A 54,030-nucleotide genomic window follows, 5' to 3' on the forward strand; every position below is an offset into this window, starting at 1 on the left:
TCCTTCGAAAAACCCAGCTCTTTATCCCTCAGGGGCCTTTGTCCTTTCTCCAAGTTTGTTGCAGAGTTAGAGATCGTTGGGTAGAGGCAGGACCGACAGTCGAATCGAGAACCAGGGCTGGGGCGGTTGGATCTTGTCCCTTCTTAGCGGCGTGAAGTCTCAACTTCCCCGTGGCTCTTGGGTGCGGTCCTTTGCTCAATCTGCTTCTCCGTGTTGACTTGTCTCCAACGCCGCGGACTAAGAACTGTTGCTTCCTCATTTCAGCCCCCTTTTATACATTTCTCCACCATGTGTGTGTATGGAGAGCTTGGTCTACGTGGCTTTCTGAACATCTGCTGATTCTCGTGGAAAGCCCCGACTGCCCCAACCTGTTTGCTGAGTCTTGTGGAAAGTCCCATCTTTCCCCAACTTGCGACATATCCTGACAGCTGGGTCTCGCCCATCATGCTGACTCTAACATTATAACTTACTCTTTTTTTTTTTCTATAACTTCCTCTATATCAACTGTTACAATTCATTAACCACATTCAACTCTTTTTACAATCATTTAACTCTATCTCAAATTATCTCAGCTTTTATCTTCATTAAGAATTAATCACATCTCTTACTGTTTAAATCATCAACCCTAATCATTCCTTTGTTTGTTACCATTACAGATCATTATTCAGACATACATTTCATTCCATGATTACTTATACCCATATTATCATACATATACAATTTCAATTATCATTGTAATCAACCCACAAGATTGCTTTATTTCTCCCTGGCCTTTATGCACCTTTTCTGCGTGTACCTAGAAAGATCTCACAACTCCATGCCAGTTTTCTTGACAGCTGTGAATCACAGAAATGCAAATATTTAACCAAACATCATCAGTTATTGTTATCTTGGATTCTTTGGTTTAGCTTTAATGTGTGTTGTGTTAAATTTTCTCCCCATTTGTAGACATGAATATAGTCTGGATGGGTTTTTTTTGGACGTTTTTCCATTAGATGAGTCTAAAATTATTTTAATTCACTGTGTGAATCTCTGATCTTTACTTGCAGGAAGGAAATCTCTATCATAATCAGCCATCACTAAATCTGAACACTTCTTTTAGTTTCTCCTGGCTTTAATATTTTCTGCCATGTGTCCAATGGTACTTTTATCAGGTCTGCATCTATTTGTCTTTTAATAAGACACTGATCTCACTGTAGGACAAATCCATCTCTTTCCATTTAGCTCCACATGTTGGGATAAACCAACCAATTATCACTCTCATCTGTGCTGCTCTATAATAATCCTCTAAATGTTTTAAAGTCCATCCATCCTTTACTTTTGACAGTTTTAGTGTCTGAAATTTTACTCTCTTCTTTTTTGTTCAGCTCAGATAAAATTAGTGTTTATTTTGTCCCAATCATTGAATAGTTTGGCAGGTTCCTGTAAAGCAAAGCCTGAAATAAATAATCCTTGGTAAAAGGTTGATCTTTATTATATCTGATTATGTGGATTTATGGGTAATAATGACCAATGCTGTAGATCTGCTCTAATCTCTGCTGTCAGTGGGTGGAATTGAATTCAAAAAGGTTTTTAAAACTCTGCAGGAATTTAAACTCCCAAATATCTGATAGATTTTTATATCAATTAAACCTGGACATTTTCTGAATCCTTAGTGATTGTTGATAGTTAATGAAAGAAGCTGTTTTCTGTAGATTGAATTCATAGCCAGAGTAAGAGCTGAATGTCCTGAGTAAAGACAGATTACCCAGATAACACCATATCAGTGAAACAACATTGAAACATTGAATCCATGTTGAAGCTGATCAATCAGTTTGGTGTCAAAGCCAAGTTGGGAACTGATTTCTGTATTTCTACCATCAATAACTTCTCTGCTTCCTTTGCTGTGAGAAACGCTGAGCGTCAGGGTTCGCTTCTTCCACCTGCCTTGTTTAACTTGGACCTGGACGACCTGTCAAAAGAAATGAACCTCTGTAAACTGGATGTTTGATCGGTGACACTCTGGTCAATCACTTTATGGAAGCTGATGACCTCTGACCTCTGACCCAGCAGTGCTGGTTTTACTGAATATCTGCTCTGATTATGGGTTGAGATTTCAATGTCCTTTATTTTATTTAAGCAGGTAAACCCAATGAGATCTGGATCTGTTTTTAAAGAGGAACCTGGGCAGAAAGTCTGCGATACACAGCAACCTGGTTACAAACTAAAACTAATTAATACATAAGCACAAGTGTAAAACAATATAAAACAATTTAAAAGCAGTGACACTGGTTAATAGGATCTTGTTGCCTGTTTTTAAGAAGAAATAAATCCATTGAAATCAGTTCTGATAACTTGAGTTCAGACTGGAGCTGATTCAGGCTGAAGGAGCCAAAACACTGAATGTTTGCTTCCCCTTTTCAGTTCAAACACGTGGAAAATGCAAAAGAAAAATGTTATTAGAGTGTAAAGAATAGGAAATAACAGATCTATGTAAGAGAGAGCTAAAGTATGCTGGAGCCGAGCCGAGTAGAGATTTATAGATCAGGATCATCAGGTGATTATTTCTCCATAAAGGAGCCAATCAGCTTCTGCATAAACTCACAATGATGAGTAAAACGTCTGCTACTGGTTAGAAACCTTAAAGCTCAATGATACACAATATTCAGTGATTTAAGGTCGAAGCATTTATATATAAAACTTCTCCATAATCCAGGAGAGGCAGGAAAGTTGCTGCTACCAATTTACTTCTAGCTTTGAGAGAAACAAGATCCATTTTGGTAATAAAACCCAATCTTTATTTTCAATGTTCATAACAAATTTGTGATTTTAAAAGAAAGCTCTTTATCTGGAATAAAACCAAGATATTTATAATTACAGACAAACTCAGTTTGTGCTCCAGCAGCAGTGGTCAGCAATAGAGGGATTTCTGGTAGTTTTCTAGAGTGTGAAAAAAACTTTTGCTTTTGTCTTATAAACATTAAAAACCAACTTTAAAGTTTGTAAGCAGGTTTGAACAACATTGACAGCAGACTGTAAATATTGTGTTGCCTGTGAAAGTGATGAATAATAGCAGTAAGTTACTAACATTGTCACAGAAGTTATTTATATAAATAGAGAATAAAAGTGGACCCAGAACTGAGCCCTGTGGTACACCATTTATAATAGTAAGGATAGAAGAAGTGAAGCCAGTTGAACTCTCTGGGTTCTGTTTGACAGATAATCAGATACCAACATGGTGGCTTGATGCTAGAGCCAATCCTGTGTAGAATCTCAATTAAAAGCCTGATTTACTGTCAAATGCCTTTGATAGATCAATAAATAAAGCAGCACAATGTTTTTATTATCAAGAGCCTGGATAAGATCATTACAAACCTTTAAAGTGGCAGTAACAGTGCTATGTTTCTTTATAAAACCAGACTGTACATTTTGTAAAACACAATTTGAATCTGAAAAAACCTTCAATTGATCTGAAACTAATTTTTAAAAGATTTTTTCTAGGATTCATAGTTTATAAATTGGTCTGTAATTGTTTACCTGTGACGATTCCCCACCTTTAAATAGAGGCAAAACAAATGTTGATTTCCAGACACTAGGGATTTTGTTAGAGATTAGATTAAAATATGAGACAATGGCTCTGCTATAAACTCTGCAGCCAACTTTAGATAAAAAGGATCCAGGTTTTCTGGCCCTGCTGATTTTCTGCTGTCTGTTTTTAATTCTCTAATAATCTCAGCTGTACAAATAGGGGAAAAGTTAAAAGTGGTGGAATTACAATCATTATTCAAAAACAGCTCATCAGTATTTACATTTGGCCGAATGAATTTAAATCATTAAATAGAGAGCCTACAGAGATAAAAAGCTCATTAAGATAATTTAAAACTGCTAATTTATCAGAAACCATTTTACTTTTTTTCCAAACAAACTTTGGAAAGTCCCTCAGTGGCTCAGCAGCTGATTCACTGTTTTACTAAATTTCTTTGGATCATTTACATTTTTGTCATCTCAGCAAGGAAATAATCTGACTTTGCTTTCTTAATTAATGAGGTGCATTTATTCCTCAGTTTCCTAAAACAAAGCCAGCTCTCCTCAGTACTGATTGTTCTTGCTCTAGCCCAGAGGTGTCAAACTCCAGGCCTCCAGTCGCTGTCCTGCAGTTTTTAGATGAGCCACAGGTACAAAACACTGGAATGAAACGGCTTAATGACCTCCTCCTGGTGTAGATCAGGTCTCCAGAGCCTTAATGACCTAATTATTTTATTCAGGTGGTGCAGCAGAGGCTCATCTAAAAGTTGCAGGACTGGAGTTTGATGCCTGTGCTCCAGCCCAAGCTGCATCTCTGTGTTTAAGCAGAACCATCTCTGTGTTTTTATGCGGAGCGTTTGTCATAATTAGATCAAGGAGTGATGATTTTAGAGGACATTTGTTATTAGGTCAGGTGGGGTAATTAATTAACTGGGTGATATTTAAAGAATCACAGATAGTTTTTAAGCTATCTGAAGATGATGTCAACCAGTCTAGATTTAAATCTCCTAACAAAACGAATTCATTATTATTTAGATCAGCTAGATATTTGTTCAGATTAGTGAGAGCATCACAGACAGCAGCAGGTCGATAACATCCTATAACTGTGATGTGCTGAGCTTTAGTGAATTCAAGGTTCAAGGTTAGAAACTATTAAGGAAGAATAATTTAAAAATTAACTTTGGACAAAACGTTTGGCTCTCTCTTCCTTAATCTTCCGGGTCCTCTCAGCGGGCGGCGTGCAGGCACAAGGAAACAACAACAAAGCGCGTTGACGTCACAGAATCACAGAGTTTAATTCCATACAAAGCAATCAACAACAAAGCTGCAGAGGAACAGAGATATGCATTTTTTACCTTATACAGACAAAGACAGACAAGACAAAGACAGACAAAAAACAAAACAAAGACGCGTCTTTGGAGAGAGCCGATGCAAAAAAAGTAAAAAATAGTGGCAGCTCTCTGAATTTTTACTCCTGTACACTAAGTCTTATACCAAAGGTGTGTCTTTCCTGTTTAATATATTCAATTAAGGCGTTCCTTTAGTTGGCCAACTGGAAGCTACCTTGGACACTCAGAAAAACTTGGAACTCCCCTTAATTTACGCCAAAGATCAAAAGGCCATCTGTTCTCTGGTAAAACAAAAGAGCCAACAGCTGCGTCCTGACCCCCTGTGGTTCCACGGTCACTCTGGGTACAGAAAAACCTGAGATAAGATTTCACAGATAGTACAACTTTCAAATACATTCATCATTTACTAGATTAGTAGTTTTAAAATGAGATAATACATTCATCAATAAAAACATGGTATTAATACTTAGAAAAATGTCTTAGAAATTAGATGTTAGTGGTTTCAACCTTCTGCGTTGTATTAAGTTTCACACCATCCCAGATGTTGGTTTCTGTAAGACCTTTGATCTTCTGTGAACAAAACAGGCTTCTCTCCCCCAAGCTCAATTTATTGCCCTGCAGGAAATGCTAATTTTATGGCCTCCTGTGCTCTGGCCTTACAGCGGGGGGCCCCATTGGGGAATCTGCATTTGGCTCCTGTTTGTCTGAATGCCTGCTCATCTGGTTTAATTTGAAATCCTTAACACAAACCTGTTCAAAATAAAGACATTTGTTCAAAACAAGAGTGTTCAATATACCTTTTACACATGCCGTAAGATTCACTGTATTAAGCACTAAAAATAATCATTTTTCCTCAACAAAACTCAGATTGTTTTGGAATAGATACAGAAGATAGAAGTGTGACATAGAAGTTGTTCTTTACATAGATGGGAGGCAGAGACGATGGTAGCTAGCAGGCGGAGACGATGGTAGCTAACAGGCAGAGACGATGGTAGCTAGCAGACAGAGACGATGGTAGCTAGCAGGCAGAGACGATGGTAGCTAGCAGACAGAGACGATGGTAGCTGGCAGACAGAGACGATGGTAGCTAGCAGGCAGAGACGATGGTAGCTAGCAAGCGGAGACGATGGTAGCTAGCAGGCAGAGACGATGGTAGCTAGCAAGCGGAGACGATGGTAGCTAGCAGGCAGAGACGATGGTAGCTAGCAAGCGGAGACGATGGTAGCTAGCAGGCAGAGACGATGGTAGCTAGCAGACAGAGACGATGGTAGCTAGCAGACAGAGACGATGGTAGCTGGCAGACAGAGACGATGGTAGCTAGCAGGCAGAGACGATGGTAGCTGGCAGACAGAGACGATGGTAGCTAGCAGGCAGAGACGATGGTAGCTAGCAAGCGGAGACGATGGTAGCTAGCAGGCAGAGACGATGGTAGCTAGCAAGCGGAGACGATGGTAGCTAGCAGGCAGAGACGATGGTAGCTAGCAAGCGGAGACGATGGTAGCTAGCAGGCAGAGACGATGGTAGCTAGCAGACAGAGACGATGGTAGCTAGCAGACAGAGACGATGGTAGCTAGCAGGCAGAGACGATGGTAGCTAGCAGACAGAGACGATGGTAGCTGGCAGACAGAGACGATGGTAGCTAGCAGGCAGAGACGATGGTAGCTGGCAGACAGAGACGATGGTAGCTAGCAGGCAGAGACGATGGTAGCTAGCAAGCGGAGACGATGGTAGCTAGCAGGCAGAGACGATGGTAGCTAGCAGACAGAGACGATGGTAGCTAGCAGACAGAGACGATGGCAGCTAGCAGGCAGAGACGATGGTAGCTAGCAGACAGAGACGATGGTAGCTAGCAAGCGGAGACGATGGTAGCTAGCAGGCAGAGACGATGGTAGCTAGCAGACAGAGACGATGGTAGCTAGCAGGCAGAGACGATGGTAGCTAGCAGGCAGAGACGATGGTAGCTAGCAGGCAGAGACGATGGTAGCTAGCAGACAGAGACGATGGTAGCTAGCAAGCGGAGACGATGGTAGCTAGCAGACAGAGACGATGGTAGCTAGCAGACAGAGACGATGGTAGCTAGCAAGCGGAGACGATGGTCTCCGCTTGCTAGCTAATGTAGCCGGGGCATCTTGTCCTGGAAGTGATGTGCTGCGCATTCTTCCTCTTGCCCATATATGGAAGACGCAGCGTCAGAGAACAGCTGGTTTGTTAGCGAGACAGGTAATCAGCATTTAACAGCAGGTAGATCTCTGAGGAGATCAGATCCCAGGCTGATGATTCCTGCAGAGGTAACAGAGACATACAGAGCGCTTCTTCTTCTTTAGATTTTAACAGCAGCTTGCATCCATTTACGTTGCACTACTGCCCTCTATTGCCTCCTACCACCTACACCTCAAAGTCTCTTAAAAATCCCAGTGTTTTTTAAAAAACAAAAAATCTTCTTTTTCCCCTCAATACTATTCAGCAGACCGATCACCTTCTCAAATTTCAATTCCCTACTAACACCTAGTTCTGTTTTTAATAATCTTCTTTGACTTGCGTATTTCCTACATTTAATCAAAACATGTTCCACTGTTTCTACTTCATCACACCATCTACATAAACCAGTAAGGTGTTTCCCCATCTTAAAAAGAGTTCCGTTTAGGAAACTATGCCCAGTTCTTATTCTATTTATAATTATCTCTTCCCTCCTGTTTAATCCTCTGATCCTTTCTACATCGACTGTATTTTGTATTTTAAATAAATGTCTTCCATTTATTTCATTTACCCACCTAGCTTCCCATATCTTCTTGCTTTCTTTCCAAATTATACTTTTGCCTTCAGATTTAGATAACTTTATTTGCATATCAATATCTTTTTTAATTGTCTCCTTAGCCAGCCTGTCCGCTCTTTCATTCCCCATAATACCTACATGAGCAGGAGTCCAGAATAATACAACATTTTTATTTTGTTCACATATCCTATGATGAACCGCCATAATCTCATATAAAATATTTTGATGATTTTTTGTACGTCCCTTTCCGATACTCATCAACGCAAATAGAGAGTCACTACAAACTATTATTTTATTCCTATCAGTTTCCTCCACCCATTCTAAAGCTACTAAAATAGCACCTAGTTCTACTGCGAATACACTCAAATAATCAGATGTTCTTTTTGAAATACTAATCTTTAATTCAGGAATCACTACGGCTATACTGGTTGCTTCACTTTTTAGGTCTTTCGACCCATCCGTATAAATTTGCAAATATTCATTATATTTATTCTGCATTTGATTATAAAATTCTTGGCAAGTATCTAATGTTTTCCTTTTCCTAATATTTGTTAGTGTTCTGTCTACATTAATATATTTCCAAATCCATGTCGGTCTCAAAGGCCACAATACAGTTGGACTAAATTCCTTATAATATACATTAAAAATTTTCGCTCTATCATCCCCAACCCACCCAAAGCTATCAATTTGTTTCTTTCCTCTTTCCCAACACTCTCCTAATAATTTCTTAACCGGGTGATCTGCATTATGTCCTTTTAAACTTATCCAATAATTGACCATTAGCTGCTGTCTTCTAATGCATAATGGCATTTCTCCTGACTCTACTTGTAATGCACATATTGGTGTTGATTTAACTGCCCCTAAACATATTCTCAGTGCTCTGGCTTGAATAACATCTAACTTTTTTAACCTAGTTTTAGCTGCTGATCCATACACCACACTCCCATAATCTATTCTTGATCTAATTAGAGACACATATATATTTTTAAGGGAATCGAAATTTGCACCCCATGTCAACCCAGCTAAACACCTCATAATGTTTAGAACCTTTTTATTCTTCTCCATAATATGTTCTATATGATTTCCCCAAGTTAGTTTCTTATCAAAAACTACTCCCAAAAAACGAAACCAATCAACCCTTTCTAACTCTTTCCCATATAAACACAACTTTTTATCAACCCCTATTTTTTTATTTGTGAAAAACATTACTTTTGTCTTTTCAATTGAAAATTTAAAGCCCCACTTTACTCCCCACTTACCCACTTTATCTATACCTTCCTGTATTTTAACAATAAGATGGTCCACATTTCTTCCCTTTTTCCATAATGCTCCATCATCAGCAAAAAGTGACTTACCAAAACCGATGGATAATTCTTTAAAAATATCGTTGATCATAACGGAAAATAATGTTGGACTTACCACACTTCCTTGAGGGGTTCCATTTTCTATTTTACATATTTCCGAAAACTGACATCCTATTTTAACTTGAATATTTCTATCCCGTAAAAAATCCCATAACCAATTAAACATATTACCTCCTATACCTATCTGATGTAATTTAATCATTAACCCTTCCCTCCATAACATATCATATGCTTTCTCCACATCAAAAAACACAGCAACAACAGTTTCCTTATTAATCTGAGCTTTTCTAATATCATCCTCTAAACATAAAATAGGATCCATTGTTCCTCTCCCTCTACGAAAACCACTCTGATAAGGAGCAATTAAATGTTTTGACTCCAAATATTGTGTCAATCTCTCATTCACCATCCTTTCCATCAGTTTACACAGATTAGATGTTAAAGCTATTGGTCTGTAATTTACAGGGTTACTATGATCTTTCCCAGGTTTCTTCAACGGAATAATAATAGCTTCTTTCCACTTACAAGGCAGTCTCCCCTCCTTCCAAATCTTATTGAATAAAATTAATAATTTATTTAAAACTTCCTCACTTACATGTCTTAGCATAATATAACACACCTCATCTTTACCTGAAGCACTATTCCTAGTTCTATCCAAAGCTCTTTTTAGCTCTCCAATAGAGAAAGGATAATTCATCAGATCATTATTATTCTCCTTTCTTCTTAAGATGCCATCATATTCCTTTTTAGTTCTCTCCCTTCCCTCCATTTCATTACCTAATAAATTTTTACCACTATGTATCTCCACAAATGTTCTCACTAACATATCAGCCTTTTCCTTGTCAGTTACAGCTACTATATCATTTTTATTTAGTATAGGATAACTCCATTCCCATTTTTTTGATCATCCCCCAAACATCCCCTAGTTTTGTACTACTGCCAATTGTGTCACAGAAACCTCTCCAGTATTCTCTTTTTGTGCTCCTTATTGTTCTCCTGACTTTGGTTTGTGACTTTTTATATTCAATTAAATGTTGAAAATTATGAGACCTTTTAACCAATTTAAATGCTTTATTTCTTTCTCTAACTGCTTTCCTACACTCTTCATTCCACCATGGAACTAACTTTCTCCTATTTTTCCCTGATGTTTTTGGAATAGCCTCCTCTGCAGCAACTAAAATACCCTGACTAATCACTCGGTTCATACTTTCAATACTCTGATCATTTTGAACATTTAAAATTTTCCTATCACATAGGTTATAAAATTCCTCCCAATTTGCTTTCTCAAATATCCACTTCCCTCCTATCATTTCAGGCCTATGCACCTGGCCCATCCTTACTTTGCTGATTATAATGTAGTGATCACTACCAAATGACTTATTTTTAACTTGCCAATCACATAGTGGAGCTAAACAGCTAGAAACAAATGTCAGATCTAGTACAGATTCCTTACCTGAATTTATATCAATTCTTGTCTTCTTTCCATTATTCAAGCAAACCAGATTATTACTATCTAGAAATTCTTCTAAAATGTTCCCATTATAATCTATTTTTCCACTACCCCATAATGAATGATGTGCATTAAAATCTCCACACCAAATAACATTTCCTTTCATATCCATCTCTTCAAGTTTACTTACCTCAAGCTTTTTACAAGGATTGTAAAAATTTAGAACCAACAGTACCTTCTCTTCCACCCATATTTCAGTTGCAACATACTCCAAATCACCTTTTCTTCCAATAACTTTATACGGAATACCTTCTTTAATCAAAGAAAGACACCCTCCCCCATTTCCTTCTTCTCTATCATATCTAACTGCAATATATCCATCCAATTTGAAATCCAAAAAAGGCCTCAGCCAAGTTTCCTGTATACAAATTACATCAGGTTTTTCTTTTAATTCGTAAATAAACTGTTTAAAATCTTGCCCATTTGACAGAAGACTCCTCGCATCCCATTGTAATATTGAGACTATCCTTCTTGACTTGCCTGACTACACAGTTCTCCCCTTATGTCCTCCCACCGAATATTCTTTAAGTCTAAACTATGGCACGCTGCCTTTACAATAATCTGAATCCTTTCCGTTTTTGATTTCACATCCGACGTTGCATTTATAACTCCTGCAATAAAAGTCACCATTTTCTTTTTTTCCTCTTCAATTTTCTTTTCAACCATTTCCATAATTTTTGAAATGACTTGTGTCATGATGGGTTAAAGTTTTCTAGCCCACATGCAGAACACAAGACAGGAGAGTAAGAATCAGTTTAAGTGATTTATTAAGGTTACACAATTATCAGAGTGTGGCAAAGTGGTCTGGTCCAGGGAATCAACGGTAACGGGCAGCAGTGGTTCACTGCGAGGGAAAAGAGCAGACTGGTGAGTTCAGGGGTCGTGGGAACATGGAAATCTCAGATCAAACGCAGGCTGTTCTTACTTGTGGTGACTGGGTCTGAATCTTGGAGGGTAACTGAGTATGTCCAGGGTCTCGGTCTCTTAGTGGGTCCAGGAACAACGGAGGAGTGCGGTGGAGAACGGACAGGTAGGCTCGGGTGCAACGGAGACACAGCGGAGTAGTTCCACCGCCAGCCGTGGGATCCAGGAGATACTTGCAAAACAACGGAGAGGTGAGTCTGGGAACTCGGGCAACCAGTGGATACTTTCCACGGTGTCACGAGGGAGGTTCTGAAACCAGGAAAACGGCCAGGCTCTGATCAACGGGTCCAGAGTGTCAAAGGGATCACCTGAAGGCAACAGAGAAACACAAAGAGAATCAAAGGAAGGCTCAAGGCAACGAGGAACACAGAGACAGGGCTCAATGGGGCTCAGAGGTACCGTGACTGGCAAACACTCAGGCGACGGTGGACTGGCGGTCAACTCCTTAAGTATGCTCCGCTGATGAGGGTAATTGATGACAGCTGTGGATGATGACACCACCGCACTCCAACCGGAACCTGTCGCCATCTGGTGGTAAGAGGTGGAAAAGGCGCACAGGAAAACCCCACCAAGAGAACCAGAGAACCCCGGAACATAACAACTTGCTTTTCTCCTGTTAGAGATTTCCCAGTTTGTTTCTCTTTCTCAACTACTTTACATGCTTCTGCATATGTTACTTTTTGCGTAACTTTTGTTTTCTGTATCATTGATTGTCATTTCATTACCTCGCATCCCCAAAAAGCGACACTATGCTCTCCTCCACAACTACAGCACTTTGGTTTAACTCCAACTCCACATTTACCATATTCATGGTCTCCAGAACAACGGGCACATCTCCTTTTTCCTTTGCACATTTTTTCAATATGGCCAAATTCCAGATAGTTGAAGCACCTCACTGGTTTGGGCACATATTCCCTGACACTAAATCTTATCAAGCCAAAGAAAACCTCCCTTGGCATTTCTTTTGTTTCAAACTCCAGCAACACAGTTTCTGTTTCAATCTTCTCTGTACCCCTTTTCATTCTTCGTGCTCCTTTTACTTCCTTGTTTCTTTCTTTCAGATTTTCAACTAATTCCTTCATATCAACACTTAACGGCACTCCTGTTATGATTCCTTTGCTTTCATTATTTCTTTTTTCACCCACTTTAACAACTGCTCTAATTTTGACTTTACACACCCATCCAAGCTTTTTCGGCTTTTCAACCTGACCTTCAGAATTACAGCCAATCAAAAGATTTCCATCTCTCAGTACTTTAGCATGTTTAATTTCCCCAACATGTGTCTTAAGTGCTTTTGTTAGTTTAAGTGGATCAATCTTCTTGACTCCTTCTCCTTCATCAAATCTTATTATAATGTTCAGATTTTGTCTTTTTGGTGCTTCTTTTCCTTCCTCAGTTCCTTCAGTATCAGTGTCTTCAGTGCTTTCCTCATTTCCTTTTTTCCTCTTTCTTTCAGCAGCTCGCTGCTTCTTTCCACCCTTTCCCACCAATTCCCACTCTTTATCTTCATTCCGACCACTCCTTCCTTCCTCGTCACTACACTCCATACTATTACAGTCACTTCTTTCCAAATCCAACGTCATCATGTTCCGAATTAAGTCGCATTTAACACCAAAGTTCAGCGAATCAGTCCTCCTCCTCTCCGTCTGTCCCGACAACCTCATACAGAGCGCTGTTGACTGGTTTCACTTTAGAGAAGGTAAAGACAGTTACTGGTTATTATCTGGTTATTTAATGTGTTTGTCTAACTTGATTTCTTTTGTGTAGGTTGGCCTGCTACTGTTTCAGTTTTAGTTTAGGATTTCTTTCTTTTTTATAATAGTTATTATTGATCAAAAGTATTTTCTGTTTGCTGGTTTTGTTGAAGGAAGGGAGTTTTTATTGTCCAGCCCTCTGGCTGGTTTTAACCAATAAAAAGAAGCTCTGCTGTCTCTGGGTCCCAGGCTGTTTTATTGTCTCTCATCTGTCACATTTTATTATTCTGTTTATCAACATTTGATATAAAGAAATATTCTAATCTTAACTGGTGAGAATAAAAACTGTGTATTTTTGTCCTGAGGGTTCGAGTCCCTCCTTACATCCACCAACCTGATTCATTAAGCTTTATTTTAATGTCAATTGTTTGTCTGAGACTTTTTAATTCTGCTGGAGGAAACCAGAACATGATTTTAGTGAATGTTCCAGTTTCCTCTTCAGATCAATATCTGATACCTTGAGTCCAAAATGTTCCTAATAATCGTTTATTACTGTCAACACATTCAATAAGGGGACTTCTCTATGATCCATGCAGCAGCTAATGGATCCCAGCCTCTTCTAGGTACTGGAGAACTTTCACTGCTTCACCATGAAAAATGGACCCAAACGCTCTGGTTCTGGTTCTGGTTCTGGTTCTGTCCACCATGATCCATATCATCACTATAGTAGATCAGACAGAACTGGGAGCATCATGATACTGGTCTGCTCCCAGTTTCCTCTGTGGCAGCATTTAATAACCTGCTGCTGGGAACTATGGTTCTATAGAATATACTACTATTATTAATGATGATGATGATTCTAGATGCTGCAGCAGATATTGGCTAAACAAACCCAGAGATGCCAGAGGTCCACAGCAGGCTGGACTTCCTGCTCTGCTCACTTCATTTCTAACTCACTTCCTGCTTGGTGGAAGATCTCAAGGAGCCAAACGGTCTAGTCCAAGTCCGAGCTGTGAGCAGTTCCTCCTCCTCTCCATCATCTCCAGTAGTTTCCTTCATCAGCTCAGTCAGCCTCTTCATCAGCTGCTTCAGCTCCTTTGAGGCTCTGATGCTGCAGCTCCATCAGATGCTGCAGAGAAAACTGAACTTTCCTTCACAGATGATAGAAGATCTTCAACATCTGACTGCAGCTGAAGGTCTGAGGACATGAAGCCTGGACCAGAACCAGAACCAGAACCTGGACTTTAACCAGGACCTGCACAGATTCTCTGTGGGGTCAAACTCAGTAAATTGAAGATCAGATGTTGATCAGATGATGACATCACTGTTATCATATTTTAGTCTGTTTATGATCCAGATTGATTTCATTAGAACTGAATTTATTTCTTCTCTAATCACAGACTTGGTGGCTGGTGGATCCAAAAGGCTGAATGTGAAGTTTTGGCCTCGGCTCTGAAGTCCAACCCAGATCTGACTGAACTGGAAATAAATGAGATCATCATACATGAAGGTGGAGACTCTGATCTGAAGCCTCTGCTTGAGATCCTGGAGAGTTCAGTCAGTAAAGTGAAGAATCTGAGGTTTGTTTTCTTTATTTATCCAATAAAATCATTCATTGATTCTTCAATCATTAGCTTAATTAATAAGTTAATTTAATATATTTTCTTTTAAAACAATCTGTTTAAATGTCAGAATAAAACCTCTAAAACATTTTACCTTATAAATTGTTGTGGAAAAAATCTATTTCCAAGCACTGTTCAGGTGAAATCACTCAATCAGGTTTATTCATGAATTGTGCACAACTCAGAGAGTCACAGGACAATCAGTAATGAAGCAAGTCTGAAACGGAAAGCTCCCCAGGCAGAGACACACATGAGTTTTGTACAAAGGGATCCAAAACATGGGAATCAGGCTGGTTCCCATGCGGCTGGGGAAAAACAACGTCCAACCTTGTGCATGAAACCCAAACAGCTTTAACTTGGTGGGAATATACAGAACTTACAATAAACATATAGCAATACAACTAGCAGTGTTGTATAGTAACGAAGTAAAAATACTTCACTACTTTACTTAAGTATATTTTGGAGTACTTCATACTTTCCTCGAGTATGAAAATTTTTGATGACTTTCACTTTTACTTCACTATATTTCCGAACTTAATTGCGTACTTTTACTCCGATACATTTTCAATGTGTGGTTTAGTTACTCGTTACAAAAACGCGCGAGAGAGAAACGCAAGTGTTTTGATCCCACCTACTGATTAGCAAGTAGCAAGTAGGCTACCGAACAAAGTCGGTAGCCTACTTGCCTGGGCTTGTTCATCACCACCAATAGGATACACCTGCTTCGCTTCTCCCATTAAACACAAAGCAAGTCTGGCAATCAGCAGCAGCCACATGGAGGAGGAGACGGAGACCACAACGACTGCAACTACGTCGGACACGGCTCCAGGGGAACCACCAGCTGGTGATGAGAGCCCATGGCCTTATTTAAACACAATATACTCTTTCGTGGGTGTTAAAGATTCGTCGTACCGCATGCAGTGTATGTTATTCCTGCCCAAAGATGTGGAAATTCTATCTCACAAAAACTCCCCGTCCAACTTGAAGAAACACATCGAGGTAACGTCTTATGAAATGGTTATAATCCTCCTGTTTCAGTAACTATAGCTTGGTCACTAGGCACTACTGTATTGTGAAACGTTGACCATAAATGAACTTTGTTTGGCATTGTTTCAGTTCCATACGTGGTGTATTTAGCTTAGGCTTAATGTTGACTGTAGCAGGCTACCTAGACTCCTCTGTTCAAGGGCGGACAGAAGCCATAGCGATAGCAATTTAGACTAAATTTAACGAATATAGGAAAGGCATGCAAGTTCAAAACCAGGTTTACAGATGCCAATAAGCTGCATTTCCCTCCCAATTCTTTTTTTCTTTTGCATAATGACCAGTTGTGTGCACCACCTACTGACTGTAGCATTGACTGATTCACTGATTTGTGAAGTAGAGTAATCGTAACAGCTCTTTTTATTCATGTTGGCCGCATTTTCTGTACTATTTATTTTTCTCATTTTCAGCACTGACCTTACTTGAAGGGAAAACTTAAGGCTTACAAAAACTTTGTATTTTCTGTCCTGGAGGGTTTACTAAGAAGCTGGTTCAGTTGTAAAGCAGGTTAAGTTAACCTTGTGCTATAGGTAAAGCACCTAATTTTCTTAACTAAATGATGCCTGCAGGTATATCTATTAGCAGGTTTAATTTTGCCTGCACTTGGTTGGGTACATTATTTTAAGTGTATTTGACAAGTTTACCAAAATATAAAAAATGTCATTCAAACTGCATTTGCTTTGTTTTACTTTTTACTTGTACTTTTCATTACATTACTTGAGTACATCCATTTTTACAGCAATTTCCATACTTAAGTACAAGAAGTTTCAGATACTTTAAGACTTTAACTCAAGTAACATTTCAGTCAGTGACTTGGACTTTTACCAAAGTCGTATTTTGGAGAGGTACCTATACTTTTACTTGACTCTGAGATTCCAGTACTTTATACAACACTGACAACTAGCAGGTGTAACCTAACTGTAATTTTTCCACATCATTTCCCCCCTTTTGATTATAAGTAAATATGTAATATTTAATATTAATCATCATTTCCCTCTGAGGTTAAAAGACACAACATAACATTATCTTGGAAGATGTAAGAAAAGGAGAAAAAATGAAAAGTAAAACAAACAAAAAAAATAAAATAAAATAAAAACCCCCAAAAAAACAAACACATTTCTGATAGAAATGAATTTAGAGTTATGTAAATTGAAAAAGTGGTTAAATATTAATAAATTATCACTAAATGTAGATAAAACCAAGTTTATGTTATTTGTGGATTATAAAAGGCGATTTACAAATAATAATTGATAAAGTGACTGTAGAGAGTGACTGAAACTCAGTTTTTATAATATTGATTCATAATAAGATCTGTTGGAAACCTGATAATAAATATGTTCAATCTAAAATAAGTAGAAGTATTGCAGTTCTCTCTAATGCTAGAACATTTCTAAACTCCTTCATTCTTTAGTGTTCTCTTATTTTGCCATATCTAAGTTACTGTGTGACGTTTGGGGCAACATTACAAAACTTCACTTCAACCATTTTGCACATTACAGAAAAGAGCCACTGGAATATTTCACAAGGTTGATTTTTATTGTCAGACCAACAATTTATTCATAGATTCTGATTTCCTGAAACTCCCAGATTTGGTAGAGTTTCAAACTGCACAGTTTATGAATAAAGTTAGAAACAAATTATTACCAGGAAATATTAAAACTGATTTACTGACAGAGTTTGGGAGGATATGAATATAGAGAAAACCTCAAGTTCACAACTTTATATGTTCCAAGAATGAAAATAATGAGCATTTCTGTCATTGAGTGAAGATCTGGAATAAAGTCACTAAAGAGCTGAAGCAAAGTCCAAACATGAGGAACTTTAAGAAAAGATTCAAAATGGTTCATATTCAAAAGTATAAAGATGAACAAGATGATGAATTACAGAATGTGGATGATGGGGGGGTGAATATTATTTATGTATATATGCAGGTAAATGTGTATCTATATATATGGGTCTATGTATTACTTTCATCTGGTTCAGGAAATATTATTATTATTATTATTATTAATATTATTATTATTATTGTTTTATTTGTGTTGGAAACAAATACTATTTATTCTATGAATTAATGAATAAAAAGGTTTTAATTATAAAAGTTAAACTTCATCAGACTCACAGTCACTGAATAAACATGAATTTGAGTTTGTAAACTGATAGTAAAGTATTATATTTACACTTAGAAACATGAAAATCTTTATTATTATTATTATTATTATGTTTTGTTGGTGAAACATCTGAAATAAATTATCATCATCAACCTGCATCCTGTTGGCTTCAGCTCACATCTTTTATTCTTTATTCAGATTGAAGGAATGCAGTTTATCAGAGACCAGCTGGACTTCTCTGTTCTCAGCTCTGAAGTCCAACCCGACCCATCTGACAAAACTGGACCTGAGCAGAACCAACCTGGAAGATTCTGGAGTGAAGGAGCTCTGTGGTTTTCTACAGACTGAAGGCTGCAGACTGGAGACATTGAGGTATTTTAATTCTATAATTATTGATATTTCTGTGAATAATTAGATATAATTGATCATAAATCAAATTAATTTCTTCTGTTCTAATAAATATTTTCTGAGTTTGTTCCTGGACTTGGATCCAGAGTTTAATTTAGTCCCTCTGTGTAACTGAGTTGGACCTGCTGATCTGAGGTCAGAACAGGACAGCATTCGGACCCCCAGTGTGTAGAAATCCCCCTCATGTGAAGCAGGTCAAAGGTCAAGGTGCAAAAAGAGAGAGAATGAAATCTCCCTTTATTGAAGATCCACATATTTCACACTTAGTTTTAAATCTTCTGCTATTAGTTGATAATCATCCAGTCCAGGTTTAAAGAGTCGAGGTGTTGTAGTGTTTTAACTCTAGTAGATTAAAGATGCTGATAGTAGATTAAATTAGGTGGAATCGCCCTTTATCCATTTCCTGGATCAGAAGCTGCAATCAGAAACCAACTTCAGCTTCGTCTGAAAAATCCAGACAACTGAGTTTAAGATCCTGAGAAACTTTTAGAAAAACTTTGAGTTTCTGTTTGGATCAAATGTTCTGGTTCTGCTGGTTTGGACTCTTTAAACCAGTTTGACTGGATCAGATGTTAGAATCAGTTCATCATGTTTCTTTTACATTCAGGGAAATTAATTTTCTACATTTTTATTATTTATTTGTTCATATTTCAGTTTTAACCTGCATCCTGTTGGCTTCAGCTCACATCTTTTATTCTTTATTCAGATTGAATGGCTGCAGTTTGTCAGAGACCAGCTGGACTTCTCTGTTCTCAGCTCTGAAGTCCAACCCGACCCATCTGACAAAACTGGACCTGATCAGAACCAACCTGGAAGGTTCTGGAGTGAAGGAGCTCTGTGGTTTTCTACAGACTGAAGGCTGCAGACTGGAGACATTGAGGTATTTTAATTCTATAATTATTGATATTTCTGTGAATAATTATATATAATTGATCATAAATCAAATTAATTTCTTCTGTTCTAATAAATATTTTCTGAGTTTGTTCCTGGACTTGGATCCAGAGTTTAATTTAGTCCCTCTGTGTAACTGAGTTGGACCTGCTGATCTGAGGTCAGAACAGGACAGCATTCGGACCCCCAGTGTGTAGAAATCCCCCTCATGTGAAGCAGGTCAAAGGTCATTCAACCCAGTCTAGAAAAGTGAATTCCTGGAATCTGACAGGAACAAATCAATAATCAATGATTGATGCTTCAACACTTTGATCAGAACCTGGAATGATTTTACTGACTAAAATCCTCTAACACAACATGACCCAGTACCAGGTTCTGGTTCTGGTTCTGGTTCTGAAGTCAGCAGGTCTTTATTGAAGCAGCAGCTTGTTGGCATTAATATTGATGAGAATCTTTAACTGGTTCTGTTGGACTGGTTAACCTGCATCCTGTTGGCTTCAGCTCACATATTTTATTCTTTATTCAGATTGTGGAGCTGCAGGTTGTCAAAGATCAGCTGTGATTATTTGACCTCAACTCTGAAGTCCAACCCGACCCGTCTGACAGAACTGGACCTGACGAATAACAACCTGAAGGATTCAGATGTTCAGCAGCTGAAGGATCTTGTAAAGACAGTAAAGTAAGTAAATGTTTGTAGTGAGTCCAGCTGCTGTCAGCATATTGAACTAAACCCAGTTAGCATCAAAGCAAAGATCCAGTGTTCCCAGTAAAGCTGCAGCTTCTCAGTGGGAGGAGAATGGTTCAGGCTTCCTGATTGGACACAGAGACAGCAATCAGCCAATCAGAGGAGCAGCAGCTTGCTGTGTTCCTGTGTTTGTGTTGGTGTGAAGATGAGTGTTGTTGCTGTGTCCATGTCTCCAGCGTCCAGCCGTCCAACATGTCTAGAGACAGTGGTCCTCATCCATCAAACTGTGGCAGCAGCAGATCTGATCTCAGATCTGTTTGTTCTCTCAGTTCAACAGGAAACAACTGATCAGGTTCATCTTGGTCACAGCTCTGAGATCAGTCTGACTGCAGCCTGGAAACCATCTAGTGGATGTGCTGCGTCAATGACTGCTGCTGGAGAGAGGCTGGAAACACTCACTGATCTGCTCTCTCCTTCCTTCTTCTCTCTGCAGGTTCTGGTCTCTGTGTCCTGCTGATCCTCAGAGGTTGAAGCTGCAGCAGTTTGAGTCTAAAGAGACTCTGACTGGATCATGATGATGACCTCTGACCTCCAAGATTTCCCTCCTGTTTATTTTCTCATGTTGTCATTTAGTGTCTGATATTGTTTGTCTCTTTGGATCAATAAAGATCCAATTCAAACTGGGCTCCATTTAGAGGCTTCATGGAGGTTTGATCTGAACTGGATTCAACTGGAAAGTTGATCTTTTTTCTCTCTGATTCATTTTCATCCTGGAACCAGAAATGGTCTGAGAATGGAAACATGGGAATCATTTTCAGTTCAGCTTTGAAGCCATGAAAGACACTTCAAACCTCTTTTCTCTGCTGCTTCTTCCTTCTGCTGACATGAAAATGTTCCTCAAAGCTCCACAGATAAAAAGATGCTTTACTGGAAACTGCAGAGAAACTTCAGCTTCCATCACAGAAACCAGTTGAACCAGTTTAGAACTGGATGTCCCACAGAAACTCTGATCTTAGATCAGTTTTCAGGAACATCTGGAACCTGGAAAAAAAGATTTTATATATTTTTATGTTGATTCTAAAAACTAAATCTTGAAGTTTTGCATCATCATTGATTCTCAGTTTGTTTTGGTTTTGACTTTTTTAACTCCATATTTCATGTTTTGAGTTTTCTAGAGAACTTTAGGACTCGATGTGTCACATCAGGCTCTTTACTGGGATTTTACTGGTTTATTCAAACCTCAGAGAATCACTGGGATAATGTGCTGATTGGTTCATGATTATTTTCATATTTCTTCTAATGTAATGTGGGTTCTTGGGTTTTTAATGATGAGTCAATAAAGTTTTTAATAATGTTCTTTGTGGGTTTCTGTGCAGCTGATTGTTTACAAATATTGAACGTGCAAAACTGATTTTCCTCCAAGTTTCTTAGTTTAGCTGCTTCAAACTGTAACTGCAATATTATTATTCTTTCCAGTGTTTTATTTTGAAAGACCTTACAGGAAGCGTATTTCCAGCTTTATTGCAGTTGTAGTTACAACTTTTGGCCACCAGAGGGCAAAAACTCGCTGTTCTAAATGATACCAGTCTGTGAGATGCTGAGCTTCCGGTCTGAAGGTAGGAAAATATTTATGAAAAGTTACATTTCCTGGAAACATTCAGAATCATGTTGATGTTTTAGCTGCAGAGCCGCGAAATGAACTATTATTAATAACGGAGCAGGGCGGGTTTTGCCCTCTAGTGGACCCAGATGGTAACTACAGCTACTTGATAAAGTTAGAGCGTTTACAAACCACATTCACTTCCGGGGATTACTTTCACATTAAGAGCCATAGAAACGCGTTATTTTGCTGTTAGCTTTTATATGAAATAATCTATTTAACTTTTATTGAAACAAAGAAAGTTTACACAAAAGCTGCAAATTAAACTCTGCTGAGGTTTTCCTCACCCACATATAATTTTCCTTTTTCTTCAATCATTTCAGATTAAAGTATTTAAATAACATTAACAGCAGCAGCATAACATTAATGTGTGTGTGAGACATTTATTCACAGATTAATTCATGTTTGTTTCTTGATTAATTGTGAAAAATTCATTGCAGACTCAGCAACTAAGTAACATTTTAATTGAATCGCACCACTTGTAATATTTTAAACTGTATTAATTTTCACATTTAATTTTTCTCCATTAGGTTTTTTCATCCTGCTAAATTCTCTGATCTCAGCTGTTTGGATTTGAACATAAATATATTTTTTATGATTATATTTTTCAGCCCTTGATTCTCAAACAGTCAAACTTTACGGAGTATTTTTACTGAAGTTTAGTTTTCTTTTCACTTATAGTGTTTCTTATTTAACAACATTAATGGAAGCTCATTTTTGTGACTTGATCAAAGAGAAAATTAAAACAAATAAAGATAAATAAATGATCTGACATGAAGGAAATCTGTAGTTATGATAGTTCCCCACCAGGTGGCAGTAAGAACTAAAACATAAAACTAAATAATTTCTATGAAAATATGTTTGAATCTGTGTGTAATGTGTGGAATTAGAATAATAACTGAACCTTCAGGCTTTTCAGTTCCTCCGTTTTCCTCTCCTCTAAGCTGTGAATTTAAATCTGTGATTAATTCAACATCAGAGGCTGAGCGGCGCAGCTTTGGTTTCCAAAATAAAGAAATCAAATCAAAGTACCATTAGTCTATTCATTCATTCTCTAAGGAGCTTCTAATGCAGGATGAATAGAAATACTGGATAAATATGGAAATCATCATTTTTAATCACAAATACTCTAAGAATAATTAATATCTACCTATTTTGATGTTTTTTATTCAGTTTTATTTAAATATTTGTGGCCATTAATGATGACGTAGTTGCAGATATTGACCGCTAGATGTCAGACATAACTCAGGATTTTATTTCGCTGTTTTTGTTTCTAATGTTAAATTCAAACATCAATAATCAGATGTAATATTTATTCTACAGAATAAAATGTTTCTATTAAATTTGTGACCATCAGTTTATAAAATAACCTGCTTCCTGTTTTCATTGTTGATTTCACTGCTGAACGAGCTTTTGGTGTGAAGTATCGCGAGATTTCGGAGGTATCGTGAGACCTGACGGGCTCGTGCTGCAGTCTGTGTCGCTGCTGATCTGTTCGTGGGTTTGTTGTGTAAATTTCCTGCGTGATGTTCGGCTGTCCTCCACGGGAGGACCGGGATTAGTCCACACGTCCAGCAGAGGAGAGGACAACATGGCGGCTGCAGAAGGTAAGGCCCGTTGTTATGGCAACACGGTACCGAGCGCAGCTTGCTGATGTCCTCCGTGGACAGGTGTCAGCCTTCCCACTCCCACGGAGGAGATGAACGGGGCCGGGACGCTCATGGACTTCCTGGACGAGCCGTTCCCCGACGTGGGGACCTACGAGGACTTCCACACCATCGACTGGCTGAGGGAGAAGTCCAGGGACACGGACCGGCACCGAAAGGTTCTGGAGGGCTGGGTTCGGTGCGTGGGGGCGATGCTGACCCGCTCACCGTGTGCGTGTTTGTCCCGCAGATCACCAGTAAGAGCAAAGAGTCCATCTGGGAGCTGATCAAGAGCCTCCTGGACGCCTGGTCCGGATGGGTGGTGATGCTGCTCATCGGCCTGCTCTCTGGTACCGACCGACCCGGTTCCGGCTCTGACCCGGTTCTCTCTCTTTAACTCTCTGGTACCGACCGATGATTCACACAGCTGCTAGAAACGTATTGCTTCTCTGATAGTGATGGTTCCATTATTATCCTGTATCAACTGAGAATGTGGACCGGTACCGGTACCGGGTTGGTTCTGAGCCCTACATGATTTGAACAGAACTTTCTCCGAACTTCTAAGTTGATGTAAAATAAAGATCAGCAGCTCCTGATGTTTCAAACATGAACCAGTTTAAATTATTATTATTATTATTATTAATGTCATTAACAGTAATATACAGAATCACCATGGCAACTCATGGACAGTTAAAGCTCAGTGTGACCGGCCTCACCACCAGGGGGAGCCCAAGAGCTGTATTTATTTCTTCTACAAACATTATAAATATATTCTAGTAAAATAACTTTAGAATTAATTTGATAATATAAACACATAGAAATTATTACTAAAATAAAGAGTTCCATGTAGCGCCCCTAGTGGCCACTTAGTTTGTTTATGCCGTGAGCTGGTCTTGGTTCTGAGGTTCTGACTAACCGGGCCGCCCCCCAGGTTCTCTGGCCTTGGTTCTTGCCTTGGTTCTGACTAACCGGGCCGCCCCCCCAGGTTCTCTGGCCTTGGTTCTGAGGTTCTGACTAACCGGGCCGTCCCCCCAGGTTCTCTGGCCGGGGTGATCGACCTGGCGGTGGACTGGATGACGGACCTGAAGGAGGGCGTGTGCCTGTCGGCGTTCTGGTACAGCCATGAGCAGTGCTGCTGGACCTCCAACCAGACCACCTTCGCCGACCGGGACAAGTGTCCGCAGTGGCAGAAGTGGGCCGAGCTGATGACGGGCCACGCCGAGGTGAGACGGGTCCGGGCGGGAGGGAGGGAGGAAGGGAGGTTCCGGCCCGCGGTCCGGTCCGGTCCGTGACGGCGTGTGTTTGTTCAGGGCGCCGGGGCGTACCTGCTGAACTACTTCCTGTACATCCTGTGGGCCCTGCTGTTCTCCTTCCTGGCCGTGTCGCTGGTCCGAGTCTTCGCCCCGTACGCCTGCGGGTCGGGGATCCCGGAGGTACCGTGCGCCCTGAGGTCGGCGGGCGGTTCGGGTCGGCGCTGTAACGTTGTGTTCCGGTCCGCTGCAGATCAAAACCATCCTGAGCGGGTTCATCATCCGGGGCTACCTGGGGAAGTGGACCCTGCTGATAAAGACCGTCACGCTGGTTCTGGCCGTGTCGTCGGGCCTCAGCCTGGGGAAGGAGGGCCCGCTGGTCCATGTGGCCTGTTGCTGTGGAAACCTCTTCTGCAGCCTCTTCTCCAAGTACAGCAAGAACGAGGGCAAGAGGCGCGAGGTGAGCCGCCTGGTTCTGATGTCCTCGACCCGCCAGAGTCCAAATCAGACCAGCAATAATCCGCAAAGTTTGATTTGATTCCATTTTTGATACCAAAGTGGAATAAAACCCTGAACTTCCTGATGATAAATGATAAAAAAGTATTTCCTGCTGTAAGTCAGCAGGAGAGCAAAACATGAACCTGCAGAGAAACTGATGAGGACCAAAGAAAAGGTTCAATAATCAAGAAATCAAAGAGAAACTGGGGCAGAAAAGTAGAAACAGAACTGAACTACAGTAAGTTCACAGCAGTTTGTTTGGTAAAATGAGCTAAATGGCTAAAACACTAATCATAGGAAGGCAGCATGCTAGGCTAGCGCTACCATGTTGTCCAACAATAACAATCTATGCAGTTTAAAAAAACATGTAAAAGGAAAAAAAAGCTGGAAATCTAAAACTAGCTAAGAAAGTAATGATAGCATTTAGGCTAGCACTAGCATGTTGACCTCCATGCAGAGTAAAAAGAATAAAACTATCCACAAAGCTAAAGCTAGCTAAAATACTCTTGATTTCTCCTAGGCTAGCACTAGCATGTTGACCTACTGTAACATAATCCATGCAGAGTGGAAATAACCATGTAAAAGCTAAAACTAGCTAAACAGCTAAAGCTAGCTAATAATAATAATAATAATAATAGCTAGGCTAGCACTAGTAGAGTAGAGTGGAGTATTTTACTGGTCTGAGGGGTTAAAAGTTTTAGCTTTTCATCCTGCTAAAGCTAAAACTAGCTAAAAAGCTGAAGATATAAAAAAACAATGATAGCATCTAGGCTAGTACTAGCATAATTCTTTGCACAATCCACACAGAGTGAAAAAAACCCACATAAAAGCTAAAACTTGCTAAAGTCCTAATGAGAGCATTGATTCAAAACTTAGTTTTATATATAAGTTCTAAATATAAGGTTTCAGAAATACTTAGTGGATGAAACGTTTCCTGTTCAGGTGAGAATATACAGCAGCTCTTGGCAGAAATGAATTCAGATGGTTTGATATGAATAAACTGAGTTTATTGTTTGTGTAAAAGTTACTTCACATAAAACATGTATAATCTAAAATAGCTAAAAGTCTCAGCAAAGCCAGACAAAAGAAGAAACAGGAAATGATTGATGCTAAGAACCACAGAATGGTGAACGTCAGAGTGAAGAAAGTTCTACTGATCTCTTTTCATTAATGCGCCGTGTTTCATAAAAAGTAGCATCTTTTGGGATCTTCCATCAGATCTGCTTTATTCTTTATAAATAGTGTTCAGCTGAGGGTTCAGGTCACCAAATGTCCCACATGGCTTATTGAGTCTTTGGGTAAGATAACAGCTGCCCCCTGCTGTGGTCAGGTGTTATCGGCGGCGGCGGCAGCTGGAGTGTCGGTGGCCTTCGGAGCCCCAATCGGAGGAGTTCTGTTCAGCCTGGAGGAGGTCAGTCATTCACCGGTTTCACCAGATCAGACTCATCTTTGCTTCATTCTTAGATCTGCTGTCTCCTGCAGGTGAGTTATTATTTCCCCCTGAAGACTCTGTGGCGTTCCTTCTTCGCCGCTCTGGTCGCCGCCTTCACGCTGCGCTCCATCAACCCGTTTGGAAACAGCCGCCTGGTTCTGTTCTATGTGGAGTACCACACTCCCTGGTACATGGCCGAGCTGGTCCCCTTCATCCTGTTGGGGGTGTTCGGCGGCCTCTGGGGGACGCTCTTCATCCGGGCCAACATCGCCTGGTGCCGACGCAGGAAGACCACCCAGCTGGGGAAGTATCCGGTCCTGGAGGTGATCATCGTGACGGGAATCACTGCCCTGCTGGCGTACCCCAACCCCTACACCCGCCGCAGCACCAGCGAGCTCATCTCTGAGCTCTTCAACGACTGCGGCGCTCTGGAGTCGTCGCAGCTCTGCGACTACTACAACAACCCCAACATGAGTCGGCCGGTGGACGACATTCCAGACCGTCCGGCGGGGCCCGGGGTCTACAACGCCATGTGGCAGCTGACCCTCGCCCTCGTCTTCAAAATCGTCATCACCATCTTCACCTTCGGCATGAAGGTATCCTCCTCCTCACACTTGTTCATTGTCCGACCCAATCGGAGTAGAGACAGAGCTGCTTTTGTCCTTCACAGATCCCGTCGGGACTCTTCATTCCCAGCATGGCGGTGGGAGCCATCGCTGGTCGGATCGTTGGGATCGCCGTGGAGCAGATGGCGTACCACCACCACGACTGGATTATCTTCAAGAACTGGTGCCGGCCCGGCGCTGACTGCGTCACACCGGGACTCTACGCCATGGTGGGGGCTGCTGCCTGTCTGGGTGAGTCGACGAGGACAGAAGACACCACATGTCCAGTTCCTGTCTTACCTGTCTGTTGGGTCTGTTCAGGTGGGGTAACCAGAATGACCGTCTCCCTGGTGGTCATCATGTTCGAACTGACCGGCGGGTTGGAGTACATCGTCCCTCTGATGGCCGCCGCCGTCACCAGTAAATGGGTGGCCGACGCCTTTGGGAAGGAGGGCATCTACGAGTCTCACATCCAGCTCAACGGCTACCCCTACCTGGACGTCAGGGACGAGTTCACCCACCGCACCCTGGCCACCGACGTGATGCGTCCCCGCAGGAACGACCCTCCGCTGGCCGTCCTCACGCAGGACAGCACTACAGTGGAGGACGTGGAGACGCTCATCAAGGACACCGACTACAACGGCTTCCCTGTGGTTGTGTCCAGGGAGTCGGAGAGGCTGATTGGATTCGTCCAACGCAGGGACCTCACCCTGGCCATCAGTGAGTCTGTTACAACAACTGGAGCAGAGCTTCTCTTTCTAGATACTGAGATCATGGTTTCTGTCCTCAGAAAACGCCCGTCAGAAGCAGGACGGCGTGGTCAGCAGCTCCGTGGTCTATTTCACAGAGGACGCGCCGCAGCTGCCGGCCAGCAACCCTCAGCCGCTGAAGCTGCGGCGCGTCCTGAACCTTAGTCCCTTCACCGTCACCGACCACACGCCCATGGAGACGGTGGTGGACATCTTCCGCAAACTGGGCCTCCGGCAGTGCCTGGTCACCAGGAGCGGGTCAGTCTGCCTCAAGCTGTGATGTAGTGTCCTGCTGTGTCCAGCAGATGGCAGCCTATAGTAATTTGATTAAGCATCTATTGAAAGGTTTTGATTGCTTAAAGGCAGAAAAACACTAAATATTTAAAGGAAATGAATTCTGGTTTTACATTTATTTCAGTGGAAATAAATGTATTAATCCTCTTGAATCAGAATTAACTGATCAGTATTTGGTTTTTTGGCTCCCAATTCTCAGATTCCTGTAAAAGTTTTTTCTTTCTCAAATCCACAAACAGGCTAAACGGCTCCATCTGGTGGACAAATTAGAGTATTACAGTTTTATGTTTAAAATCTTTAAAACAGGGAAGTTGACACATAATTGCTCATTTAAAGGTCCCCAAAATGTTTCATATTAAATGTACAGAGCTGATAAATGTAAATGAGAGCATTAGCTAACGGTACCTGGTCTCTGCAGGCGTCTCCTGGGCATCATCACCAAGAAGGACGTCCTTCGCCACATGGCCCAGATGATGAACCAGGATCCAGAGTCCATCATGTTCAACTGACTGCTCACCTGAGCTCTAACCAGTCAACTGTTTCACTGGAGTTTAGGAACCAGTTCTGATGATTTTATTTCAGCAGAATGAAGCGGGGATGGATTATTGAACATGTGGGATGATTATGGTTGTAATGGGTTTCCGTACACTAACTCTAAGCTGATTTTATTGCACTTTTTGGTGTTGCCATATGTATCTGTGCGTTGCCATGTATTTTTCTCCCTCTGAAGGTTTTGTGGAGTAGTTCAGACCTCTGTTGATCCTGAAGTGACTCCAAGCTACAACCAGAGACGCTGCTGTTAGCTCCTGTTAGCATCTGTTAGCTCCTGTTAGCTCCTGTTAGCATCTGTTAGCATCTGTTAGCGCCTGTTGCACTCCGCCGTCCCTCTGGACGGCTCCATTCACTCCACTCACCTCCACTCTGAAGTATTATTTCTGTATGAAGGTAAAATCCATCCTCAGTGTTTGTTTTGGTTTTTCTTGTCGTGATTTTTTTAGTTTTTCTTTATTGTAACGCTGCTGATGCTTCACAGAAACGGTGTGGGGAACTTATGAAACGATGCTAACCTTCAGGTCTGGTTCTTTTATCAGAAACTGTTTCTTCTGTTGCATTTTTGATTTATCAAAGTTGGAAGAATAAATGTTTGAGGAAACTGAAGCGACCGACTGCTGTGGGTTTATTTAGGGGTGTCAGAACATTTTCTGCCATTTGGTTTTTAATCTTCATTTCTCTCCAATTTGCTGTGTTTTCTATAAAACTGAAACTCTGTGAACATCCTGGCCTGGAGGGGGTTAAAATCCATGACCTATATTCAGAATACATGAGAGGCTGAAATAAAAACCAACAAACCTAAATTGGAAAAATAATTTTATATTATTTTTACACCAAATGTTAGGAATATAGCATTATTCTTTCTGTAGCTCTATCAGTTTTCAATCTGATAATGAAATGAAGTAAAATAATACGTTAAAACAATGTTCCTAGCAAAAGAGCCATCTCAGGCCCTTATGAATATTAATATTTATTTAATATGTGGATTTTAATAATTATTTTTAAAATCCACTAAATATAATTCATATTGTGGAAAATTGGAAAAATGTGTCTACATATAATTTTTACAGCAGTTTTAGAGATTTTGATATTTTTCTCTCATCTAGAAGAGAATGTTTGGACTTTAATGGATGTCAAGTTTTTCTCTGCCATGAAAGAAAAACTACAAATTACACAAAAATAAAACTCATATTAGGACTTTTATTCTTGTAATTCTGACTTTTATTCTCTTAATATAACTTCAAAACTCAAACTTATGACTTAGAATAAACAAAGATAAAAATAGTTTCTGTCTGGGTTTGGTTCCTGCTTTAACAGCTGTTGGGTCAGAATTTGTCCTTTCCACACATGGATCAGAACCAGCAGTGAAAATATACTATAACATTAAACTACATGTGAGATTTATGAATTTCAGTAGTTTTTATGAGCCATAATTTATAACACTGATGAAGTTTAACCGCTTCATTTAGAGTGCAGTGTACCAGTTGAACCACCAGGCGTCGTCGTTCTGCGACTTCATTCACTCTGCAGGCTAAAATGTTTAAAGTTTTATAAATAATCTCGTTATCATCCGGGTATTTACCCTAAGCGGACGGTAATGATTAAGTTCAGGTTCTTCTGGAGTGAAACAGACAGATGTGTCAGTATTTGGACTTTAACAGGAGCTGCTGGCCGTAAAGTGAAGTAACGGTAGATTGTGGCCAGAGGCAGCATCGTCTTTCCTGGCTGCTTTTTTCCAGGGAACGGGTCGGTCCATCCGGTGAGAGACTCGGGAACCGGTTACCGGGTCAATAGCGAAATAACTAACCCACTCAGAGAGGTAGGTACCGCTAACGGAACCGCTGTGGACCGCAGGCGAGGTTCGGTATCCCGGTTAGCTTTGGGTCCTAGCAGCGGTGTTTCATACCGAAGCTGTTAGCCGCTCAGTTAGCAGCCGCAGCTAGCTGCTCTGTGGTTAACCTGCTGGTTGAGCTGCTAACCAGCGGTTAGTTAGTATCAAACCACAGACCGCAGCATATATGTTAGATCCTGCCTGTGAGTCCAGATTCAGGGTATAAAAACCTGTGAAGGTGCTGGTTAACCTGCTAACCAGTTTAGTTAGGGTTAAACCAGATAAAGATTGTTAGCTAGAACCTGCAAGTCATTATTCAGGGTAAAATGTGTTTACCTGGCAGGTTACCTGGCAACCAGCTGGTAGTTAAACTACAGCCTGTGAGTCCAGATTCAGGGGGAAATGTTTCTGTTTCAGGGTGGAGGGAGAATGAAGAGCATCGTTCCTCTGCAGGACATCTCACTGTGTTAACCAGAACCAGAACCGGACCAGAACCAGAGGAGACAGCCCAGACATGGAGGAGGACGAGGAGGAGAAGATGAGCAGCATGGAGGACCTGCTGGACCTGGTTCTGCAGAAAGACCTGGGCCGGCGGCTGCAGGTGGGGCCGGAGATCACCGAGCTGCTGCTCCACCCGGACCGCTGTCCCGGGCTGGACCAGGACCAGAACCTGCTGGACAGGATGGTGGACGCCCTGGCCAGCTCCTGGGTCAACTCCAGCAACTACAAGGTGAGTTTCTGACTCGGGCCGAACCGGGTCAGCGGGGAGGAAACGCTCCATGGTCTTTACTCTGATTGGGTCTGGTTCTGGTTCTGGCAGGACTGCAGCAAAAACCAAGGAGCTGGATAAGCAGAGGGTTTGATGGATTATTGAATTAAATGAATCTGAAGGAGCTTCAGGTTAGATTACAGATTACATTATTAATGTAAAGCAGCTCCAGAACCAGTTCAGTGAATCAGAGTCCAGATCTGAACCCAGATCTAACTGTGGGTGAGCAGCTGGGTCAGAACCGGGCCTGATGGGCCGGTAGAACCCAGCGGCTCCCCGGCGGCTCAGAGCTTAATTTACACCGACCCAGTTTCCAGTTTCCCTCTGATTCACAGGAGGAACCCGTCAGAACCGCCACATCCTGCGGCCTGCAGCGCCACCTACTGACGCCTGTGGTTTATTTAATCCTTTTAAATAAATGCAGAATTGATCTAAAACTGAAAACATTTAGTTTTTTATTTCTTCTGGGCTCAATCAAACATATTTATCCTGAGTTATCAGAACAGGATTTGGGTCATTTTGTTTTTATACACATCTGTTGATATTTAGCCAAGTTTAATCAAATAGATTTAGGTCAATTATTCAGTAAAAGTCTCTGGATAAACATGTTTCTACTGAATATTAAACTGGTTATAAAAAGACAAATACTCTGTGTTGTCAATATTCTCTATTGTAGGAAAATTAAGAAACTTTTCCCTGATCCCAAATAAAACGTCTCCATCATTCTTGGGCTCCTGTTGTTATCGCTAATATTCAGCACTCTGTCAACACGCCTCCTCTAGAGGAAGGAACTCAAATTATTGGTCACTGACGATTAAATTTGCTCCTAAAATATTTAGAAATTCTCAATTAATTTTACATATTTTCTAGGAAAATACCCTGATGTCCAGAAGTTGTAAATTTACAATTTAAAATAATTAGTTTTCTGAGAACAAAGCCTCAAATTTCTAATAACTTTTCAAACTTTTTACAAGTTCGTGACTTTGTAGGAAAAAAACTGACTGTGATTTTTACCACAGCAAATTTACAACTTTAAACATAATAAAATACATGTTTGTTTTTTCTTAGAAATATGTGAAATTAATCTTAATGTCTGAGGTTTTGTGGCGCTGCCTGGCTCAGTGGTAGAGCAGGTTGACGGTTCGATTCCCGGCCTTTTGCTTCTTGTCTTCTTCTCTCTTCCTGTCCAGCTTCTGTAGAATTAAATCTTTTTTAGCCACTTCTGGGTATTTTGTGAAGAATTGTGCTGAATTTCATTAACAGTACATTGTAGCTGCGCTTTGCACAACAAACATCAGTTTCTAAATTAATTTACAGATTTTTTTTACAGTTTTTGTTCCAGAAATCAATATTATTTTGGCAGTAATATTGATTTTTATGCTGTATTTAAGTGTGATGTAATACCGCTGTTAACCACAGGGGGCAGTATTCATGGTATTGTCGATAAAATCTCCTGAATTTTGAGCCGTTGCTCCAAAAATTGCACCTTCCCCGAGCGCATGCGCTCAGGTGATGCGGATGTGTTGATACGGTGTCAGCAGGGAGACTCTCACTAGCCGTTCATTGAGCCTCCCGGTCCACCCCAAGACAAGGAAAGCTGGCGGGGTGGTTCCGGTGGCGGTTCTAGTGCGGAGCGAGTTTCCTCCTCAGTCACGGTTCCGACCCAGATCTCCCGTTTCAGCCACAGTCCGCCTCGCTTCTCCTTCTTCTGCTGAAGCCGCTGATTTAAAGCCGGTTACTCGGTCCAGTTTGTAGGTTTTTGCTCTTTCTCCCAGTTTACTCCTCAGTACCCAGAATCCTTAGCGGTTGAGCTGCGTTCTGATTGGCTGTGGTGGGATGGGGTGTTTCCTGCTTTATATCGAAGTGTTTTCCTCTCAGGTGGTTCTGCTGGGGATGGAGGTTCTGTCGGCTCTAGTGGACCGGCTGCAGGAGAGGTTCCGGACTCAGGTGGGAACAGGTGAGGACAATATTGTCACTGGACCGAATATATAAATACAGAGTAGAACTATATTAAAATAAGAAGTAAAAATAATAGCAAAGATATGACAGAATATAAGTTAAACTGAAATCAGTTTGAACCTTTAGTAAAATAACATTTAGAGTAAAAATTGGAGAATGACAGTGTGAATTAAATAAGATCAATACAATTAATTTAAAAAAACAATACAGCCTGAAATATGAAGAAAAATGAAATATAGTGAATAAAATAACAGTAATAGCTAGTATGAAATATAATATATAGTAGATAAAAACATATAAATTAATTCAATATTTAGCATTTATTATAATCAATAAAATAATACAGAAATTAGAAAATACAAGGCATGAAATATAATAAAATATATATTTAATAAAGGAAACATGAATAAAATAAATTATTTCAATATACACCATTAATTGTAAAAAAATATAAGTAATGAATTAAATAAATATGCCACATAAACAACATATTAAAATGTAATAAATCATTTTAAAAAAGTGAGTAATGCCACATTTAAAACTTAGATTCATGTGGAACAAAAATAATCCAGGATAATATTTATTAATACAAAACATGAGAAAACATTCCAGATGTTGCCTCTTATCAAACATCTGTCCCAGTCCTGCCCAGCCTGATGGACCGGCTGGGCGACTCGAAGGACCAGGTGCGGGAGCAGGACCAGGCGCTGCTGCTGAAGGTCATGGACCAGTCAGCCAACCCTCAGGTAGCTGCAGCGGCTGGACTCCGCCTCCTGTCCAGGTGAGGCTCTGACCCTCTGCTGTGTCTGCAGTACGTCTGGGAGCGCATGATGGGAGGGTTCAAGCACAAGAACAGCCGGACCAGAGAGGGACTCTGCCTCTGCCTCATCTCCACCCTCAACGTGTGAGCGTGCGACCCCTGACCTCTGACCTCTGACAGTAAAGCGGTCTGTTGTGTTAGAGCCCTGCTCTGTGTCTTCCAGGTTTGGCTCTCAGAGTCTGACGCTGAATAAAATCGTTCCTCACATCTGCAACCTGCTGGGAGACCCGACCAGTCAGGTACCACCCAGTCCTCTGAGGCCACTGGTTCCAGTTCCTCCAGTGCTGAACTGGTTTCATTTGGTCTGGAGCTCCAGTTTAGCTCCAGAGGAGCTAATGGTGCTAATTTAAACTGCATGTTTAGAGCTGGGTTCATTTAAAATATCACCATTGTTTTACTATTTTCTTCTGTTATAATTTTCTATTTTACATTATTATGGTATGTTTTTGATTTAGCTATCGACTTTATGGTTATTATTATTTAATAACAAATTTTTTGATATATTTTTTACCTATTTTAATATTTTTTTGAAAAATATTTTTTACTATTCATTAAAAATAAATATTTTTTACACATTTTATTTTTCTCAGTTTTGTCACACCTATCAGTTCTCATTATCATGTGTTTTACCAAATACTATTTTTCTTTATAAATTTGTAGAATTTTAAATTTCAATTTTATTTTCAAAGGGCCAATATTATTATTTACATATCTTATTCATTTTTCTTTAAGTTTTGCTTGTTTATTATTTATTTTAAAAAATTTACTTTTATTAGACTAATAAATAATTTATTTACCTTTTTTTCTATAAATTAGTTTTTTAATAGAATTATTTATTGCATAAACTTTCTCAGTTTTCTGAGTGAAATAATAAATCAGGCTTTATTTGCAGTGGAGCGCCCTCTGCTGGTGGAACAGAAACACTGCAGTGAGGAAACATTTGTTTTCCTGCTGGGGTCATGACCCTGGTGTCCTCTTGGACCGTCAGGTTGGTCTCAGAGTTTCTGCGTCCTGATTGGCTGCAGATGTCTGTCATCACCAGAGTCTGACTTCCTGTTCAGGACAGGAAGCCGAGCCCACCCGCCTCACTTCCTGAATCTCTCAGCAACAAAACCCTGAACTTACAGTTCAGAGGCCTCTTAGTTAGACTTTGATTTAGCTGAACCATAAACACTGAAACACATTTTTATTCCCTTTAGTTTGAATAAATTTCTCCTGTATGGAGTTAAATTCCTGCTGTGTGTCTCCATGTTGGTGTGAAGGTCCGTGATGCAGCCATGTCCTGCCTGGTGGAGATCTACCGCCACGTAGGAGAGCGAGTGAGAATCGACCTGGGGAAGAAAGGGCTGCCTCAGTCACGGTGCGTTCAGGGACTCCTCACCCTGTGGTTTTAGCTCTGCCTCAGTCACGGTGCGTTAAAGGACTCACGGTGCGTTCAGGGACTCTCACCCTGTGGTTTTAGCTCTGCCTCAGTCACGGTGCGTTCAGGGACTGTCAGATTGTTGTGCTCTGTCCTCAGATAACGGACCGATTGTCTCGTGTTTCTGTCTCAGGCTCAGATCAGAATCAGTCTTCCTCTTCCTGTCTGACCTTTGACCCCGTGTCTCTGATTGTTTGCTGTCTCGTCCGTCTCAGAGTTCCTGCTCCGGGACTTTGACCCGTTTAGATTCTGTCCCAGGTTCAGAGGTCAGCCTGCAGGCCTCAGTGTGTTGCTGCTGACTATTCTCTGTTTGTGGCTCTGCAGGCTCAACATGATCTTCAGTAAGTTCGACGAGGTCCAGAGGTCAGGGGTCATGGTGCCGTCTCCTCTGTCAGGTAAGAACTGCTGATCAGCCACTGGAGGTTCTGGGTTCTGGGTTCTGGGTCGGCTGCTTGGTGGGACCCAATCTGAGTCAAACTGTCCCAGGTTTGATCCTCTGCTCTGAAATATGATACAATAAAATATGATAGAATTTATGTAATATGATTTGTTGCAATATAATACAATATGATACGATATGAGACAATAAAAATATGATGCTCTAATACATAGAGAACATATGACACAAAATGAAATATAAGATGTGATTCCATACATTAAGCTACAGTACGACCTGATACAATATGATACAACCCAGTGTTACAGATTATGATCCTGTCTAATATAATACAGCCTGATTTAATAGATAAAGATAGAAAGTTACAGTTTGTCTTCCTGGTCTGAATCCTGGAGAACGTCGTTCTTCTTCCTCCAGCTCAATGGGAACAGTCCAAGTTCTTGTCCTGATGTCTGTGGGACACACACACACACACACACGTCTGCAAACAGGAAGTTCAAACTGGGCCAAGCCCACAGCACAGCAGCAGCTGAGGCTTTTATTTTGTAGGAGTGGTGTCAGCTGTCGTCCTCACAGTCACAAGACAGAGAGGCAGCAGAGGAGGACGGAGCGGAGCGGAGAGAGAAGCTTTCCTCCACAGGTAAATCCTCCTCTTCACGTCCAGCCGGCTGATCATCAGGATCTCTCCTTTGGACTCCTCGTCCATCCGACCCGGTCCAGATTCTGACCCGCTTCCTGTCGGATCAGAAAGTTCAGACGTGAAGGAGCTGCTGGTGGAACAGGAAGAGCTTTTGTCTGGATCCTCCTGGAGGAGCTCTGGGAGTCACAAGCCGCCTCTCATTCAGACAGGAACGAAACCTGCAGCTGTTCTCTGTGTGGACCCGCGGGCCGGTACCGCCTGCTGGATAACGGAGAGATCCAGTTGGTCCCGGTTCTCCCGGTTCTGAGCCTGACCCGGCTGAGTGAATCAGAGGAATGTCTGAGACGGAGGAGGATTAAAGCCAGCTGTCAGGCTCCATCAGAACCGGAGCTGCTGGACGGGACGCACAGTTCAGCTGGGAACCGGAGCTCTGAAATGACCCGATTGTTTGGTTCTGACTGTCTGCATTCAGAGGGCTGCAGCTGCTGCGCATCGTTCTGCTGCGCATCGTTCTGCTGCGCATCGTTCTGCTGCGCGTCGCCTTCGCTTCCGTCGCCCTGCTGCGCATCGTTCTGCTGCGCGTCGTTCTGCTGCGCATCGCCTTCGCTTCCGTCGCCCCGCTGCGCATCGCCCCGCTGCGCATCGTTCTGCTGCGCATCGTTCTGCTGCGCATCGTTCTGCTGCGCATCGCCTTCGCTTCCGTCGCCCCGCTGCGCATCGCCCCGCTGCGCATCGTTCTGCTGCGCATCGTTCTGCTGCGCATCGCCTCGCTGCGCATCGTTCTGCTGCGCATCGCCTCGCTGCGCATCGTTCTGCTGCGCATCGCCTCGCTGCGCGTCGTCCCGCTGCGCATCGCCTCGCTGCGCATCGTTCTGCTGCACATCGTTCTGCTGCGCATCGTTCTGCTGCGCATCGCCTCGCTGCGCATCGTTCTGCTGCACATCGTTCTGCTGCGCGTCGTCCCGCTGCGCGTCGTTCTGCAGATCAGACACATATTGACATATTTATATTCTAACTCTGCTCCACTACAGCTCAATAAAATATACCAAAAGCTTCACAAACTTTTTCAAACACGTAAAAACAATTTTGATTTGTTTAATCAGCACAATTAGGAGTTTAATAACCAGCGTAAAATAAATAATAAAGAAGCTAAAAGTGACAAAAACAACAGGTGAACTGCCCTGACCAAACATTTAAAAAGAAACTGGAACAAACCTTTATTATCTTTTCTAGATTAGGATGTGGCTTCATTTAGTTTTATTTTGTTAGTCGATTAAATGAAGAGTCTGAGTTTTAGTAAAAGCCACTGGATGTTTTTAGTCCGTTTTACTAATAAATGAAATTGAAGCTTTGTGTTGCACCTTACATTTACCATGTTTAGAGTTGAATTATATCTCGTTTTGAACGGCCTGGCATCAGTGAAAACTTCAACAAGACTTGCTCTGACTTGATTTAGGACGGGTTTTAAGTTAATGTCAGTTTTGTTTAACATTATTAACATTTTATTATCTTATTGTGTAATTTAGAATATTATATCAATCAGTCAACTTTATCTATACTCCTAGGTAGATTTGGTTACAGTGAGTCAGCTTTTATTGCCACACTGTAAACTTTACATAGAAACACAATAATTATAAGTATAACATACTTTAAAATATTTAAACTTTTATTGTTATTTTTAGTTTAATTAAATGCTTTTAATAGTTAAAATATTTAAAATCAGCTTTTCTTTCAGATTTTCTATTTGTAGCCTAGTTAAATATTTTAAGATCATTTATTTAACTCTTTAATGGAAATCCAATATAATCAGTTGCAAAGAAATATTTTGAATAATTTTTCTGCTGACTCATCACTTTGCTGCTCCGTCCTCTCTGACTCCGCCCCTCCTCTGATTGGCTCCTCCTCTTCCTGCTCTCCTCCATCCTGTGTGGAGAGAATCAGAGGAGGAAGAGGAGGAAGAGGAGGAGTGTTTCTGGTCTGGTTGGAGCCGTCGGGCTGCTGCTCCTTCCTCCGGGTTTCTGTGCTGCTGCGGACCAGATGTGAGGCGGAGCGGACGGAGCAGACGGAGCAGACGGAGCCGGCATGCTGAGGAAGCTGGTCTGCAGGAGGATCTGCTCCTGTAAGCTGCTCCTCTTCCTCTGCATCAGAACCAGACAGGAAGCCGGGCTGAGGGGGCGGAGCCTGACTGTTGGGAGGACGAATCAGGATGTGAGGAGGAAGCTGCTCCCAGATCAGCATTAGTCCAGTTCTAATGGGCTGGTTCTGGGTCTGGGTCTGGTTCTGAGTCTGGATCTGGTTCTGGGTCTGGGTCTGGGTCTGGGTTTGGGTATGGGTCTGGGTCTGGGTCTGGTTCTGGTTCTGGTTCTGGATGGTTGGACTCTTTCTGCTGGAGTTGGTGAGCTCATAGATAGATAGATAGATAGATAGATAGATAGATAGATAGATAGATAGATAGATAGATAGATAGATAGATAGATAGATAGATAGATAGATAGATAGATAGATAGCATTTATTGTCATTGAACAGAATTCAACGAAATTTCCATTGCAGCTCCCGTGCAAGAAGCCAACCACTTCTGATTGGCTGTGCAGGTCAACTCATCCTGTGTTGACCTGCTGGTTTTTCATCTACAACCTGATCCATGTTGTTGGTTCTGTAGAACTTCTGCTGGTTTCCTGCTGAAAGTTGTGAGCTTTTATCTACAGGAAGAAACTCTAAAATATGGAAACTCAAAGGGGACATTTTTGTGCTTCCATTTGGTTTCTACTGCTTCTGAAAGCCGCTGAAAAACCAACCAGATGTTTTGTGGATGAAGTTCATGGTGTCTGGAAAATGAGCCATTTAAAAAACTTCTGAATGTAAAGCCTCAAATCAGAAGGCACTGCCCGTTACCTAGCAACCCCAGTGAAGCCCAGCTTGCCACCTAGCAACATACAGGTGGTTTCCCAATGTATGCGTTGTGCAATGGCTGCTGGAAGAGATTAGAGTTTTGTTATTGACTGGAAACCACTTCTGATTGGCTGTGCAGGAGGCTCCACTTCTGCTTTTCAAAGATGTCTGGTTGTATAATTGTGCATCTGTTTGCAGCCATTTTCACGTGTGAGTGTAAACGTTGAGTTGGGGGCGTGGCCAGCAGCTGCTTGTTAGGATTTAAAGTGATAGAGGCCCTAAAACAGCTCAGCCTAGTCAGAACTGATCAGACTGAAATGGAGCGGTTCTGGTTTTACATGAGACTCAGAGGAAGGTTCTGTCTGGACAGAACCGATGCTCTCCTGGTGACGCTCGGTGGCTTTGACCTGCTGATGTGTCGGCTCCGTCTGGCTGTGTGAATAATGGAACAGGATCGATTGCTGGGCGGTAAAGTGGTTCGTATTCAGAGCCTGATGTGTTTATGTCCTGATGACCAGAGAACATGTTCTGCTGCTGCCACCAGCTGAACCTCCATCAGTTCAGGAATCCCATCCTGTCCAGCTTCACTGCATGCATCAGAACCATCCTGTGCAGTAGTTCTGGTTCTTCAACACTGGACCGATTGTTCTGTCTGCTGTCCGGTTCTGCAGGAATCTCAGGAATCTGCTGGGATTCAGCATTGAGCCCGGCTCGGCCCGCCTGCTGGGACCCACTGAGCTGCAGGGTTCATTCACACCAGGCCTGTTCAGTTCACTTCAACCCGTTTTAAAACGGTTCAGCTGATGAGGTGTGAATGCTAAGCTAATTCTGGTCCTACAAACCTCGGTCTGGGTTCAGTTGAAGTGAACTCTGGTTTGGTTTGAATTCATATGTGAACACCAAGAGGCTCCAAAAGCAGGCAGTAGACAACAATGCAGGGCATTCTGGGTAAATAAAACCAAAAGTAACATGCTAGCCTAGCGTTAGCAGCAGAAATGTTTCCTGGTCTTTAGCCTAAAGAGAAATCCTCCAACGCTAAAATCCTCCATCTTGTTTCCATCTGGTGAAACAGGAAGTTGCTCTCAGGGTCTTCAGAGGTTTTTGTGTCGTTTCCTTCAGTGGTTCTTGGTGCAGCGCCCCCACAGGCCAGGAGGGGAACAGGCTGGTTTGACTCAGAAAACCACAGCAGCTGGAGGTGGAGCAGATGATGGAGTTCTGGTTCCAGTAGAACCGGGTCTACTGGACCACTGGTGTTAAAACACTCCTTGTTGTTTGTCTTCCAGACAAAACCTTTGAGGACGATGAGTCGGTGGACGGCGGACGTTCCTCGTCCAGAGCAGCCTCTGTGTCTGGGAGGAAGGCGGTGAGCATGGGCTCGTTCCGACGGCCGTCCTCGGCCTCCAGCAGCAAGTCTGCAGGTCAGAACCGGAACCAGTTCTGCCCCACGTGTCCAGGTGTAGGCCGTGTTTTACGAGGCTCTCTGTCCTGCAGGGCGGGACGGATCGAGTGCAGGAGCTGTGGATGAGGAGGATTTCATCCAAGCCTTTGAGGACGTTCCCACAGTTCAGGTAAGACATCTTCTGCTCCCTGATCCTCGCTCCGTTAAATCTCAGCTGTGGCGTTTCCTCCGCCAGATCTACTCCAACCGGGAGGTGGAGGAGGCCATGACGAAGATCCGGGACGTTCTGTCGGACGATAAGAAGGACTGGGAGCTGAGAGTGGCCGCCGTAAGCCATCTTCACCTCGTCTCAGTGTGGAGCGTGTGTTGTTCCTCTGACCTCTGACCTCCGCCTCGTCTCTCCTCAGCTGAAGAAGCTTCGCTCGCTGCTGCTGGCCGGAGCGCCGGAGTTCGACTGCTTCCTGCAGCAGCTGCGGCTCCTGGAGGCGTCCTTCAAGCTGTCCGCCAAAGACCTGCGGTCTCAGGTGGTCCGGGAGGCCTGCATCACGCTGGGGTGAGGCCGCGACCTTTCACCTCTAGAGCTCCTCCGTCCCCTGATTAGTAACGCCTCCTGTCGCCTGCAGCCACCTGTCGGCGGTGCTGGGCAGCCGCTTCGACCACGCCGCCGAGGCCATCATGCCGCCCCTCCTCAACCTGGTGCCCAACAGTGCCAAAGTCATGGCCACGTCGGGCGTGGCCGCCATCCGCCTCATCCTCAGAGTACGACCACACTTCCTGGTTCTGGTCAACACGTCTTAAAGCGGCCTTGCTGCGCAAAATTCACTTTTCACACGTTTCTGTCTCTGCCGCTTCTAAAAACAGACCAAGATATAAAAAACACCTGATGTTCTTTGGTTATAAGTTCATGTTTTTTAGTGTCTGGAAAATGAGCCATTTCAAAAACCCCCCAAATATTGTCACGCTGCACCGTTACCTAGCAACCTAAGCTGATCTCCAGCAGGTTTGGTCAGCTGGTTTTTCTGCTGTACAATGGCTGCTGGAAAAGACAAGAGTTTTGTTGTTGAGTTACCATCCAGAAACCAGTTTGTGCTTTCTGGTTGGCTATGCAGGAGGCTCCACTTCTGCTTTTCAAAGCTGTAAAGCAGAACAAAAGTAATTTGGATTTAAAGTGACAGCTCAGAATGGGATGGATCAGACTGGAATCTTATTATAGTTTAAAAAGCAGTGCTGCGCTCTGTGAGGCTCCAGAACCTTCATGAACAGAACCTCCTTTCCACAGCAGCTGGTTCTGATCCATAAAACCTCCTGCAGCTTTTCTTTCTCCTCTGGTTCTGCAGCACACACACTGTCCTCGCCTCGTCCCCATCATCAGCAGCAGCTGCTCCTCCAAGTCTGTGGCTGTCAGAAGGTCAGACCGGATTTATCTGTTGTTACACAGAACAACTTTTATTTCTGTTGATTTTGTTCAATTATTATATTCCAAGTATTTTTTAAATTAACATATATCTGGATTTTTTTACTACTTAATTTTCTATATATATATAAAATGTATTTAATTTATTTACTTATGATTTTGTTTTTACATAATTTTTCATGTATAAAAAAATTTACCTTCTTTTGTTTAAAATACATTTTAAATCTTTTGTTTATGTTTTTAATTCTGTTCATGTACAATATTTAATATTAATTAGTAATATTTGATTGTTACAATAATTTTATAATAATTATTCTCTTACTAATATTTATCATTTTGTTTTCTGACAAAATGATAAAAATAAATAAATAAATGTCCTATTTATTTTTAGTTTTCTGCAGCTGTTTTCCTTCCACAAACTTTTCCTGCCTTGTTTTCCAGACGCTGCTTTGAGTTTGTGGACCTGATGCTGCAGGAGTGGCAGACCAGCAGCCTGGACAGGTACACACACACACACACACACACACGCACACACATCTCCAGCTCCGCCTGAGGAAACCTGACACCCAGCCCAGACGGCTCCACCTCAGCCGTTTCCATGGCGATGGGAACCACCGGGGGGGAAACCCGAGCCGAACCCGAGCGGCTCTCTGTGGCCATCGACCCGTCTGAGTCCAATCAGAACCAGAGAGTCAAACTGGGTTCATTAGAGATAGATGGTGGTGAAGCTCGGTGGAGGCAGAGTCATGATGTTCAGAGGCCTGAAGGCCTCATCATGTCATTTAACTGGATTTGACTGTCTGTACATTAATTTACATCGTTTTTCATAAACTTAATTAATTAACATCTTTCATCCCTCTCTCCCTCTGTCTCTCCCTCCCTCTCTCCTTTCTTCCCCCCCTCCCCCCCTCTCTCCCTCTCTCTCTCTCTCTCTCCCTCCCTCTCCCTCTCCCTCCCCCTCTCTCTCTCTCTCTCTCTCAGACATGGAGCGCTGCTGATGGAGACGATAAAGAAGGGGATCCATGATGCTGATGCTGAAGCTCGATCTGTAGCCAGGAAGTAAGGCAGCCTCCACAAACACAGCAGCTCCAATAAGAACAAGCCTCGCTCTGACCTCTGACCTCTCAGGTGCTACTGGAGCTACCAGGGTCACTTCAGCCGGGAGGCGGAGCTTCTGTTCCAGGGCCTGGAGTCGGCCTATCAGAGAGCTCTGCAGGCCCACCTGCGGAGCGGAGACGCCCTGGTGTCGCTGCCGGCCTCCGACCGCTCCTCGTCCTCGTCTCAGGAGAGCCTGAAGTGAGTTCAAAGGTCACCTGGGGCCCGCCTGCTGGAGCCTTCTGCCTCTAACCCTCTGACCTCCTTCCTCCTCAGTCGGCCGCTGGCGATGAAGAGCTCAGCAGGAAGCAGCAGCAGCAGAGGTCAACATCAAGGTCAACATCAAGGTCAACATCATCACACCTCAAACATTTAAACCTGTTTTATTCATCATATTTAATTATTATTTTATTGCATAATATTTCCTATATAAATATTAAAAGACTTATTTTGTTTATTTCAGTTTTTATTTTTTTTAATATCATGCATTATAACGTATCACATATAAATGTAATGTAGTACTATAAGGAAATATAAAATAACATTTTTAATTCATAGGAACAAACATTACAGACCAGCAATCAGAAGTATTGATCTTTAAATAATCAATTAGAGAAGAAAAGAGAAAAACAACAAAAAGTACAAATTAAAATGGAAATGTGTGACACAAAAACAAAATATATTAAACGTATGGGGTTTATTTTTCTTTTCTTCTTTACAGTTATTGTATGAATTTTTACATTTCTAATAATAAATGTAATTTTAAATTTATATTCCTTGTTTTAATTATTCTGGGGTCACATTAACTTCTGGTAGAAGTTGAAGAGAGAGAAGAAATAAACCAGAAAGATAAATAAGTAAATAAATTGTATACAAATAAAGAACATGTTTTATGATGATGATAATAATAATATAAAAATAATCTGTATGTAAGCAGATCTGCACCACAGTTTACACAAATCAACATTTAAAGTCAACCAGAGAAACAGATTTTAGTTTTAAAGTAATAAAACCAGCTGATAAAAAATGTAACTATTAAAAATGTTCTGTATCATCTTTCATATAAACTCACTGATCTGATCACATGGTGTTAGAGATAAAGCTAAACAGTTTAACTGCAGTAAAAACTAAACTAAAATTTAAATAAAGTTGTCATAATTTCATCTCATTCGTTTAAATTATGTTATGATATTTAAATAAAAGCAGGAATATTGTAAAAGTGCAGAACAGTAACTAACAGGAAGCTGTTGAACCTGCAGGCAGCGCCCCCCGCAGGCCGGGAGCCGCCTCGTCCCCAGGCGTTCTGCAGCGATCCCGCAGCGACGTCGACGTCAACGCCAGCGCCAGCGCCCGCAGCAGGATGCCCGCCGTCAGCGCCGCCGCCGCCACTCTTCCTCCTGGATCCTACGCTTCGCTGGGTCAGAACCAGAACATCCCGCTGGCTCCGCCCACCTCTCAGGGGTCACGAGTCGTCCTTCATCATCTCGTCTTCATCCTCAGGGCGAGTCCGGACCAGGAGGACGAGCGCCGGAACCGGTGCCACGGCGACGGACGGCCGGAGCCGAGGGAAAGTTGTCTCTCAGTCCCAGCGTGAGTTAAGAGACCCGACGTCTCGGCTCGTGGTTCCGGTCCACTCTGACCCGGTTCTGTTGGTTTTAGCCGGCAGCCGGTCCGGTTCTCCGGGCCGCCTGCTCAGCTCCACGTACGGCCGGATCCTGAGGCCCGCCGCAGGCAGCAACGGCGCCCCCTGCAGCGTGAGCGACAAGACGCGACCCCGAGGTCACCGCAGCCAGGGCTGCAGCCGAGAGACCAGTCCGTCCAGAACCGCAGCCGGTAAGAACCGTTGCTAGGCAACAGGCCCAGAGCTGCAGAACCTCGTCTGATTGGAAGAAAATGATGTTTTAGTTTATAATATTTTATTATTTTTAGATCTATTTCCAGTGATTCTAATAATTTTTTTATTTAAAATTTGATTTTTAAATTAAAAAATCAAATTTTTAAAATTTGATTGTATTTCACTTTTATTAATTCTTTTTCTTTTAACTTTTTTATCATTGATATTTAAAATGTCTTTTTATTGTATTTTTAAAATTGTTTTATTGTTTTGCTTCATTTTATGTTTGTTCTATTTTATTTTTTTTAATTAGTTTTATTAAAATTAAATTTGTTTAATTTAGCTTAAATCAGTTTTTATTTAATCAGATTTTATTGTTGTTGTTCTTTTACTGTTTGGTTTTATGTTTTTAATTTATTTAAGTTTTTTTATGCATTTAGTAAAATTCATAAAATCATTAGAACGTTTCCTCCAAAAACATCTAAAAACTAAAACATTCAGGTTGATATAATTACAAAGTTTTACTTTTTAAATTGTCTTTTGTCTCATTTCAGAAAGTAAAACTTATTTATTATATAGATCCATCACACATAGATTCTTTATTTATTATTTTAATAAATTATTTTTAATTTTGGCTGCAGATAATATTCAGAAAATTTTAGTCAATGACTCAAATAAAAAAGCCTTTTTAATGTCTGGATGTTATATTTATGTAAATATTTGATGAAAACCAGGATATCATCTGCAAACTGTTGCAGTTTTTTTTGTTTTTCTTGGTATAAATGAAGCCAGAAGTGATGAAAGTTGACAGGAAGGAGAACGCAGCCCTGCGGAGCTCCTCCTGACGCTTGGCCATGTTGCCATGTTTCCTGGTTTCTCCACCAGTTTAGAACCGATCCTGCATGTCCTCCTGCTGTCTAACCCAGCCTCTGTAACTCACTGCATGGACCGCTGTCCTCTTCTCCTGTCCTCTCCGTCCTCTCTTGTCCTCTCCTGTCCTCTCCATCCTCTCTTCTCTCTGTCCTCTCCCTCCGGACTCTGCAGCCCGGAGTCGGATCCCTCGGCCCAGCATGAGTCAGGGCTGCAGCCGGGAAACCAGTCGCGAGAGCAGCCGCGACACCAGCCCTGCCAGGGGCTTCTCCCCGCTGGGTGAGTACCTGACCGCGGCCCCCTGCCGTGTGGCCCCGCGGGCCCCCTGAGCTGCCAGCGTTAGACGCCTCCTGCCTCAGAGTGAGGGACCTGCTGTGGTTTTTGTTTCCTCCTGCAGCCAGCCGGCCTCATTCCCGTTCCACCAGCGCCCTGTCCTCTGCAGAGGGCTGCTCAGGTGACCTCTGACCTCCTCATTCATTCATGCTCATTTACCTGCATGGCTGAGGCAACAACCCCATGCTGCGGGGTCAAAGGTTAAAAGTAGCAGGAGACATGCCTGGGCTTGTTGCTGGTTTGTGTTGCATCTCTGCTGATGGTTGAGCTGCTCCAGGTTCCTGGTTGCTTTGGGTCTGAGGCTCACACTGTAAAAAAGTCTCACCAAGTGGTTTGTCTGGTTTCTAGTGCAAAGATCTTAATAAATTCAAGTTAAAAAATACTTTATTAAACCTGATTACACTTGAAATAAGACAAAACTCCATCAAGATGCAGCAGCTTGTTTTAGGTCAATAATTCCTTAGTGTTGATGAAAATGTTTTAGTTTTTCTGGCACTTATAGTATTTGTTTATGAGTATTAAAGTGGCAGTATTATGTAAAATCAACTTTTTAAGCTTTCCATCATGTTTAATGGTTTTCCCTTCATTGTTGCTCAGATTCTTTCTTTCATGTTGGAGAAATCCTTTAATCTCCATGGCAACCATTCAGCTGCTAAACACCTGGGTGGCCCTAGCCCCGCCTTCGAGGTGTAGCTCCTCCCCCACTGTGCTCCTTCAGACTAGCCAAGTGAATTAGCAAACAGCTGGTGGAACTGCTGAGCTGCTGCTCACAGCCAGGTAAAGAAAGGGTTAATAGAGGAACCATGTTGGGATGACTTCCTGGAGGCAGAGCTTGAGAAAGAGCAGGAGCTTCTTAAAGGGACAGAGACCCATTTTAAGCCCTTCAATTAAGAAGTCAAATTTCTTTTAAGTCATATTTAACATCTGTTTAGCAGTATTTTTATAAAAACTGGAGAAAACATCGGTACTAAATGTTGCTACAAACACAGAGTTCTGCCTCTTTAAGACATTATTGACTGAAAACAAACTCCCATGTTTTCCTGTCTTATTTCTAGATGTTTGCAGTAGAAACTAGACAATAGTAGTTGGTAAGATTCTGTTTTTGCAGTGATAATGCTGCTGCTGTCCAGTCTGATCCTGGTGTCTCTTCCTCCTCAGACCGGCTGGCCCACCAGGCCCGGATCTCGGCCTCCGTCAACGCCATGCGGGTCCTGAACACGGGCACCGAGGTGGAGGCGGCCGTGGCCGACGCTCTGGTAGGAAGCAGCTGCAGTTTTCCTCTTGCTGTCTGATCTGAGCTCCTGTGGTGCTGATGTCAGGTTTCTTATGACTTCCAGCTGTTGGGAGACTCCAGGAGTAGTAAGGTAGTAGATCCTGTGTGCCTGCATGCAGCGTGTTTCACAGACCGTTTCATCACATCAGCAAACTCTCCGTCCGTCTGTCCGGCCGCCGTCAGGCTTCCTGCTCACTCTGGTTCTCCTCCCACAGCGGCGGCCCGTCCGGCGGCGCTTTGAGTCTCCCGGGATCTACTCTGACGACGACGCCAACAGCGACGCCTCCAGCGCCTGCTCCGAGCGCTCCTTCGGCTCCAGGAACGGCGGCGCCGGGCCCCACTTCCTGCGGCAGACGGAGGACGTGGCGGAGGTCCTGAACCACTGCGCCAGCTCCAACTGGTCGGAGAGGAAGGAGGGCCTGCTGGGCCTGCAGAACCTGCTGAAGGGCCAGAGGACGCTCAGGTGGGCTCTGCAGCTGGAGGCCAATGAATCAGCAAAGAGACCAAACTCACAAAGGAAAAACCTTTAACTGCAGAAAATGTTTATTTACATTTAAATACTAATTAATACGGAATGTTGCTCTTTGAAAACATAAATATGAAACAATCTGCAACAACAAACATTTCACTCTAAAACAACCTGGAGTGCAGAAAACACTGGTAGAGTCTGAGATGAACCATCTGATTGGCAGCGGTGGTGGGCGTGGCCTGGCAGGCTGGCCAATCAGAGAGCTTGTTGTTTCTGCGTGAACCTGAACAGACTCTGTTTGCTTCCAGCCGTGTGGAGCTGAAGAGACTCTGTGAGATCTTCACCAGGATGTTTGCAGACCCGCACAGCAAGGTGAGGACCTCCTGACAGGAAGCAGAAATATGTCACTTCCTGTCAGACTGGAGACAGACTTGAACTAACCCGCTGTTCTCTGTTGCATGTTGCTCTCTGCTGTGGACTCTAACAAACCCAGAGAGTAAGTGGTTCCTCCTGCAGCTGCTCATTGTCTCCTTCATCCCCGTCCTGACCCTCCTCTTCCTCACCTGCCAGGTGTTCAGCATGTTCCTGGAGACGCTGGTGGACTTCATCGTCCTGCACCGGGACGACCTGCAGGACTGGCTCTTCGTCCTGCTCACTCAGCTACTGAAGAAGATGGGCGCCGACCTGCTGGGCTCGGTCCAGGCCAAGGTCCAGAAGGCTCTGGACGTCACCAGGTCGGAACCAGAACCAGCTTCCTGACTGTGGTTGTGTTATAGCCCAACTAGAGACTGGGGCTTTTATTTTGAAAGAGGCAACCGTCTGCTGATTGCTTGTTTAGACTTTTATTAATGTACCATGAATAAATGATGAAAATGAATTTATGCTGAATCAGTTCATATGAAGAACTGATTGTGTAAAAGTTTGTTTCTGCCTCTCAGGGATTCGTTCCCCCTGGAGCTGCAGTTCAACATCCTGATGCGCTTCATCGTGGATCAGACCCAGACGCCCAACCTGAAGGTCAAGGTGGCCATCCTGCGCTACATCGAGGCTCTGGCCCGGCAGATGGACCCGGCCGACTTCGTCAACTCCAGCGAGACGCGCCTGGCCGTCTCACGCGTCATCACCTGGACCACCGAGCCCAAGAGCGCCGACGTCCGCAAGGTACCGCACTGCATCATGGGAATCCTCCTGGACCGGGCCAGGAGGAACCAGAACCTTACAACCTGTGGTACTATTGGGATAAAAATAAAGATTCTGGTAAAAAGACAGAAACTGATTTTATTGTCCAGCAGCAAAAACATTAAAATGTTAAAAACAAAATATAAAGATTAATAAAATAATGTACTAAACTACCAGAAACAGTTTATAGAAACAGATTATTTTATCAACTAATGTGCATAAAAACTATTGTTGTTGAAAAACGTTTTTATTCTTTACCTCATTTAATCATTTTATAAATTTACTGTATTTATTGAAAACAGCAGAGATAATGGTTCCGATAATCAATAACTGATGTGACAACGAGACAATGAATGTTTCTCCGCCCTCAGACGCTCCACACCTGGGCAGGTGAGGATCGCAGCTCCGCCGCCTCTCTGCCCCGGGAGGGGCATCTGGAGGAGAGGTGCAAGCAGGTAGAGCCGGCATGAGCGGGGCAAATAACCCGCTTATGAGTGGGGCATTAACCGGGCCTGGACGGGGCAATAACTGGGTCTGAATGGGGCATTAATTGGGGCAAATAACCAGGGCATTAACCGGGTCAGAACCAGGCGTTAACCGGGTCAGAACCGGGCTCTGCCACTAACCAGGCTCCTGTTTCTCTGCAGCTGCTGCATGCCTCTGAGGAAGCTGCTTTCCTTTCTGGCTGCATGTCTGCCGCCTGGCTAACTCGGCTCTGACCCGTTCTACAGGTCCGGCTGGCGGCGGCGCCCCCCGGTGGAGGCAGGGGGAGCCGGTGAAGTCAGCCGGTCCGGTTTGTGTGTTGCAGGCGGCCCAGGTGGTTCTGATCGCCCTGTTTGAGCTCAACACCCCGGAGTTCACCATGCTGCTGGGAGCCCTGCCCAAAACCTTCCAGGACGGAACCACCAAGCTGCTGCACAGCCACCTGAGGAGCGCCAGCGCCGGCATCGCCATGGTAACGCCCTTCACCTGTGGGGGGGTGAAGGGCAAATCTAACTGAACAGTTTGAAGATAGTGATGATGACCTCTGATGACCTCTGGAAACGTCTTTATTCAGATCTTTAAAATGAGATCAGCTAAAAACAAAAACATGTGACTCAAATTAACTGGATTTAAAGTTAATTAAACTTTAATTCATTAACTAAAGAAACGTCACTCAGGTGTGACGGCAGGTTTCCTCCACAACCTTTGACCTTCTGCTTGCTTCAGGCGGCTCCAGGCGACTGGGCCGGCCGGACGCCTCCCCGCCCCCCCGGCAGCCGCAGCAGCCCTCTGACCTCGCCCACCAACCACGGCGGCCTCTCCCCCAGGTGAGAACGGGCCGTCCTGACCCGCCGGCCTCCGGTCAGGACCCAGACGCTAACCTTCCTGGTATCTCTCCCCCCTCCCCCGCCTGCAGTCGGCTGTGGGGCTGGAGCGCCGACGGCCTCTCCAAATACCCTCCTCTTCCTCCCTTCCCCTCCCCTCTTCCTCCCACTGCCTCCCTCAAGGCCTTACGGCGAGCGTACTCTCCCAGGTAACCCCGCCCCCTCCGCCCCCCTCCAGCCATCGTCTGTTTGACTCACCTGTTGGTGTCTCAGGTGTCTGTGACCTCATCATTGTCCATCCAGGTTCCTGGACTCACAGAGAGGCTTTCCTAGGCTTGGACCAAACCAGAGGTGGCGCTAAGCTGCTAATGCGCTAAGAGCAGAGCTCAGTTTTAAGCTAATGCTTTAGAGGTGACTAGTGTTCACCATCTGTTGAGATAAATGTGATCCACTAGAGGGCGACACATGTTTGACATGGTTGAATTTAGCGCTGTAGCATTAGCGTCTGTTAGATACTATAATGATTTAGCGTTAGCTAATGATTATGACTGATGCTTCAGGTTTAGTGTATCTAATATTGATGATTAACCCTTTAGGGTTAGCATAGTTTCTGATTAACGTTAGCGCTGCTAGCTTTTCAGTGACTGGTTTTCACTGTTGGACCTGGAGCAGAATGAAGAGTCGTTGGTCCAGTGTGAATGAAAACAGGTCCAGTGGTTAGGAGGACAGAGTCCAGGACTGATCCATGTCCATTCAGTGTCTCCTGCAGTAGCAGCAGCAGCAGCGGCGCCTTCAGCCCGTGTTCCTCTGTTTCAGCATGCTGGAGTACGACAGTGAGAACCTGAACACCGAGGATCTGTACGGCTCCCTGCGCGGCGTCTCTGAGGCCATCCAGAACTTCAGCTTCCGCAGCCAGGAGGAGCTGGTGGAGCCGCTGCGGCGGGACGGGAAGCGGGACGGAACGGTCAGTGTGTTCACGCCGCCTCACCCCGTCAGCTGGGTCTAGACGTCACATGACTGTTCTGCTGCTAGGCTGGCGTGGCGGCGGCGTCGGACCCAGAGCGCCGGTTCTGTGGCGACGTGACGGAGGGCGGCCGGACGGCTCTGGACAACAAGACGTCCCTGCTGAACACGCCTTCGCCTCGCTCGTTTTCCGGGCCGCGCTTCAGGGAGTACAACCCCTACAACTACACAGACAGCTCGCCGGAAAAGCCCGGCCCGGAGGACGGCGCCGAGCCGCAGAGAGACGGTGAGCCGGACGTCCTGTAGCGGCTCGCCGGGTCTGTCTCTGTCTCACTCTGGCTCCCTCTGCAGGCCGGCGGCAGGAGTGCGGAGAAAACAAGACTCAGAACGCCAAGAGCTTTCCAGGTAACACACCGAACCCAGAGCTTCAGCAGAACCGCCGCTTTCCGTCCTAACGCGGTTCTGTGTGGCCGCAGCCGGGTCGGCAGAGCAGCTGGAGCTGGTGGGGCAGCTGCTGAAGGAGCTGTCCCAGGCCGGGGACCAGGAGGACAGGCGGGGGACGCTGCTGGAGCTGCTGAAGGTGGCCCGCCAGGACAGCCTGCTGGTGTGGGACGAACACTTCAAGACCCTGCTGCTGCTGCTGCTGGAGACGCTGGGCGACAAAGACGTGAGTCCAACCGGACCGGACCGGACCGGTTCTGACTCACAATGAGCAATTAATCATAAAGAATTAACATAAGATGATTAGTATTTATCATAATCTGTTTGATTTTAGGTGTTTGGTTGGTTGGTGTGTTTTATTTTGGAAACTAAAAATCTCTCCCACTTCCTGTGTGAAACATTCCTCACAAAATTAGTTTATGAGTCAAAGTCCAAAATGTATCGACTGTTTGCCATAAAGTGATCCGTGATCCGTCACCTGGTCGTGACCCGCTCCGTCTCTCGCAGCACTCGGTCCGGGCGCTGGCTCTCCGGGTTCTGAAGGAGATCCTGCGGAACCAGCCGGCCCGGTTCAAGAACTACGCAGAGCTGACCATCATGAAGACGCTGGAGGCTCACAAGGACTCTCACAAAGAGGTGAGAAAACCGCCGCCGCCGCGTACCGACACGGTTCAGATGATGATGATGATGATGATGTCATCATTTGCTGCTAACAGACTGCAGAAAAACTTGAAGTTTAATGTATTTAAGGTCAATCAGTTTGTAAAGAAGATACTCCTCCTCTTCCTCCTCCTCATCCTCCTCTTCCTCCTCCTGCTCCTCCTCCTCTTCCTCCTCCTCCTCTTCCTTCTCCTCCTCCTGCTCCTCCTCCTCCTCCTCCTGCTCCTCCTCCTCTTCCTCCTCCTCCTCCTCTTCCTTCTCCTCCTCCTGCTCCTCCTCCTCCTCCTCCTCCTCTTCCTCCTCCTCCTCCTCCTCCTCCTCCTCCTCCAGGTGGTGCGTGCGGCCGAGGAGGCGGCCTCCGCCCTGGCCGGCTCCATCCACCCGGAGCAGTGCATCAAGGTGCTGTGCCCCATCGTCCAGACCACCGACTACCCCGTCAACCTGGCGGCCATCAAGATGCAGACTCGCGCGGTGGAGCGCGTCTGCAGGGAGCCGCTGCTGCAGCTGCTGCCGGACGTCGTCCCCGGCCTGCTGCAGGGCTACGACAACACGGAGAGCAGCGTCCGCAAGGCCAGCGTCTTCTGCCTGGTGGCCGTCTACGCCGTCATCGGAGAGGAGCTCAAGCCCTACCTGTCCCAGCTGACCGGCAGCAAGGTACGCCGCTACCCACAATGCATCTGTCTGCCTGAGATACAAAGCGCTGAGCGGTTCCATCTAGAGACACACCGTTACCCACAATCCCCTTGTTTACATTTTAGAGCTGTTGTCATAACAGCATGACTCAGCAAAACCAGAATATATTATTATTAAAGTTTTTGCCGCGTCATCATTTAATTCCATCATCTGTTCTGCAGATGAAGCTGCTGAATCTCTACATCAAGAGAGCTCAGACCTCCACCAGCAACAGCAGCAGCTCCTCCGACATCTCCTCCTACTGAACCACACCTCCACCTCCTCCTCCTTCTCCACCTCCTCCTCCTCCTCCTCCACCTCCACCTCCTCCACCTCCTCCATCAGCCTCCATCAACCTCCTCCAGCCTGAGGAACAGGAGGAGCTTTAAGGATGAATGTAGAGACCTTCACTGCTGATCATCTGGCTGGCCAATGACGGGAGGAACCTGCAGGATGTCACTTCCTGTGGGACTTTGTTCACTTCCTTCTTAAAGCCTCACCTTTCATTGTTCTGTTCAGAACTTCCTGCTGCAGGTTTTAGATCAGAATCTGTCGTCGTATTTTAACAGTTAACGTGTCGGGGTCAGGGGTCGTAGACCTTTAAGACTTTAAATTAGAGGGCGTAGCCAATCAGAGCAGGAGGCGGAGTCTCTATGGTAACCAGAGATGCTTCAGTTGTGACCACGTTGGATCCAGAAATGCTTCAGTTTAGTGAGATTTTACCAAATAATTAATGATTAATGATTCCACACCTGTAAATATTGTGTTTCCATGGAGACGCAGCTGATGACTGATCCACAGCTGTTCAACTATGCATGAGCTGGATGAAGGTC

At 43.4% G+C, this 54,030-nt stretch overlaps 2 protein-coding genes, 2 long non-coding RNA genes and 1 other non-coding gene across 31 annotated transcripts; 3 read left to right on the forward strand and 2 right to left on the reverse strand.

The window, feature by feature from the left end:
- Positions 1–11,419: 11,419 nt before the first annotated feature.
- LOC116715746 (uncharacterized) lies at positions 11,420–28,102 on the reverse strand. Its single transcript, XR_004338241.1, has 3 exons — positions 28,089–28,102; positions 11,824–12,025; positions 11,420–11,732 (listed from the first exon to the last, which is right to left on the reverse strand). It is a non-coding gene; the product is annotated as an uncharacterized LOC116715746 (long non-coding RNA).
- On the forward strand, positions 14,601–19,759 carry LOC116715732 (uncharacterized). Of its 2 annotated transcripts, none has more exons than XR_004338224.1 (3): positions 14,601–14,698; positions 18,091–18,264; positions 19,718–19,759. It is a non-coding gene; the product is annotated as an uncharacterized LOC116715732 (long non-coding RNA). The 2 variants fall into 2 exon arrangements; XR_004338223.1 differs by lacking the exon at positions 19,718–19,759 and adding an exon at positions 19,007–19,050.
- clcn4 (chloride channel, voltage-sensitive 4) lies at positions 22,972–29,172 on the forward strand. Of its 3 annotated transcripts, XM_032556238.1 has the most exons (12): positions 22,972–23,143; positions 23,207–23,361; positions 23,433–23,532; positions 24,218–24,405; positions 24,493–24,615; positions 24,686–24,892; positions 26,261–26,341; positions 26,413–26,958; positions 27,033–27,219; positions 27,289–27,687; positions 27,758–27,974; positions 28,429–29,172. In XM_032556238.1, the coding sequence occupies exons 1-12, from the start codon at positions 23,128–23,130 to the stop codon at positions 28,517–28,519; spliced, it is 2,310 nt and encodes a 769-aa protein (XP_032412129.1). In that variant the 5' UTR covers positions 22,972–23,127; the 3' UTR covers positions 28,520–29,172. The 3 variants fall into 3 exon arrangements, with proteins under 3 accessions (XP_032412129.1, XP_032412131.1, XP_032412130.1); XM_032556240.1 differs by lacking the exons at positions 22,972–23,143; positions 23,207–23,361 and having other exon boundaries at positions 23,493–23,586; XM_032556239.1 differs by lacking the exons at positions 22,972–23,143; positions 23,207–23,361; positions 23,433–23,532 and adding an exon at positions 23,593–24,086 and having other exon boundaries at positions 24,190–24,405.
- An 892-nt stretch (positions 29,173–30,064) lies between these two features.
- Positions 30,065–53,525, forward strand: LOC116715623 (CLIP-associating protein 1-A-like). 24 transcript variants are annotated; one of them, XM_032556132.1, is made up of 41 exons: positions 30,066–30,381; positions 30,811–31,123; positions 33,041–33,119; positions 33,764–33,867; positions 33,934–34,025; positions 34,105–34,180; positions 35,204–35,301; positions 35,686–35,756; positions 40,572–40,706; positions 40,780–40,856; positions 40,923–41,015; positions 41,095–41,240; positions 41,311–41,446; positions 42,025–42,095; positions 42,543–42,602; positions 43,083–43,160; positions 43,230–43,397; positions 43,473–43,543; positions 44,456–44,614; positions 44,697–44,786; positions 44,856–45,029; positions 46,075–46,179; positions 46,298–46,354; positions 47,392–47,489; positions 47,571–47,597; positions 47,722–47,969; positions 48,284–48,347; positions 48,469–48,471; positions 48,546–48,709; positions 48,914–49,136; positions 49,526–49,609; positions 49,963–50,109; positions 50,364–50,464; positions 50,554–50,670; positions 51,278–51,425; positions 51,494–51,710; positions 51,776–51,829; positions 51,901–52,091; positions 52,373–52,501; positions 52,856–53,179; positions 53,380–53,525. In XM_032556132.1, exons 2-41 carry the CDS (start codon positions 30,908–30,910, stop codon positions 53,461–53,463), a joined length of 4,779 nt encoding a protein of 1,592 aa, XP_032412023.1. In that variant the 5' UTR covers positions 30,066–30,381; positions 30,811–30,907; the 3' UTR covers positions 53,464–53,525. The 24 variants fall into 24 exon arrangements, with proteins under 24 accessions (XP_032412035.1, XP_032412023.1, XP_032412025.1 ...); XM_032556134.1 differs by having other exon boundaries at positions 43,473–43,531; XM_032556142.1 differs by lacking the exon at positions 50,554–50,670.
- On the reverse strand, positions 32,632–32,760 carry LOC116716316 (U4atac minor spliceosomal RNA). Its single transcript, XR_004338431.1, has one exon. It is a non-coding gene; the product is annotated as a U4atac minor spliceosomal RNA (small nuclear RNA).
- Positions 53,526–54,030: the final 505 nt, after the last annotated feature.

Source organism: Xiphophorus hellerii, chromosome 24 (genome assembly GCF_003331165.1).
Source record: "Xiphophorus hellerii strain 12219 chromosome 24, Xiphophorus_hellerii-4.1, whole genome shotgun sequence".
Lineage (NCBI taxonomy): Eukaryota > Metazoa > Chordata > Actinopteri > Cyprinodontiformes > Poeciliidae > Xiphophorus > Xiphophorus hellerii.

Coding starts and splice junctions, on each gene's coding strand:
- clcn4 (XM_032556238.1), top strand. Junction 26,959..27,032: donor TCTTCACCTTCGGCATGAAG/GTATCCTCCTCC, acceptor TGTCCTTCACAG/ATCCCGTCGGGACTCTTCAT. Junction 27,975..28,428: donor TGCCTGGTCACCAGGAGCGG/GTCAGTCTGCCT, acceptor TGGTCTCTGCAG/GCGTCTCCTGGGCATCATCA.
- LOC116715623 (XM_032556132.1), top strand. CDS start 30,908: ATGGAGGAGGACGAGGAGGAGAAGATGAGCAGCATGGAGGACCTGCTG. Junction 43,398..43,472: donor TCGTCTCAGGAGAGCCTGAA/GTGAGTTCAAAG, acceptor CTTCCTCCTCAG/TCGGCCGCTGGCGATGAAGA. Junction 43,544..44,455: donor ACATCAAGGTCAACATCAAG/GTCAACATCATC, acceptor TTGAACCTGCAG/GCAGCGCCCCCCGCAGGCCG.